The 72,089-nt window shown below is 39.1% G+C and overlaps 5 protein-coding genes across 5 annotated transcripts; 1 reads left to right on the forward strand and 4 right to left on the reverse strand.

Moving 5' to 3' along the window:
- Positions 1–3,312: 3,312 nt before the first annotated feature.
- LOC141600881 (uncharacterized) lies at positions 3,313–3,804 on the reverse strand. Its single transcript, XM_074421140.1, has one exon. It carries the CDS (start codon positions 3,802–3,804, stop codon positions 3,313–3,315), a length of 492 nt encoding a protein of 163 aa, XP_074277241.1.
- Positions 3,805–27,010: 23,206 nt separating this feature from the next.
- LOC141599603 (protein NLP2-like) lies at positions 27,011–32,870 on the forward strand. Its single transcript, XM_074419670.1, has 5 exons — positions 27,011–27,382; positions 28,033–29,242; positions 30,123–30,170; positions 30,373–31,315; positions 31,765–32,870. Exons 2-5 carry the CDS (start codon positions 28,358–28,360, stop codon positions 32,601–32,603), a joined length of 2,715 nt encoding a protein of 904 aa, XP_074275771.1. The 5' UTR covers positions 27,011–27,382; positions 28,033–28,357; the 3' UTR covers positions 32,604–32,870.
- A 515-nt stretch (positions 32,871–33,385) lies between these two features.
- LOC141599604 (pentatricopeptide repeat-containing protein At2g17210) lies at positions 33,386–35,783 on the reverse strand. Its single transcript, XM_074419671.1, has one exon. The coding sequence runs from the start codon at positions 35,692–35,694 to the stop codon at positions 33,484–33,486; it is 2,211 nt and encodes a 736-aa protein (XP_074275772.1). The 5' UTR covers positions 35,695–35,783; the 3' UTR covers positions 33,386–33,483.
- Positions 35,778–41,127, reverse strand: LOC141599605 (putative galacturonosyltransferase 3). Its single transcript, XM_074419672.1, has 9 exons — positions 40,731–41,127; positions 40,195–40,232; positions 40,040–40,100; positions 39,605–39,646; positions 39,388–39,525; positions 39,046–39,183; positions 38,506–38,840; positions 37,164–38,112; positions 35,778–36,280 (listed from the first exon to the last, which is right to left on the reverse strand). Exons 1-9 carry the CDS (start codon positions 40,791–40,793, stop codon positions 36,005–36,007), a joined length of 2,040 nt encoding a protein of 679 aa, XP_074275773.1. The 5' UTR covers positions 40,794–41,127; the 3' UTR covers positions 35,778–36,004.
- Positions 41,128–42,119: 992 nt separating this feature from the next.
- Positions 42,120–47,073, reverse strand: LOC141599602 (putative serine/threonine-protein kinase PIX13). The gene is made up of 6 exons (XM_074419669.1): positions 46,717–47,073; positions 45,410–45,735; positions 44,096–44,231; positions 43,871–44,013; positions 43,633–43,756; positions 42,120–42,731 (listed from the first exon to the last, which is right to left on the reverse strand). The coding sequence occupies exons 1-6, from the start codon at positions 46,784–46,786 to the stop codon at positions 42,304–42,306; spliced, it is 1,227 nt and encodes a 408-aa protein (XP_074275770.1). The 5' UTR covers positions 46,787–47,073; the 3' UTR covers positions 42,120–42,303.
- Between the last annotated feature and the right edge of the window lie 25,016 nt (positions 47,074–72,089).

Raw genomic sequence — 72,089 nt, forward strand, 5'->3', positions numbered from 1 at the left:
CCACTAGTGGAGCGACGGGTGTCGGGGCACCCTCCCCAATCAGCATCCGTATAGGACGTTAATGAACGAGAAGGAGATGACCCGAGCCATAGACCATAGTGAAGCGTACCTTGGACATACCGAATAACACACTTGAGGGCATTCATATGAATGTCCATTGGATTGTGCATGAACAAACAAATTTGTTGGACGACATACGAGATGTCAGGGCGTGTAAAGGTTAAGTATTGTAAGGCACCTGCAAGACTAAAGTACAAGGACGGGTCAGCACAAGGGGTGCTGGATATGGCACAGAGTTTAGACATGGTGTCAACAGGAGTGGTGGCTGATTTGCAATTGGCCATGCCAGCACGGTCAATTACATCAGCAGCATACCGTGCTTGCGAAAGAAACAGGCCATCATTATTATAACGGGTTACAGCAATTCCCAAAAGTTAACTCAAGGAGCCTAAGTCTTTCATAGCAAACTCAGCAGCAAGACGAGAAAGGAGGTACTCACGCAATGTTGTAGACGAAGTAATGAGAACTATATCATCCACATAGAGAAGTAAGTAAGCCGTTTGCCCTTTGTCGTCCCAGAGTATAAATAGAGAGTGATCACATTTACTATGCACAAACCCGAGTTTAGCAACATAATCAGCAAAGCGTTTGTACCAAGCCCGAGGAGCTTGTTTCAACCCGTATAGTAATTTCTGCAATAGACAAACATGAGACGGTCGCGAAGCATCCCGGTAGCCAACCGGCTGATGCATATAGACGGTCTAATTAAGGTCTCCATGGAGAACTGCATTTTTAACATCCATTTGTTGAATGTTCCATTTATGGGCTAAAGCAATGGTGAGAACGGTGCGAATAGTTGCCGGTTTGACAACGGGACTGACCGTTTCGCCACAAACGACGCCAATTTGCTAATTTTTGCCATCACCTATAAGACGAGCCTTATAACGCTCAAAAGAACCGTCAGATTTCACTTTATGGCGAAAAATCCACATAGATCGAATTACATTCACATTAGGTGGACACGGTACTAAGACCCACGTCTTATTACTGATTAAAGCATGATATTTGTCATCCATCGCCAATTTCCAGTTAGGGTCCCGAAGGGCAGATATTGGGTTTTGGGGAATGGGTGAGATGACAACTTCGACATTTAAGTCAAATATTAATTTCGGTTTCCGTATACCATGGTCACCTCGAGTAGTAGCTTTATCAGGTGGTAGAATAGGACGGTTAGGTATGACAACGTTATTAGGTGCACTATTTGGTGAGACAGGAGGAGTGGCTACGGACGAGGTCGTGGGCGTGGACACGGGGGAAGAGGTGTTTAGGACCACGAGTGTTGTTGTGGGGGAGGCCACTGGTGTGACCGGGGTGGCAGGTTCGGGTTGGGGACTAATCAAGTGTTGAAGCACATATGGAGATGCGTCACTAGTGAGAAAATAATAGGAGGCAGATGGAGTACTCTGTGAAAACAGGAATTTTGTTTCATCAAAGATCACATGGCGACTAATTATAATTTTTTTAGCTTTGATGTCAAAACACTTGTACCCACGATGATTATCGGGGTATCCTAGAAAGACACAAGGGGAAGACCGGGCCTGAAGTTTGAGAATGGTAGTCGATGGGACTAACGGGTAGCATAAACAGCCAAAAACACGTAAATGAGTATAAGACGGGTTTTTATTGTAAAGTAGTTTGAGAGGGGAGTAATAGGCTAATTGTTGATTAGGAAGTATATTAAGCAAATATGTGCTCATCTGAAGTGCGTGATGCCAATAACCAGATGGAACCGATGCATGAAGAAGTAAAGTACGCATAATGTTATTAATGGTACGAATTTTTCGTTCGGCTTTACCATTTTGAGACGAAGTGTGTGGGCACGAAAAACGAAATGATATTCCATGCTTAGTACAAAAATCCCAAAATGGACCATTGTCATATTCCTTACCATTATCACATTGAATTGTCTTTATTTCCCTGTCAAATTGAGTTTTGATGAAATTACGGAATTCAATAAATATAGCACAAATATCCGACTTTTTAGAGATCGGAAATGTCCATAGAAAATTGGTAAATCATCCAAAAACAATAAGTAGTATCGATGACCGGATGAACTAAGAACAGGAGACGTCCATAGATCAGTATGAATAATATCAAAAGGCATAGTAGTACGAGTAGTTGATGGCATAAAAGGTTGCTTGACATGTTTTCCAATTGAACAAGAATGACAAATAGATGTTCGAGATTTAGAATTACAATTTATCAAATTATTGAGCCTAAGACAATTAAAAATAGGGTCGCCGGGATGGCAAGGCGGTCATGCCATAACGAAGGTCCAATGGCAGCGAAAGAGGCTGGACTCGAAACTGATTTGGGAATGGTCAACGGGTAAAGCTCGCCCTTACTGTCACACCTCATCAGACGTGTCCTCGTCATGTAATCCTTCACAGAAAAACCAAATGGGTCAAATTCGACAGTGACGGAATTATCTTTTGTAAGTTTACGAACGGACACAAGATTCTTGACAATGTGAGGTACGTGGAGGATATTTTTAAGGGACAAGGGCGGGTGTGGGGAAGGAAACGTGCTATGACCGGAACCACTAATAGGAATAGATTGACCGTTTCCAACTAAAATACCACTATTAAATTTTGAATCATTATAAGACGAAAGTGTACCTGCATCGGATGTCATGTGGGATATAGCACCTATGTCCATGAACCAATGAGGATCGGGAGGAGTGAGACCAAGAGTATACATGGCAGCCTCTATATCCGTTGGAGTTGGAGGAGACTCGGCTGTGTAGACTTGTGGTGGTCTCGGTGCAGGGACTTGACGAGGAGCAGTAGCACGCAGCCATGGAGATGTCGGATATGGGCAAGGAGGATAACCCCAGGGTGACGGGTTCCATGACCACGGGGCAAATTGCCCTGGCCACTGAGCAAGAAAGGAGGGAGCAACAACTGGTGTCGGGGCCGTGGCCTGATTGCCAGCACTGGCGGACTGAGAGCCATCGCCTTTGTTGTTCCCTTTCTTATTTCCCCCACCTTTCTTCTTATTACCCGAACTTTTTCTGTTCCCTTTGCTTTGTGAAACAGGGGGACGTCCGAGAATAGAAGGAGAGTCATCCGAATTCTTGGCATACATAGCAGAGCCACCGCCATTTGTGGCGTTTTGTTTGGCAAATATGGCTTCCTCGAGGGTAATCAGGGAGCGTGCCTGATAGAAAGGAGGAAGAGGATAACTTTGTCGAATAATCGTACCGACACCGTGATAGGCAGGCGTGAGACCAGTGACCATCCGCAGAATGAGTCAAGTATTGTTAATAGGAGACCCAACGTTCTTTAGTTGGTTAGCAAGAGTCTTGAGCCGCTGACAATAGGCCAAAGCATTAGCAAAATCCGCCATAGACGTGTGCGAGAACTCTTGCTCGAGAGTTATTGAACAAGAGTGCTGATTGTCTTGGAAAATGTCGCAGACACGTTCCCAACATTCCTTTGCGGTGGATTCCGCCTCGATGATAGTTTCAAGTAAATCAGTGATAACTGTTTCATAAATCCACTGAAAAACAGTAGCATCAAGTGTTTCCCATTGTTCTTTCTCAGCGTCCGTAACATGTGGCTTCGGTCCACCAAATTTTGGTGTGATGAGATGATGTAGAACACGATTGGACTTCGCGTGATTTAAGAAAAGCGCGGACCAGAGAGTATACTGATCGTTGTCCATGCTGAGTTCTACGGTGATATGGTTCTTAATATTATTAACGGCGAGTGACGGATGGAATGATAATTTCTTATCCGACATGATTTGTGAGTGATGTAAGGTCGGAGAGGGAAGAACAAGGTAAACCGTGTTGATGAGGCACGGCGGCTAGGTTGAACGGAAGCGAGAAGAGGATCGGAAAGAAAACCTAGGAAGCTGATACCGTGAAGGAAGTTATTGCTTCCTTATTATTCATAATCAAACGTGATTAAATACAAACTAGAAGAGATCTTGTTAGCTAATTACAAGGAAAGGATCTCTATACAATATTAACATAAAGAGTAAGTAAATAACAATATTATTTACATAATATTGTCTAACACTCAATTACATAACACTAAATTTTTCGATCATGAACGACAATAATTCACAAGCGAGAAAAGAGGTAAATTAATAGTTCCCAATCTTAATAGCAAATTTATTGCTCATGCGTATGGACTATAGGGGACGTAGAATTATGGACTGTAGTTGAACTTTGGACTGAAGTTTCAGACTTGGTTCTAACTCTGAGCTGCTCTGGTGACCTGTAAAGGGTGGGACAAGGAGCATTGGTGCGTGTCTCGCGAGAAGGCCACGGTCAAATCCTGCCCTAAGCACGACAACCGGCTGATTTGTTCGTGTCCCCATCAATCCATCACGACACATCCATTTGCAAATCGTGTAAACCACACGACAAATCGACGGCGTCATTGTGTACTTCACACGAGAGGTCCATGGCTCTGACGTAATATTTAAACAACTCAACCATGTTGTATATGTGACACCCCCATATACTCAGGAGCCTTAACAAGACCTTCCCTAGCATATAAGGGCGACACCATCTCGGTTGTCCGAGGACAATAATAATCAAGTATCGATAAAAGAACAATTAAGTTACATTATAGTGATTAACAAAACTAAAGGTACATGTATATAAAGGTACAACTCAAACTACTATCAGCTATGTGGACTACTTCTGTCGTAACTCGTGAAAGACTCATCCCGCCAAGCACCCAGCTAACATCCAGATCACAACCTGCTAAGACTGACTGCTCACCATAAGGGATCACGGCAGACACAACAGAAACCAACAATAAGATAAAGCCACACAAGGTCAGTAACTAAAGAAACACACCAACAACCACAGACACAACACAGGCACAACAGAACATACACACATCACATCTCCTCCAACCAATCACCGTCACCGACTGTCCACTGGACCAGCCCTGCCAGTGGAGGACCGCAGCCGTACCCACCAAATCCCCGCTCATCATACCGAGCGATAAACCCATGTCCATTAATGTGCACATCCCTTCCCATGGCGGGTTTCACGGAGGGCGAACAACGGGCGTGAAGCCACTCCCGCAAGTGACTCCACTCAGCCGAGGACTCACCTCAAGAACCATAGACAAACAATATTAATCAACTGTACCACAACAACCATAAATGAAACAACGCAACAACAACCAGTTATCACAATCGATCAACCACACCGACACTACAACAACCAAACCACATCAAAAGACACTCTAGACGACCAACAGTACTGAGTAGGCGAACCTACCTTTATCCAACCACAGCGATTCCACGTCCGACCAAAAGATATCAATCAAGCACGCAATACACCTATACAAACAGTACAAACATCTATCACTACCACTACAAATCTAACTGAAAACAACAACGACAATGATGATGACGATGGCATACCTACGCATAGAAATCCGGCGTCAAGACCGCTACCCGACTCAAGCAACCCATCCCTATGGCATAAGCATCCTCAAGGACTCCCATGGAAGGAACTATGGTGAAGGGAAGAAGAAACGACATCTAGGTTTAGGGAAGAGAGGCGGAAATGATTTGCGGTTTCACAAAACACGATTTATAATTCCCCGGTGCAAACCCGTTACTCGATCGAGTAACTAACTTACTCGATCGAGTGACCCCTACTTGATCGAGCTCCCAAGCTACTCGATCGAGTAACCTCAGCTAGATCGAGTCTCACACAAACCAACGCTCACACCGTGACAAGGCATCGCTCGTAAGGTTTCCGAAGGTCAAGATATGCGTCTAAGTTCGGTCAACGGGTCCCTAAAAGGACGGGTATTACAGTATACGTCTAACTTACACGAGCGGCCCATGAGGATGTCGCGTGTGACTACTATACCCTACACGAATCCCCTTTCCTGTTCGTTTTTCTAAATTTCCAGATTTTGCAATTAAATCGTTTGATTGTTTAGTTTTCAATTTGTCACTCCAATTTATTCATGAATTTCCATATTGAGGGAAATTTGGTTGTATAATTTGATTCGCCACTCCATTATCGTTATCGTTATCGTTATCGTTGTTGTCGTCGCCATCGCCGCTGCGTCAAACCATTAATTATGTCCGATGAGGAAGCACGTAAATGTAAGGAATTAATTTGTTAGTAATAGTTTTGACTTTAGAAGGTTAATTACGTAAGTGTATTGATTTTAGAAGGGTAATTCAGTGATTTAAATGGGTGATTTAAGTACTTTTACGGCGGCAAAAAGAAAAAGTTTTTGATTATTGGGATTTCTTGGGTTGTGATTATTTATCCTCTATTTGTGTGTGTGAAATAAGAGAGGTAAATGCGGAAAAAGACGGAACTACGGAAGAAGTGTGTTGAATTTAGTAATATGCGTGTTAGTTTTATGCATGTCCCTATATGATTTAAGCTTTTCACTCGCTCAAAGTTTTATTCTTTATTATTTCTCATATACAACTTTGAATTTAAGGATATCCATTTGAACTGTTACACCTTACTAATACGGAGTATAAGTGTACTTATAAGGGTTGAACGGAATAATAAAAAGTCCACTTTCTAACCTTAAAGTTAGGGATCGGATTCGATTGTTATTGAAGTTAAAAATTAAAATATAGCCTTATTGGTAAGGAATATGTAAACATCACTTTAAGTACTCAAGAGATTGGTGATTTGTCCTGACCTTTAATTGATAAGGCTTACTCTTAAACTTAAACTCTTATGTATAAAAAAATCTCGTGAATTTAGGTGAGATTGAAGATTAACGAAAAACAAGTAAATGCGTGAGACTAAAATATGAATTACATACGAGGAACTGGGGAAGTGGTGATTGATGTTGGAGTATGTGTCCTCGACAATAATGCGACCACATGTTTAAATCTCATATTGAGAATACTAAAGGGAAAGTAACGTTTTATTGTCAACTGATCCACATTAATCGGTAATGATTGGCTGACTAGAGTGTAATACTACGGTTTTATGAGTCTCTGGGTACTCTATCGAGTGGGCCTTACTCTGTCGAGTAAGGGTGTTTTGCAGTTTTGAATAGTTTCTGATCTGTTGGGTACTCGATCGAGTAACCTTGATACTCGATCGAGTAGGGGGTCACTTAATCGAGTATGTCAGCTACTCGGTCGAGTAGCCGGTTTACGGGGAGATGATTTGTCGGGTTTTGTTAATAATGCGATTTAATATATATAAACTTCCGTCACTTTCTTTAAAACACTTTTACAACCTAATTACGTTCAAAAGATAAAACAAACTACGTTGTTCGCATCAATCGCATTATTTGCAAATTCCGGAGCTTGGAGGGTCGGAATTCGTCTTTCTTTTCATCTTTGTGATCCTTGCATCGAGGGTAAGACCTACGTACCGTTTTTATGGTTTTTTGTTAAAGTTGGTTAAACACTAGTTTGGGGTTTGGGGGTTTTTGTTGTGTTTCTTGATTGGTAGTAATTGTATGATCGTATGTTAGAAGGAGGATTCGTAGAAGAAGCCTTTTGATATCAGCTGTTGAGACCGTCTGATTGCATTGCATTCCAGGTAGGATTTCCCTACTCAGTATTAATCACATGATGTGTTGTTTGTGATTGGTGATTGTTGAATATTATCATACTCGTATTGTGACAGTTGTTGGTGGTGATTGTTGTATAGTAGTTGTGATTGTTTGTTTCTGTCTGTGTTCTTCGGGGCGCGTCCCTGGTTGAGTGGAGTCACTTGCGGGAGTGGCTTCACGCCCATTATTCGCCTTCTGTGGAACCCGCCATAGAACGGATGTGCACATTAATGGATTTGAGTTTATCGCTCGGATGAGATGAGCGGGGATTTGGTGGGAACGGTTGCGGTCCGCCACTGGCGGCGTGGAGTGACCTGTTGCGACGGGCACTCTGGCAGGGCTACACACTTTAGTGTGTAGTCAGGAGTTGTGGAGTTGATAATGGAGTTTGGAGTACGTGTATGATGATTGAGTTGTGTACTTGTTGTATTCCTGGATTATATAGATTGTGTGATTAGTACTGACCCCGTTTATTGTTTTAAAAACTGTGGTGATCCATTCGGGGATGGTGAGCAGTTGTTGAACAGGTATAATAGAGATACATGGGCTAGCTGGATGAGTCATCACTGCAGTTAGAAGAGTCTTCCGCTGTTGTCAAAGTTTATGTTTAGTTTTTAGACATTTGATTTTGGAGAACATGTATTCGCATTTTATCAGTTTGGTTTCCGGATTGTAATCTTTCACTTAACGTTATTCTATTTAAACTCCGTTTCGTTATTGTTTTATGATCATCATCGCCTCGGGCAACCGAGATGGTAATGTCTTCATACCTGAGTGGTCCTGGTAAGGCACTTGGAGTATGGGGGTGTTACAAATGGTATCAGAGCGACAATCCTGAAACCTGTAACCAATGAATCTAATGAACATAGGGAGTCAATTAAAATGAACCCGAGGTAAAGGTTGTAGGAGCTAATGCAAAGACTTGGGAGACGTCCTAAAGTCGCAAACTCGCCCTACAATTTTGAACCGGTCACATGGGGGTATGTGTCAAGGTTATATGTTGTATTTGTCAGCTTATGTGAACGTAACGAGGTACGTCGTGAATTGTTGGATGTTGGTAGTAGGAGATTGATTTTGTCATCAAAGAATTGGTGGAGTGTGTATGTATGTTGATTTGAATAGAGAAGCATGATGGATTTTTATTATGTGGCATTTGATAACATGAAATAGTTGTTTTATTGATTGAATGAGGAGTTGTATAGAATCGCATGCTTAGTTATATTATAATGTCGAGATTATAAAGTTGCTTAGTATGTTGGGATATGAGATATAGCATGCGAGTAGTATATACGAGTCAGCATGGTACTCGATCGAGTGGCTCTGACTCGATCGAGTGGGTATTCGACGTTTTTATAACCAGAATCGTGTTTTTGGGTACTCGATCGAGTATATAGGGCACTCGATCGAGTAGGGGGTCACTCGATCAAGTGGTTGTGCTACTCGATCGAGTATGTTAGAGATAAAAAGGTCTGTTTGGGGTCTGAGGTTGGGGCAATCGATCGAGTAGCCTCTACTCGATCGAGTAGGTTTGGGCACTCAATCGAGTGTGTTCTGGGCAGCCTGTTTTCGTGTTTTGAGGTTATAGTACGTATGTTTATATCTACCCCTTTTCTTATATAGTTTCAAGATGTCACCCAAGAGAAACGCGTTGTATGCGAGAGCTGAGAGCATGAACATCGATGATGTAGTTAAGATGTTGGAGCACCAAGATGCTCTTACGGACGCCCTAAAGAGAATGGGAAAGGATAAAGATATTGATCACTCTAAGATCAGTCTTTACATAGCGAGGTTCAACCCAAAAGAGTATAAGGGAACCGGGGAGCCAAATATTCTTGATAGTTGGCATCGTGAGATGGAGAACATTCTGGACCTGGTACACTGTCCTGATGAGATGAAAGTAGAATAAGCTGCGTTCTACCTGAGGGAAGCGGCTGGTGAATGGTGGGATAAGGTGAAGGTGAGTGTTAGGGAGATGTACACGAAGCAGGGTCTACCTGCCATACCTTGGGAAGAGTTTCGGAGAGCTATGAGGAAGGAGTTTGTACCTGAGCATGTGAGGAGTAAGCTGAGGAAGGAGTTTGATGGGTTTAAGATGACATCTGACATGCCGGTAACTGAGTACTACCGGCAGTTTAATGAGAAGTCTAGATATGCTGAGGACATGGGTTTGAGTGAGGAGAACCTAGCGGCGAGATTCGAGAGGGGTTGACACCCAAGATCATGGACAAGTTACCGGTGGGAGTCCTTGCGATGTTAAGGAAGCTTATGAGAGAGGGCCGGGAGAGCCGAGAGGTTGGTGGAGATGGCTCGGGAAAGAGGTACCGAGAAAAGAAAGGCTGAGAGTGAAGGTGGTGGCCAGTCTAACTACAAGAAAGGCAACTACAATCAGGCTAGAGCGTTCTCTTCTGGTTCAGGGTTTAGTGCTGGGGCTTCCTTTGGGCGTGGCCGTGTGAGTGGTAGTGGTAGTTGGGGGTTGACTTGCTATAGCTGTGGTGGTGTAGGCCACAAGAGACATGAGTGCACTAGTGCACCTGGAGCTTTTCAGAGATCGGCTCAGGGGAGCTATTCTCAGGGTCCGACTCAGAGTTATGCGAGTAACAGACCAGCTGGGTCATGGTCTAACCGGGGAGGTCAGAGTAACCAGGGTGGAGGTAACCGCAATGGCGGTAATTCTTATCAAAGACCAGCTACGAACAACAACAACAATCAGGGGTCGGGTGCTAAGTCGACCACAACAGCCAGTACTGTCCAGGGAGGTGGACAGAAGTCCAGTGGAAAGCTGTTCATGATGGACAAGAAAGCAGTTGAGGATGACACACATGTTATCACTGGTACTTTTCTTGTTAACGGTATTCATACCTTTGTTTTGTTTGATTCAGGGGCATCTCAGTCGTTTGTATCTTCGAGTCATGTTAAACGGTTGGGTTTGAGGGTATATGAGTCAGTAAGTGAGAAAGTTTTTATACCTTCAGGTGAGTCTGTATCATGTGGGAGGTTGTACAGGGATATATCTATGATAGTTGGGCAAGTTGACCTACCTGTAGACTTGCTAGAGTTTCCCTTAGACGGTTTTGAGATGATAGTCGGGATGGATTGGTTGGGAAAGTATAAACCTAAGATAGACTATCATCAAAAGAAAGTGTCTTTGAGAGGTCCTAAGGGTGTTAGTGTGTCTTATCGTGGGTTTCTAGTCAAACCCAAAGTTAAGTTGATTGCAGCTGTGACCTTAAAGTCCTATATGAGGAAGGGATGTCCTCTGATCTTGTGCCATGTGAGAGATGACCGGATAGAGAGTCCGACGGATGAGGAGATACCAGTGGTGGGTGAGTTTGCAGATGTATTTTCAGAGGAGATTCCGGGGTTACCACCGAGGACGGAGATAGATTTCACGGTTGAGTTGTGTACTTGTTGTATTCCTGGATTATATAGATTGCGTGATAAGTACTGACCCCGTTTATTGTTTTAAAAACTGTGGTGATCCATTCGGGGATGGTGAGAAGTTGTTGAACAGGTATGATAGAGATACATGGGCTAGTTGGGATGAGTCATCACTGCAGTTAGAAGAGTCTTACGATGATGTCAAAGTTTATGTTTAGTTTTTAGACATTTGATTTTGGAGAACATGTATTCGCATTTTATCAGTTTGGTTTCCGGATTGTAATCTTTCACTTAACGTTATTCTATTTAAACTCCGTTTCGTTATTGTCTTTTGATCATCATCGCCTCGGGCAACCGAGATGGTAATGTCTTCATACCTGAGTGGTCCTGGTAAGGCACTTGGAGTATGGGGGTGTTACATAGAGTTTGACATTACTGTCGTGTGACGGTGGTGATAAGTTGATCCCTTAAGGTCATACCTCTAGGGAAACATTCTTAATTGAATAATTAATTAATTGTATGACGATACAAGTTAATTAATTCCATAAAATTGAACAAATGATTTTGTGAGAATAAATACGTGTCTTATTGTAATTTGATTAAATAAGATTCAGTCTAAGTAATCGAATTGTTTTATTGCTTAGATTAAATTATTGTTTATGAAACAATTAAAATATAGAATGAATTGCCTATGATAAATATAAGAAGTTGTGATTTATAATTCTATGACCCATTTTTAGTAATTGTAATTGTGAATTACTATTTAATTTTGTATGTGATTTATTTCATTTATATAATGATTTTTAATTTGTTAAAAATGCATTATTCAAATGACATGTCTAGTAACATGTCCAATTGTCACACAATACAAATTAACAAATTGACAAAACTTAAAATGGACCCATTTTTTATGGGTGTGCCGTGTGAGTGGAGGGAGTTGGGTAAGTTTAGGATTTAATTGGTGCTCTAATTAAGAATTAGGCATAATGATTATGTCCTTTATATACCTAAACCTAGCCCTACACTATGTGTCTTGAGAAGAACAAATGTGTGCAAGCATTGGACACTCTACCCTTGGCAAAACCGATAGCCTCCCCTCCATATACACTGAAGTAGTGTATTTTTTATATACCAATTCATTCTTATTAGTTTTAACTAGAGAAAAACAAAAACCTCTCTAGTTTTTGTTGTTGAACAAAATTAATAAACTCACATAAATCTCTAATATTATTAACATATTACTAGAAGTAGTAATCACTTAATATTAGTATAAGGAACAAATATTAATTTCTAGTATCAAAAATTAATATTTGTATTAAGAAGGATTTCCTTAGTACAATCCTTGGGGAGAGATTCTATACTTGAATCTTGTTCATCTATAAGGAAAGCTCAAGATCTAGCCAAGGTAAGTGACCTTGTTAGTTCCCATATTGCCGAATCAACAAATGTAAGGAACCGATTTTTCTTTACTATTGTACTCCCTCCAATTTCATTTATTGTTCCTCTTTCCCTTTCCATCCATTTTTCTTATTGTTCCCTCTTTTCTTTTTTGGACAACTTTGTGTGGTCCAAAATCAATTTGATGTGGGGTCATGTGTATTTTGTGGTCCAAATTTATTCCCTTATTTCTTATGCCAAAAAGAAAGGGGAACAATAAATGAAATTGGAGGGAGTATTAGTTTTGCATGCATAAGATCTTTAACTAATTTTATGACTAAATTAGTTATTCACATATTCAATATGTAAAGTAATGAGATTAATGAATCCCAACAATTGATTCCCATAACTTTGTGCAATTGTGAAATTAATCCCCATAACTTTCAATTGGAGTAATTTGGGCTCATAAGTTTCACATAAGGTGCAATCAAACCACATACAAAATCTCACCAAAATATCATTATATAACACCAGCCATACCAACATGTATATATATATATATAGAGAGAGAGAGAGAGAGAGAGAGAGATTGGATTTGGTGATTTTGGTTCTTATGGTGAGTTGTGAGTTGGGGGAATCTCAGCCACTAGATTATATTAGAGATGAGTGGTCAAGATCAAATCTTACATATCATATAAAACCATTGTCATTTATTTATTTTCTCTTTTTTCTAATGTTACTTTTTTTTTTTACTTTAATTTTTTTTTCTCTTTTTTTTTACCTCGTGTTATTATGCTTTTTTTTACCACTTTGATTTTTGTTTTCTCTTATGTTTTTCTTTAATTTACTCATTATGTTACCTTTTTTTTCTTTTTCTTTTTGTACCGGATTTTTTTTACTTGAATTTTTTTTACTCTTATTTTTTTTACCTCGTGTTATTATGCTATTATTGTGCTTTTTTTTTTACCTGGATTTTTTTTACGACTTTGATTTTTTTCTTTTTTTTTTACCACATGTTATTGTGATGTTATTGTTATTCCGCTGTTATTGTGATGTTATTCTGCTGTTACTTTGATTTTTTTTACGACTTTGATTTTTTTTCTCTTTTTTTTTACCATATGTTATTGTCTTTGTTATTGTTATTCCATTTGTTATTGTGATGTTATTCTCATTCATCGTGAATTTTTTTACGACTTTGATTTTTTTTTTTCTTTTTTTTACCACGTGTTATTGTGCTGTTATTCTACTATTATTCTACTGTTATTGTGATGTTATTCCGGTGTCACTTTGATTTTTTTACTACTTTAATTTTTTTTTCTCTTTTTTTTCCCGTGTTATTGTGGTGTTATTATAGTGTTATTGTGGTGTTATTGTAGTGTTATTCGTGTTATATTGGAGTACTATTCTCAATTTCGATGCTCGTCGATTTTAATGTATGCCACCTTTGAGCAATGACTTGGAACTCAAAGGTACTCCAAATCTCTCACAATAACCGCTAGCCGATTTCTGTCTCTTCAATTTTTTTAGCGAGTTTTGAGTCCGCTCTTCGGAAATCCACCCTTCTAATCAGGAGCCTTGGAGCCCCGACTCGTCTTCGTGAAAGGAGTGAATGAGGCAAGGCCATTGAAACCCAAAAAAGATCCCAAAATCAATGCCTCATATCTCAGCAGTTCCACCATCTCGTCATCGTCGCATACCAACAACACTCGTCTTTGACAAGCTCACCAACCAGACACCAACCTGCAATTCCGAGTCACACACACCAATTCCATGTACGAATCACATTGCAACAACATCAAAATCATCAAGCTGAAACAAAACAAATAATTTGATTTAAATCGTGTGGAATCCACCAACACAATCCACCAACACCTCCTCACATCTCTCCATTGACACTACACTTACATTAAATCAGATCTTTATCACCTCCAAATCCGCCATTAATGTCATCGTCAACGCTGGTGTTCACACTGCTCGACAACACCGCTCGATAACACCTAGCAACCACCATTTCGAGCCACCATTAACTCGCACCACCGCTTTCGACAACACCTAGCAACCAAGGCTCCGTGCATCGGAACCGTCGAATCGAGTGTTATTCCGGTTTGTCGATCACTTTAATCGCGATAAATGGAAGTGAGATAGAGAATAATTAGGAGGAGACTGAAAATTAGGGTTCTTGATTCGAGAATATGGGGATTTTGATTTATGTGTGGAGAGAAAGTGCAATGAGGAATTTTCAGGAACGAGAAATTTTGGGTCAGTGAAAGGATGAAGATTGAATTAAATAAGAATTGTTTGTGTTGTATAAAGGCATAAAGCTACAGAGCAGCGATAAAATTTCTGATCTATTGTTGACTTTATTTTTATTTAGATTCAATCTTAGCCGTGTATATACCCTCATCCAATGGTTCAGATTTTGAAGCACAAAACTCACAACTCACCATAAGAACCAAACTCACGAGATCCCGCCTCTATATATAGAGATTGGATTTGGTGATTTTGGTTCTTATGGTGAGTTGTGAGTTGGGGCCTTAGGGGAATCTTAGCCACTAGATTATATTAGAGATGAGTGGCCAAGATCAAATCTTACATGTCATATAAAACCATTGTCATTTACTTATTTTCTCTTTTTTCTAATGTTTTGAGGTTATAGTACGTATGTTTATATCTACCCCTTTTCTTATATAGTTTCAAGATGTCACCCAAGAGAAACGCGTTGTATGCGAGAGCTAAGAGCATGAACATCGATGATGTAGTTAAGATGTTGGAGCACCAAGATGCTCTTACGGACGCCCTAAAGAGAATGGGGAAGGATAAAGATATTGATCACTCTAAGATCAGTCTTTACATAGCGAGGTTCAACCCAAAAGAGTATAAGGGAACCGGGGAGCCAAATATTCTTGATAGTTGGTATCGTGAGATGGAGAACATTCTGGACCTGGTACACTGTCCTGATGAGATGAAAGTAGAATAAGCTGCGTTCTACCTGAGGGAAGCGGCTGGTGAATGGTGGGATAAGGTGAAGGTGAGTGTTAGGGAGATGTACACGAAGCAGGGTCTACCTGCCATACCTTGGGAAGAGTTTCGGAGAGCTATGAGGAAGGAGTTTGTACCTGAGCATGTGAGGAGTAAGCTGAGGAAGGAGTTTGATGGGTTTAAGATGACATCTGACATGCCGGTAACTGAGTACTACCGGCAGTTTAATGAGAAGTCTAGATATGCTGAGGACATGGGTTTGAGTGAGGAGAACCTAGCGCTGAGATTCGAGAGGGGGTTGACACCCAAGATCATGGACAAGTTACCGGTGGGAGTCCTTACTGATGTTAAGGAAGCTTATGAGAGGGCTGGGAGAGCTGAGAGGTTGGTGGAGATGGCTCGGGAAAGAGGTACTGAGAAAAGAAAGGCTGAGAGTGAAGGTGGTGGCCAGTCTAACTACAAGAAAGGCAACTACAATCAGGCTAGAGCGTTCTCTTCTGGTTCAGGGTTTAGTGCTGGGGCTTCCTTTGGACGTGGCCGTGTGAGTGGTAGTGGTAGTTGGGGGTTGACTTGCTATAGCTGTGGTGGTGTAGGCCACAAGAGACATGAGTGCACTAGTGCACCTGGAGCTTTTCAGAGATCGGCTCAGGGGAGCTATTCTCAGGGTCCGACTCAGAGTTATGCGAGTAACAGACCAGCTGGGTCATGGTCTAACCGGGGAGGTCAGAGTAACCAGGGTGGAGGTAACCGCAATGGCGGTAATTCTTATCAAAGACCAGCTACGAACAACAACAACAATCAGGGGTCGGGTGCTAAGTCGACCACATCAGCCAGTACTGTCCAGGGAGGTGGACAGAAGTCCAGTGGAAAGCTGTTCATGATGGACAAGAAAGCAGTTGAGGACGACACACATGTTATCACTGGTACTTTTCTTGTTAACGGTATTCATACCTTTGTTTTGTTTGATTCAGGGGCATCTCAGTCGTTTGTATCTTCGAGTCATGTTAAACGGTTGGGTTTGAGGGTATATGAGTCTGTAAGTGAGAAAGTTTTTATACCTTCAGGTGAGTCTGTATCATGTGGGAGGTTGTACAGGGATATATCTATGATAGTTGGGCAAGTTGACCTACCTGTAGACTTGCTAGAGTTTCCCTTAGACGGTTTTGAGATGATAGTCGGGATGGATTGGTTGGGAAAGTATAAACCTAAGATAGACTATCATCAAAAGAAAGTGTCTTTGAGAGGTCCTAAGGGTGTTAGTGTGTCTTATCGTGGGTTTCTAGTCAAACCCAAAGTTAAGTTGATTGCAGCTGTGACCTTAAAGTCCTATATGAGGAAGGGATGTCCTCTGATCTTGTGCCATGTGAGAGATGACCGGATAGAGAGTCCGACGGATGAGGAGATACCAGTGGTGGGTGAGTTTGCAGATGTATTTTCAGAGGAGATTCCGGGGTTACCACCGAGGACGGAGATAGATTTCACGGTTGAGTTGTGTACTTGTTGTATTCCTGGATTATATAGATTGTGTGATAAGTACTGACCCCGTTTATTGTTTTAAAAACTGTGGTGATCCATTCGGGGATGGTGAGCAGTTGTTGAACAGGTATGATAGAGATACATGGGCTAGTTGGGATGAGTCATCACTGCAGTTAGAAGAGTCTTACGTTGTTGTCAAAGTTTATGTTTAGTTTTTAGACATTTGATTTTGGAGAACATGTATTCGCATTTTATCAGTTTGGTTTCCGGATTGTAATCTTTCACTTAACGTTATTCTATTTAAACTTCGTTTCGTTATTGTCTTATGATCATCATCGCCTCGGGCAACCGAGATGGTAATGTCTTCATACCTGAGTGGTCCTGGTAAGGCACTTGGAGTATGGGGGTGTTACATAGAGTTTGACATTACTGTCGTGTGACGGTGGTGATAAGTTGATCCCTTAAGGTCATACCTCTAGGGAAACATTCTTAATTGAATAATTAATTAATTGTATGACGATACAAGTTAATTAATTCCTTAAAATTGAACAAATGATTTTGTGAGAATAAATACGTGTCTTATTGTAATTTGATTAAATAAGATTCAGTCTAAGTAATCGAATTGTTTTATTGCTTAGATTAAATTATTGTTTATGAAACAATTAAAATATAGAATGAATTGCCTATGATAAATATAAGAAGTTGTGATTTATAATTCTATGACCCATTTTTAGTAATTGTAATTGTGAATTACTATTTAATTTTGTATGTGATTTATTTCATTTATATAATGATTTTTAATTTGTTAAAAATGCATTATTCAAATGACATGTCTAGTAACATGTCCAATTGTCACACAATACAAATTAACAAATTGACAAAACTTAAAATGGACCCATTTTATATGGGTGTGCCGTGTGAGTGGAGGGAGTTGGGTAAGTTTAGGATTTAATTGGTGCTCTAATTAAGAATTAGGCATAATGATTATGTCCTTTATATACCTAAACCTAGCCCTACACTATGTGTCTTGAGAAGAACAAATGTGTGCAAGCATTGGACACTCTACCCTTGGCAAAACCGATAGCCTCCCCTCCATATACACTGAAGTAGTGTATTTTTTATATACCAATTCATTCTTATTAGTTTTAACTAGAGAAAAACAAAAACCTCTCTAGTTTTTGTTGTTGAACAAAATTAATAAACTCACATAAATCTCTAATATTATTAACATATTACTAGAAGTAGTAATCACTTAATATTAGTATAAGGAACAAATATTAATTTCTAGTATCAAAAATTAATATTTGTATTAAGAAGGATTTCCTTAGTACAATCCTTGGGGAGAGATTCTATACTTGAATCTTGTTCATCTATAAGGAAAGCTCAAGATCTAGCCAAGGTAAGTGACCTTGTTAGTTCCCATATTGCCGAATCAACAAATGTAAGGAACCGATTTTTCTTTACTCTTGTACTCCCTCCAATTTCATTTATTGTTCCTCTTTCCCTTTCCATCCATTTTTCTTATTGTTCCCTCTTTCTTTTTTTTGGACAACTTTGTGTGGTCCAAAATCAATTTGATGTGGGGTCATGTGTATTGTGTGGTCCAAATTTATTCCCTTATTTCTTATGCCAAAAAGAAAGGGGAACAATAAATGAAATTGGAGGGAGTATTAGTTTTGCATGCATAAGATCTTTAACTAATTTTATGACTAAATTAGTTATTCACATATTCAATATGTAAAGTAATGAGATTAATGAATCCCAACAATTGATTCCCATAACTTTGTGCAATTGTGAAATTAATCCCCATAACTTTCAATTGGAGTAATTTGGGCCCATAAGTTTCACATAAGGTGCAATCAAACCACATACAAAATCTCACCAAAATATCATTATATAACACCAGCCATACCAACATGTATATATATATATATATATATATATATATATATATATATATATATAGAGATTGGATTTGGTGATTTTGGTTCTTATGGTGAGTTGTGAGTTGGGGCCTTAGGGGAATCTTAGCCACTAGATTATATTAGAGATGAGTGGCCAAGATCAAATCTTACATGTCATATAAAACCATTGTCATTTACTTATTTTCTCTTTTTTCTAATGTTACTTTTTTTTTTTTACTTCAATTTTTTTTTCTCTTTTTTTTACCTCGTGTTATTATGCTTTTTTTACCACTTTGATTTTTGTTTTCTCTTATGTTTTTCTTTTTTACTCATTATGTTACCTTTTTTTCTTTTTCTTTTTGTACCGGATTTTTTTTTACTTGAAATTTTTTTTACTCTTTTTTTTTACCTCGTGTTATTATGCTATTATTGTGCTTTTTTTACCTGGATTTTTTTACGACTTTGATTTTTTTCTCTTTTTTTCCCCACATGTTATTGTCTTGTTATTGTTATTCATTTGTTATTGTGATGTTATTCCATTTGTTACTTTGATTTTTTTTACGACTTTGATTTTTTTTCTCTTTTTTTTTTTTACCATATGTTATTGTGCTGTTATTGTTATTCCGCTGTTATTGTGATGTTATTCTGCTGTTATTGTGAATTTTTTTACGCCTTTGATTTTTTTTTCTTTTTTTTTACCACGTGTTATTGTGCTGTTATTTTACTATTATTCTGGTGTTATTGTGATGTTATTCCGGTGCCACTTTGATTTTTTTTACGACTTTGATTTTTTTTTTACCACTTGTTATTGTGCTGTTATTCTACTATTATTCTGCTGTTATTATGATGTTATTCCGGTGTCACTTTGATTTTTTCTACCACATGTTATTGTGCTGTTATTCTACTGTTATTTTCGAATTCAGGATTGTTCAGTTCTCGAATTGTTGATCAAGGTCGAAAACAAAGTGACCATGTTTAGGGTCGTGCATGTCCTCGATCAGGAAAACGAGTTCCCCTTCTAAACTCTAACATGAATAACTGTCTAACCAGCACTTCTAAGTTCTACTAGCTTTAGGCTATAGTTCCAAGTCGTATAGAGCACATTAGACGTACTACAACACTTGACTACACACTAGATAACAAAATATACGAAGTTGTCCATATATTTTCCAACAACTCTCAGTACTCCTACCTCTTTGTACATATTCAACAGATCAACAGTGACTACACACTCCCTTTCTCACTCACTTTTCTCTTATCCTCCAATTCCTTAATTTTCCTATTTTACCCCTCTTCCTATCTCTTCATTTACTGAATCTATGCTTTATTATTCCTCGTAATGACTTCAAAATCTTAAAGCGTCTAATTTTGGCCCCACTTTCAGATAAACCTCGAGCAAGATACAACCAGTACGACCATATCACTCCTCTCGACTCCTCATTCTAATCACGTGACACTCGCACCTGCTCCGTCCTCGATTCTCGCACCATCTTGCCCGTCCCTGCTCCCACCGTGCATCTGTGTTGTGTTGCGCCAGAATAGTGATCAGATAAGTCTGCTGATTGATCAAGATCATTCCCTATCATCATAATCAATCGACCTGTCGAATATGTGTAACATTAGCATTAGCTCACCTTTCGAATATGCGTACATTTCACAAATAGTTTGTGAATTTTGCGGAGTTCAAAGTGATATCGAAAAACAATAATCAAATTATCACTAAAACTAAATCATTTTGAACTTCATCACTTCAGCGATCAAACTAGCACCGCGAAATCGCCGAAAAACAACAAACTAAACAACTACACACTACAATCATTTCGAACTTCATCACTTTGACAGTGCTCCACCACGATAACCACCGATTCCTCCTCTAGACCATTTGCCAAAGAGCGGAGTCCACCATTTGCCGTTGACGGTGGTTCTAATAGCAGATCTGCGGCGGTTGATGTCGGAATGTTTGGTGTTGACGGCGGTGGAGATGGTTGTGAGTGAGGAGAGTGAGAAGAGCTTGGAAGCCATTGATGAACTTTTGAAGACAGAGAAAAATTGATTTGGGGCTTTTTGTGTTTTTTAGGGTAAAGGTGATTAAGATTAGTGGAAGAGAAGATGAGGCCATGTTTGAGGTTTGAGATGTGTAACGTGTTTAGGAAAGCAAAGCGCGTGCGTTTATTATGAGTATTAGAGCCAATCTCAGCCGTGTACTTGTACTTATCCAATGGTCCAGATTTTCCAAACTCACAACTCACCGTAAGAACCAAACTCACGAGATCCCGCCTCTCTCTCTCTCTCTCTCTCTCTCTCTCTCTCTATATATATATATATATATATATATATATATATATATATATATATATATATATATATATATATATATATATATATATATATATAAAAGAGAGTTTTTTCGAGTGATATGAGACCGTCCACATCATCAAGAATTAATTTAGGAAAATATAATTTTTGATGTAAAAAATAAAGTGTAGAATCTTTTAATTATTATAATATGTATATTTCCTAATTTATATTCAAGTGATATTTCCAATTTTTATATCAAACTTTTACATTTCATTTGGCAAAAAAATATCCTTAAAAAAATTATGAAAATAATATAATTAGTTTTGTGGTAAAAAAAATGCTATCATTAGAGTATAGATTTCATATTATTTGCACATATTAAAGATGGTGTACTTCTTAATGTGTAAATTTGTGTACTTTTTAGTATGTTTTGTCCCACATTGAAAAATAAGTAGGTGTGGTGAATATACTATATATAAATAGTAGAATTGTCCCATATCGAAAGATTAGTATAAGGTAGTGTGATCCTATGATTATAAATAGGAGACATATTTGGAACTTATGTATCAACCCAAAATTTTTTGAGTCTCATAAATATTGTTTTAAATAGCTCTCTTAAGATTTTATATCATTATCTCTACGATATGATATAAAAAATAAAGTGGAGATTGATTATAACTACCCGTGAAAGAGTTAGATAGGAACATGAACAAGAGAAGCAAAAATCACTTAATATTGGTGTCACATAGGCAACCTATAATGAACAACATTACAACATACACAAAGTTAAAGCACAATACAAAATAAAGGGTTTTACTAATGGTAGTCTCCTAACACAATACAAAACTAAAGATTTTACTAATGGTTGTCTCCTGAATGCACTAATAGAGCGTTAATGATTCGTTATATGTACGATGTAGAGATCCCTATCTAATGATCGAGACTAAGTGGTTTTACCTTCAAAGAAAAATAATATGTATACAATAGTGATTTTTTTAAGAAGAGACATTTACTTCTTGGTATGTTATATCTTTCACATTGAAAAATAATGTAGGCGTGGTGAACATACTACGTCTAAATAATTAATTATATATCTCACATCGAAAGAATAGTATACTGTAGGGTGATTCTATAAATATAAATAGGAGACATCCTAGAAACTTAGGTATTAACCTAAAATTTTTTGATAGAAAAGATATGTACTTCTTAGTATGTTATATGTCCCACATTGAAAAGTAATGTAAGTGCGGTGAATATACTATGTATAAATAGGAGTCATCCTTGAAACTTAGGTATCAACCCAAAATCTTTTAAGTCTCTTAAGTATTTTCTTATAAAGAGCTCTTAAAAGTTTGTAAAAGTTTGTTCTCATCACCTAATAATTTATAAATGGTTGGTAAAAAGTTTATGAAAAATAATCTATAAATGGTTGGTAAAAAATTTATTTTTACTATTACTTTTCTTATAATATGTTATTTGTCCCACATTAAAAATTAATGTAGGTGTAGTGTATACTACGTATAAATAGTATAATCGACCCACATCGGATTACCATAAGGTGGGGTGATATATGATTATAAATAGAAGTAAGAGTTTGTATTATTGTCCCTACAATAATGATTACCAACCTAAATTAATTATCCCACAAATATTAATGGAGAGTACTTGATCATATTATTAAATTTAAATATAACTACTAGATATAATGGGTAGCGATTGTCCGTATTCGGTATTCGAGATCTGGTTGGATGTCGAACTAAGTGCAAAAAAGATAGTGTAATTCTGAGTAAGTTATTTGTCCCACATTGAAAAATAATGCTGGTTTGATGAATATATACTACGTATAAGTAGTAGAATTGTCCCATATTAGAAAAATAATCCAAGTTTAGTGAATATATTACTTATAAATAGTAGAATTGTCCCACATCGAAAGATTAGTATAAGGTAGGGTGATTATATGATTAGAAATAAGAGTTAACCCACGTATATATTAATCTTTTATTTTTTTTGAAAGAGATATTTTAATAACGTAATTTATTTTCGCAGTATATTTTGTAGTCATTACAGTACTTTTTGTATCTAATTTTCCATTTGCCTACCCTTGATTGAAAAATACCAAATCTAATTCTCCCTGTTGTGAATTCTTCTACCTCCTCCCGATATACACAAATTTGTTCAATATAGATGATAATTTTGAGTATAGAACCATATTTACTTCATTAATTGCAATAATATTAATTAAATTCATGATTTCTTGTAATTTTTGTGTCTTTGTTGGTCATTTAGGGTTTATATTAAATATATTTTATGTTGAATTGGTGAGGGATGGTAGAAGTGAGTTGTTGGCTGAAGTATCAACGCCAACAGAGGCGGTCGTTGCCGGCGACGGAGGAGGGTGTCGTCTAAAAGGGCAGAGCAGTGAGGGAGAGAGAGAAATCGAGGGTGTGGAAAGGGCGAGGGTTATGGACTATGGTGACTGGCGATTAGTGTGGTTGGCCGTGGTGGTTTTGGTTGGGCGTCGGTGACTAACGCTGGTGGTTGGTGGACTAACATAGGTGGTGAAAGTGTAGTAAGAAGCATGTAGTACGTTTGTCTTTTTGTTCAATTTCTTTTCCGGTGTACTACGTAGTACCCATTTATTTGTTAACGTCGGCATATACTGGTACGCATACCGGTTACCAACGAAGCCCCTCCTTTGTTGTTGATGACAGTGATATAAAGGTGATTGCCGGTAACGGTTGTAGACTGTATTTATTAATGGACTATTGAGGAAACTTGAGAGAGAAAATGGGATGAGAGAGGAAATGGAAGGGGAAATGAGAGGGGTATAATCGTCAACTATGTACTGCGATGAGTAAAATGTGTACTGCGAAAATCAGCACCCTTTAATAATATGTAAACAAATCATTAGACATAGAATGTAAACATTAAACCCTTATAACATTTTTTTTTTGCATTATAAATAAGTTAATTACCTCGTTGCAACGCACGGGCATTCAAACTAGTACATATAATATACTAAAATCATACGTATTACAAACTAAATAATTAACAATTTTATGTGAATTTTTTTTGAACATACGAATGTAATCCGACCCGACCCGACCCGTCCGAAGGGGGATTGCAGTGGCCAAGTGATCATCGCCCCAGCTGGTAGTCGAACCTGGGACCTCTCAACTCCTGCATTTCTGCAAGCTTCAAGGTTTAACCCGGCTACCACTGGACTAACACCACTTGGTTTAAACATGAAATTATCATCTAAAACTAAATATATAAGATAAAATATATGCTGATAACCTGACCCGATACTGACCCGTTAAAAACCAGACCCGATCTGAAGATGACTCGACATGAACCAACCAGAACCCGTCACTGATTCGACATAACTTTAACCCGATATAACCCGACCTATTTTAATCCGACCCATAACCATAACTACAACTAGTTGTATAATTTGCTAACGATAAACCAATTCTAATGTTTTTAGAATGGGAGGTTAAATCCATCCAATATTAAATGTTATGGACTCGTCACTCATGGTCAATCTAACATGTGGACATGATCTACATGCTTTATTTCTTTTAGGGTAAAGGGAGCATATATGTAGTTTGATAATGAAAACTTGTTATTTTTCATATGTTTACATACTAAAATACTTTCATGATTTAAAGTATTAATTCATCATGTATATTTTTCTACTTTTTTTTTTTCATAGGAAAGGGATATCTCTAAATTATTAAAAGCCCTTTATTTCACTTCTCACCTTAATAATCAAGAATAATGGTGGTCCAAAACGAGCCCAATTTCTCTCCATTTTCTAAAAAGAAATGGAGAGGTAAGTACCTATTAATGATCCGGATCGCATTTTGACAATATTTAACGGTTCTAAATTTACACATAAAATTAAAGGAAAAATGAGAATGAAAGGGGTAATTATTATTTAAATAGATTGTGAAAGGAAATGGAGAAAAAGGAAATAGACGTCCAAAACCTAGTTGGACTAGGAGTATTATATAAGTAATTTTTAACCTGTTTAGGCATCGATTTTGCTAACTTTCCAGCTACTTCAATATGGTTACTCCAAACATGACGTACTTACTATTACGGAGTACTCCCTCCGTTCCACTGATATGTTTACACTTCCTTTATTTTTCCCTCACAAAATAAAGGAAGTGTAAACATATCAGTGGAACAGAGAGAGTACGGAGTATTATTTAAGGAATTGAGGGAGAAATCGAAAAACACACGAAAAAATAATACAAGTAATTTACCTATTTCTATATGGATAAAGATGTGTGTCGCACAATGTAATTTGAGAAATTATGGAAACACAAATTACATTAATCGTGAATAATTGACCAAATAAAAAAGCAAACCGTAAAGTTTATTGTGAGACGACTTGAGAAATGAAAATATAAACCTTAATATATACGAGTACTAGATATAGGTAGAGGTGGAAATTGGGTTAGTCGGGTCGGGTTTGGGTCGGGTCGGGTTATATTGGGTCAGTATACTCTTTTGGGTCAGGTCGGATCGGATCATTTCGGGTCAAATGATGTGTCGAATCGGGTCGGGTCACTATGGGGCCAACGTTTTATCACATTACTTCAACTTTTGTCAATTAAAATTATTTTTTCTACCATTATTTGATTTAGTTACTTCATTATTAAGTCAAACGTATCAATCGAAACACTAAATCACTCTCATTTTGGTCAATATTAAACGTAATCATTGTCGGGTCATCAATTTAATCGGGTCGATATAAGGTCGGGTCTGGGTCGGGTTCGGGTCACTGATTATCGGGTCATGTCGGGTCGATTTCGGGTCACAAAATTCTCGGGTTCTATCCGGTCTTGTCAGGCTTGACAACTCTAGATATAGGGAGTAAATAATACTTCCTCTGTTTTTTTATACTCCTCATTCTCAATTTTCGAGATACTGCTCCTCTTTTCAATATCTTTTAAAATATAAGGAAAAAAACATTATAAAATGTGTACTCATTTGAAAGTTCTTTTCTTAAAGAATTTAATGGTATAATTTTTTTGTAAGTTTGAAACTATTTTATTATTATAAAAACTAAAGTCAAAGGGTCGTCATGAAAAACAAAAACGTCATATATTCAAAAATAAAGGCAACAATAAAAAATTATATTGATAATTAGTACTTCATCTATTTCAATTATTTCTATACATTTGTTGAATATATGAGGGTTTTTATTAAAACAAAATGTATATTGGGTTTCATTGGTTAAAGCTTTAATGAAAATCTCAGAGTTTTTAGCAGAAGTCTTTTTTAGAGTAATCTTTTTTTTTTAAGAGTAATTTGTGTGTGTTAATAGTGATTTAAGATTGTTTTCAAAATTCTAACCTGTTATATGTAAAAAGGGACAATTAACCCAACAAATGTGCATTGGTTAAGTTCACATATACACGAAAATTACCGAGTGTACACCTAGTAAATAAGTAGCGAATACGAGTGACTTCGTCGCCTAAAAAAAATTTTTTTTATGTGTTTTAAATTTTATATTTACTTTTGTAATTTAAAGTACTTAAACTAATTAAATTATTATTTCAAACATAATATATAAATAGTACTCCCTCCACACCTATTTTCACCCCATTTCATTAAAATATACCTTACATATAATAGAGAAATGAGGTGAAAACTTATGTGTAGAGAGAGTAATATTTAAAAAAAATTGTTGATTTATCTTTGACCTAACAAGTATACCCGTTTGTGTAGGGTTTTTACCTTAAATTAATGGATCATAGGTCAAATTTTCGAATTTTTAACCTTGAAAAAGCTAGAAGAGGTGGATCAGATTTACGAGTCGGATCAAAATTTGACGAGTCTATAATCACAAGTAAGGAATTTGATTGGAGAGTTGGGAGTACCAACTAACTAAAAATATAAAAAAAACATGATGTAAGCGTGGGACCTACAGAAGGTAGTCCCCACAAATGAGTAGATTCTTCACAACCATAAAAATACTCCACTAAGACAAATAGACCCAGGAATCTGGATACCCTCTCATCAAAATTACTAAAAAGTTCCTTTGTTTCAAGCATCAAACATATAACATTAAATGACACATTATTAGCAACATAAACATCATACATTTATACCGTCCTTCTTCTTCTTCTTCTTCTTCTTCTTCTTCTTCATGTACTTTCCTCCTAATTACTACTATACCCCATCATCCATCATCCATCATCCATCATCCATCATCCGTCTTCCAGGGAGGGGTAGCACTACATACTTAGCTAGCTTCCCTCTTTAGCATCCATCATCATCATCCACCACCACCATCATCATCATCATCATGTAATGATGAGGATCATCTTCATTAACCCTTGGGGTTTCTCCTAGCTTTTTCCTTACAAAGTTTGTTCCTTTTTCCTTTATTTCCTTTTTTTCTTTTCTTATTTGATTACATCAGCAACTGTCTGATTTCCACTTTATTATATTTAAATACCCTATTTTTTTTAATTAATGGGTTTTTCATAAGTTTAAGATTGTGGGTTTGTTTTGTTAAATGTGCTTGGTCATCTGTTTTTTTTTTCATGTTTATACTTTTATTTAATTATTACTGTTTCTGTGGCACACTTCCGGTCATTTGTTTACCTTTTATATTCACCGTGAGGGGTATTTTTATCAGACGTAAACAAATGATTGAGACAAAGGGATTATTAAAATTTAAAAATTTGAATTGAAATACTTTTCAACTGTGTTATGAGTTGAGTTTATGATACCTGACATCATTGCACTTATTACTCTGAAGAATCTGAGTTTTTTTTTGTTGTATATTTTTGGTTTTATGTAGTTGAATGGTATATGACTTGGCGCAGAAAGATTGCTGCTTTATGAGTTATTTTGACAGTATATGATGGTGATTTTTTTTATTAAGACTTCTGAAATGTAAAGTCAAACCATGGTTTTCATTTACTGATCTTTTCTCAAGTTTCATGCAATTTTAATTACTTCCTGCTGATTATTTACTGGTTTTCTGTCTTTAAAATGCTCTGAAATTGCAGTACAAAGAGGGGACTTACAGTTGAAGATGTGTGCAAAATTCCATCAGTATGAGTTCTTCAAATCATTTGAAATCGATTCGTCTTGGGAATTCATTCATTTGTTCTACATATACAGGCTTCTTTGGTGTTTTGGATCTTAAGTAGAGCAACAAAAACTTCTAAACAAGGGTTTTCTCTTCAATTTACAGTATTTTCCTTCTTCCACTACAAAGTTATCTTCTTCATAATACAGTACTCCTCATAAATCCTTCTCTTTTTTTTGTCCGAAAAGAGACACAAGGCCGGTAAAATTCGAGACCTTACTCTTTCAGTAAGATCACTTAATATGGATGATCGTGGCTTTAATCCTCCAAATCCTTCCATGTTTGGTATGGACTATGAGTTCATGGACCAACTCCTTGATGAAGGATGCTGGTTACAGACAGCAGACGGGTCAAATTTCCTGCAACCCGGCCCATCTACAGCACGGAACTTCAGTTTTCCATCATACCGGGTTCCTAGTTTGACTTATGCTCCTCATGAGAATAGCAGTTCCCAAGAGGAGCCTAATAACCCTTCTCAGAATTCATTTACTCATAATGCACCGAAAGAAGAACAGGTTTCTGATTCACAATCTCAAGATCAAAGGTCAATGATCCCAATAACCAGAATTCCAAATCAAAGCCTCAGTATTAGTTGGGAAGGCGATGAAGTTAATCGAATATTATGGATTGAACCAAAGGCAAGGACTGGACCTTCAACAACTGTGAGAGACAGGTTGATGTTAGCAATCTCGCAGCTGAGTGAATTAAACAGAAATAGAGATGTTTTGATTCAAATATGGGTTCCTGTCAAAAAAGGTCTAAAAAGTTTTTTGACAACAGCAGAACAACCATATTTCTTTCAGCCTAGTAGTGCAAGTCTACTCCATTATAGAGATGTTTCTGAGAAGTATGAGTTTCTGGCAGATGAAGATACTAAACAGGCACTCGGGTTACCCGGGCGAGTCTTCCTTGGCAAAGTTCCGGAATGGACACCGGACGTGAGGCTCTTCAGGCAGGAAGAGTATCCTAGAAGCAAATTTGCTCACCAATATGATGTTAGAGGGTCTATTGCTCTTCCTGTCTTTGAGAAGGGAAGTGGTGATTGCCTTGGTGTGGTTGAGATCGTCATGACTACCCAAGACTTCAATTATCGACCCGAAGTTGAAAGTGTTTGTAAAGCTCTTGAGGTCTCTTCTACCTTATACTTTTTCATAATTACCATCGCTTTAGTCTTTCAGTTCAGTCTAACTGGCCCAAAATCATTATTGTTGTTATGTTGTTTGTTCAATCTTTTGGAAATAGTCCTTTACTAGTAACGGCGAATCTAGAGGATTTTGTTTTAGTGTCCTGTTGACAGAAAATTATATCAATCTTAAAATCTTTAGCTTATGCTTCGGACAATGCAAAAAGAAAAAAAATGGAACCTGGACGCGGCTCCATGTACTAAGAACTGCCAATATGTACTAGTCTTTACTTGAGGCAAGGTAGCGCGCATCTGATCGTCTAAACTTTTCGAGACTCGTCAATGGCGGGTCCTACTCGTCCCATCAATGGCGGGTCCTACTAGTATTCCTCATGGTCACTGGCTTTTGTCAACTATGCCACTAGACTTGCATGTCCCCAGCTTCTGTTGGAGAACAGTTGATTTTGGTTGCATCTGTGGTAGAAACTCACATCAGGAAACATAATGAATGGTTGGCATCCACAAGAGGGCTCAAATTTCTCAACAATCCAAGTGTTTTAACTTTTTGCAGCCATGTGGGTTTTGGACCAACTTTTTTTGTCCATGTATTTCTCTCAGAGATGTACATACAGTTGCAGGATATTTTAATGATCACTTCCACTATTATGCTCCTCAAAAGTCTTATTGACAATTTTCATTCTTTGGAATAAAAATAAATACTTTTGTCTGCGAATTTACGGTCTTGTTTAACTTTCCTCAAAAAACAAGGCATGTCATATGGGTAAATAAAAAAGTAACAGAGTTGAGTAAAAATCACCATTCCTCAGTTTTTTTTTTTTTTTTTATCTGCAGCTCATTTTTTTTTTTCTTTTCTTTTTTTGCAGACGGTTCATCTTAGGAGTTCGGAAACCTTTCACAGTTCCGAGGAACAGGTATTATACACAATGCTAATATATCCGACATTGATCATCTTTCTTTTTGTTGTAAAGGGGCTCACAATGGCAGTTTTCGTGCTGGCGGGTTTCGACTCAGGTCATGAGTACCGCTCCATAATGACTTAGTGAGCTAGTTTAGCTGTCAGTGTCGTCTTTTTCCAGTTGGAGGAACATCACCTTTGTATTTCTCTCATTTCAGGCAGGAAAAGGATTCTTTGAGGCTGTAAGGCTTGAGATTCTAAAAGTATTGAGAATTGTAAGTGACAAACATGACCTGCCTCTTGCTCAAACTTGGGGATCATGCTCCCAACAAGGAAAGGGTGGATGCTGGAATTCTGACAAAAGTGCACCCTGTGTTTCAACCATTGATTCTGCTTGCCTGGTTCGAGATCAACGAGTACTCGATTTCCATAAGGCTTGTTCCGAACACCACCTACTAAGAGGGCGGGGGGGCATTATTGGCAAAGCCTTTGAGACAAACCAGCTATGTTTTGCCACTGATGTCACTGAGTTTAGTAAGGCTGATTACCCTCTCTCTCACCATGCCAAAATGTTTGGTTTGCGTGGTGCAGTTGCAATAAGGGTCCGAAGCATCTACCAGGATTTTAATGATTATGTTTTGGAATTCTTTTTACCAATTCATCTTCCGGAAACAGGGCTGGGTATCCACGGCAGTATCTGGCAGACAGTTACAATGGCAGTACAGGAAAACTGCAGGAATATACAGTTCATTATGGACAGTGATTATGAGCCACAAACCTCATTTTCAGGCAAAAAGACATCGGAAAATGAGACCTCTTCCTGGTTTTCACACATTGTGGAGCAACGCAAAAAGGGTAAAGAGGTGGCTGTTTCATTGGATTTTGGAGAGGAGGAGCCTACCAAAGAGTTTAAGTTTTCGACTCAATGGAGTGATAGTGAGCCAAATTTACAATTAGGGCAGGTTTATTCAGACAGTGGAAATGTTAAGCAAAGTTCGAAGTCTGATGGTATCTCTGGTGTATCGTCTGGAGGCCGATTTCCTCTTGGATCTAGAAAAGCTGGCGAAAAGCGCAAGACCAAGGCTCAGAAAACCATTAGTCTCCAAGTACTAAGGCAATACTTTGCTGGCAGCCTGAAAGATGCTGCAAAAAACATCGGAGGTAATGCTTTCACTTCACTTAAATCTCCTAACCAATGGAATAATGCTTGTTTTCTGTGAATTACCTTTTTGAAGAAAATGCGTTGACGATATAGAAAGAAATCAGATGTACTATTATTTAAATCCTAAAACTGATTGGCAATAGAAGAAGTGGCAACAGAGTACTCTAGAGTCTAGACTGATATAAAATCAGCTTTCTCTCTTCAAATGAAGAGATATAGAAGAAGTGGTCTATTGCCTGAGAAATTTCATGCTCTCTCATGAAGCTGACCTATATTACGAGGTGACTATTCATGGTTCCGGTTTTTAGTGGGTTTGTGGGTATATTCCTACGTCGGTACATGGATGAGGATTTTGTCAACCTGGGTTGGTCTGGTGTTCTGCTAATATGTGACCTCTTTCAAAAGACTAACTGGATAAATTATAACACAATGTCACACTCATTTGCAGTTTGTCCTACTACTCTGAAAAGAATATGCAGGCAGCATGGAATAGCCAGATGGCCTTCAAGAAAAATCAAGAAAGTGGGTCATTCTCTAAAAAAGCTTCAGCTCGTAATCGACTCGGTTCAAGGAGCTGAAGGCTCTATCCAACTATCTTCTTTTTATACCAAATTTCCAGAACTGAACAGTCCAAACACACAACTAACAGACAACACCCACATTCCTCTTCCCAACTTGAATGATCAATCCAATTCCAAACAGCAGCCCATTACTCAGGCTGAAGGCTGCATTTTCAGTTCTGGTGCTACTACTTCGAACTCCGCTTCCACTTCTTCCAGTCACACCTCTACTTCCAGTCATTGCTTCCCTAGTGGGCCCAAGGTTTCATCCCCAATTCTCTCCAATCCCTCTGAAGATCTCTCTGGATCCCTTAAGAGGGCCCGAAGTGATGCCGAGTTGCAACTTTTAGCTAAAAAAGAAAACAATCAAATTCTAGAAAGAACCCACAGCACTAAAACCTTCACTGACCATCCTCCTTCTAAAACTTGGCCTGTTTTCAAAGCTAAAGCTACTTTCGGGGAGGAAAAGGTCCGATTTACAGTCTTACCCAACATGGGCTTCCACAAATTGCAGCAAGAAATCGCCACAAGGTTCAATCTTGCGGATTTGAGCAAAATGGGTATCAAGTATTTGGACGATGATCGAGAATGGGTTCTCTTAACATGTGATGCTGATCTAGAGGAATGTATAGATATACATAGATCATCAGGAAGCCATACAATTAGGCTCGCTTTATCACATTTTACGAGCTCAGGCGGTTCTACTGGTAGCAGAGGTTTTTCCTAACTACAGATTGCCGGAATTTTAAGGCCTAGGGAACTTTGTTGTTCCCAATGTATTGTAGTCTCTGTTATTATTCTTGCCAAAAGTCACAGTTATAGTAGGATTTTTTGTTCCAACCATGGAAGTGGTAATTGATATGGTTTTAGTACATTTCTTTACCCATAATCTTGTATTCTACATGAATATTTTGCGGATCATGGTTTTGTAATTGACATTGTAAAAAAATGCAATGATTAAACTTTTGACTATTAGGTTTATGTGCAACAAAAATGGTGAAAATATTTTCTCGACTAGTGGTGGTGAGGAAAAGAGTGGCTATCGCTACCATAACCCGACGAGAAATTGATTAGTCTAAGATTTTTCTCTATCGTCTCTAAATTTTAGAATTGGCTTTCTCTCGGTTATATTGTTTAGTTCCACCTTTCTCAATTGCATTTTCCTCGACTGCATGAAGTATCAGAGAAAACTGGTGGTACTTACAAGCAACTCCGTCCCTTGATCGAAAAGAGGGGAAATTGGGACAACGCTAATTCAAGATCAATGTACAAACTAGTTGTCAAGTTTTGTCAATAGTTCTAAATCATAGACCCATAATAATTACGAAGTAATACAAGAAAGCACAAGACAATGTTAATTTAACTGTATTGAAGAGATTGCTCACCTTCTAGCCTTTCGTCCTTGTGCACTATTCTCCCTGGCATGGACAATATATAATGTTCGAAGAAAGCTTCCACAGCAATAGACTATTACTCTCTCTATCGCAAAATCATCGATGTTTTTTCCGTATTAGTTTGTTGGGAGCCGAAAAGTACACAGGTAACTAAAGGTTTTTCCTTCTTCTGGCATAGAGTGGTTACCAAAGAGGGGGCATTTTGATCATTACTTACCCTTCAATGGCTTCTTCATGTGTGTCGTCAATGTGCATACATCTGTGCAGCATCTCAATAACACAGACACTTTCAGTAGCCTGTGGCATGGATTTGTCTCCTGCCACAAACTTGACCACCCTATCATCTACCCGAATTAAGCTATAACCCGCAATGACTTGGACTCCTCTTTCCTTGACCATACGTCTCACTTTCGCCACATTCATCCATGACCCGGCACTAGCGTGCAAATTCGAGGCTAACAAGTAACCGGACGACTTGATAGGTTCCAAGTCGAGAACCCGAGAAATTGCTCCTTCGCCGATCTCTGCTTTTTTGTACCTAATACATGAACTCAATATTGCCCCCCAAATACTTGCACCTCCCTTTAGTTTTTCAGGCATGATTTCAACAAGTTCCATAGCATTTTCCAAATTTCCTGATCTGCTCAACATGTCAATCACACATGCGTAATGCTCTAAAGCTGGTTCAATTCCAAGATCTTCAACCATCTCTTTGAAGAAAGATAGGCCTGAAGAAATCAAGCCGCCATGACTGCATGCTGCCAAGACTGAAAGTGCTGTTATAGGGTTTGGTTGTATGCCATGAGATTTCATTTCAGTAACCAGAGCTAATGCATCTTTAGCTCTGCCATTCATGCCATATCCTGAAATCATAGTGCTCCAAGACATGATGTTTTTCTGCCTTATTTGATCAAATGCCTTTCTTGCTTCTTCCACTGCCCCACATTTAGAGTACATGTCGACAATGGCAGTCCCCACAGATGTGTCGGTGACAAATCCATTTCGAATAACAATACAGTGTACCCATTTTGACATTCTCAGTTCGGAAGAGACTGTACAAGCTTCGACTAGATTCAAGATGACGACTTGGTTGAACCGCTTTGAAGAGTTGACCAATTCTCGGAATACAGCAATGGCCTGATCGGGCATGCCACAATAAGCAAACCCACCAATCATTATTGCCCAAGCAACTGTTTCCCTTTCATGTATTCTTTGGAACAATATCCAGGCTGGCTCAATGAGATGACACTTAGCATAAGCATCAATTAAAGAACAAACAACCAAAGGGTTTGATTCATAACTTCTCCGAATTATACTGCTATGAACTAGTTTACATTGAGATGGATCAGAAAAATGCTTGCATAAGTGAAGAAAGTTCACAAGAGTTACTTCATCTGTTTCGATTCTGGCCTGTGCCATTGAATTAGCTACTCTTAAAGCTTCTGAATGCATCCCATTACGAATCAATCCCGACAAGAGCGAATTCCAAGACACTGCATTCTTGACTGACATCTCATAGAAAACTTGTAAAGCCGAGTTTGAATCATTACACCTCGAATACATATCAATTGTAGAATTTGAAACAAATACTTCGTCATTATGACCTCTGGATACAACGTACGCGTGAAGAGATCTTCCTAGGTTAATATCTCCGAGATTTCCACATGCCTTGAGAACACTAACCATAGTCATTCCATCTGGGCCAACTTTCATGTCTTTAAATATCTTCAAAGCACGCAAGGGCTCATCGTTCTGGGCATACCCCCCAATCATCATACTCCAAGAAATGACATCTCTGTCATGCATTTTATCGAACATCTGGTGGGCAGCCTCCATATCAACATCACAATACATGCTCAACAAACAGTTCTGTAGCGAGATAACGTCCAAAAACCCACACTTCAGCAAATACCCATGAAATTTCCTACCACCCTCAAAATCTCGGAGAGCACGAAACGCTTGAAGTACAGATACAAGTGTAGAAACATTTGGTTGGAAACCCGAAACTCGGCCCTCGTCAAGAAAAAAGAGCCCATCTTTTAGAAGACCATGATCAAGGTACCCATGAATCATAATGTTCCAAGAAACAGAGTCTGTGTTAATCATGTTCTGGAAAACGGATAACGCCAAACTGGGACAACCCCATTTCATGTAAAAGTCAAGCGTTGAGTTCCCCATAGAAATGAAGGAGTCATATCCCTGCTTGATTGAACAAGCGTGCATTAACTCACCATGTTTGAAAGAAAGTTTAGAACTTGCTTTCATAACTGCAGGGAAGAGTGTAACATCAGTTAATATAATGCCGGACCGTCTCATTGTGATATAGCAAGAAATAGCTTCGTGCCAGTTCGAAGTCGATAAACATTCCTTGATCTTCAAACACCATTCTGGTAATCTCATGCTAGAACAACCGGGTAATCTCATCGTAGTTAACAAGTAAAGAAATTTGGGGAACCAAGAAAGGAGAGAGAGACTATCTGAGTATATATGTAATAGAAAGAATCAAATTTCAATTTCAATTAAATTTTATTCTTCGTTGTGGCAAATGAATCTATACAGATACAAACAATAATATATGAGTAAAGGGCAACTGTTTTTTTTTTTTTTCACAAGAATGTTACAACGGGTTGAACACTGAGACCTATTGAATCAAAGAATATTGAAAGGGAAAGTGAGAGTGACGACGTCTGTTAGTATTCTCCTATGAGTTGTGCTTCCAATCTACAAGTAGGAATTATTCTGCGACATTGCAGAGTTGAAGATATGGGCTATGGAACATGACATATCTGGACCAGTATGATTTGTATTTGGCGATAGCGAGATCCAACCACGGTTTATAGTTGCCGTTGTAATGGACAACAGCAGCATTCTCTATAGCTGTCTGATTGAGGGCAGGATCGTAACCAAGCCCCAGAACGTGCCAGCTCCGGTCTAGTGGATAGGTTAGATTGTAGAAAGTGATAAGTCCAGGAGGTAGTGTGCCTAGTTTCCACAGAGTTCTGTCCTCGTTCTGCAAAATCAGTCATACATAGATCAGGGTACTTGTATAGTTGTATGCAAGTTGTTAACCAAAATTTCAGGACGAAATAAAAAGCAACTTGGACCATACGTCCATACCCAAATTTTTTATTACAAATTTCTATTTACGATGGTTGATTACTACTTCCTCCATTCCATTTATATGCCCCCTTTTGACTTAACAATCAACTTCGATCGCTATTTTCCCACAATATGCAATAGTTACTTTTTAAAAAATAGTACCAATATAGTTTGGTTTGATAAATCTGACTAATTGACATTGCACTTCAATATATATTTCGGGAGATTAAAGATCAAAGTTGATCAATAAAAAGAGAACAATATAAATGGGATAGAGATAGTACTAGACATGATATACGAGTATTTATTTAGGGAATAAGAGATGAAAACCCACTAATGTAATATACAGATCACCCTCCACCGTCAAATGAAGCATAAAAGAACAGAAATTGTTCACATCAATTAAATTGCACAATAGCATTACTCTGGTCCCTCAAACACTCCCACCTACCGCGAGGCAAGAAAGGTCGGATGTACGGAGTGTTCCTCATGACATTGAGAGACTACTTCCGAATGACTCCTGAATAAAATTGAGTTGACAGACAATGACAAAGGCAAAGTATAGTTGATCTTTGGCTCCATGGGAATCAATAAATGTGCGTATAAACATTGAAGGATGGAAAATTCTCTCTATGAAATTGGCACAATTTGTTATTTGTAATCTAAAGAAGGGGTTATAATCAAGATGGGCAAAATAATATTAGAACCTACAGCCAAAAAAATCCGACAACAAAGCGAGGTGGAAAGAACATCACTGAAGAGGGACAAAAGATGGAAACAAGAGGATGGCTTACCAATTCCTGCCAGTGATGATATATTCCTGTAATGTTCTGCTTCTTCCACTCCTTCAGGTCAAACAAGTTCATGCCATATGCCCAGCCACAAGCATTGGGATCAAAGTTCTGAGAGATGAGAGGATTGGAGAAGTTCAAATACTTGTCAAACCTATGAAAGCTTTCTTTACATGTCTCCACAGCACCATTTACCATTCCTTTCATATCAGTAGACCAAAGTGGAGTCAAGTCCTTTTGCACAACAATATCGTCATCCAAAAACAAGATCTTATCCAACTTAGGATATACTTCCGGGAGATAGAAGCGAAGATGGTTCAACATTGACAAATATTTTGGATTTCTGTACTTGAGCTGGTCTGAACCTGTGGAAAGAGCTGAAGGATTATTATTAACCTTGAAGTAAAACTCTTTCATCCGAGATGATTCAAGCTGACGAAGTACAGGGCAATATGAAGAATTAAGCCACTTGAAATCATCGATGTTCAAAACTTCAACAGTAGCATTGTCAGGAGGATTGTCGAAAAACCACATTTTCATGGCTGCAACATTCAGCTTATCTGTCACAATGTGGAAAACATGCTTTTCTGGTTCATTTGCATGCACTATTGTGGAATTCACTACCACTGCTGTTGCAAGTACGTTATCTGAAAATATTGCATAGTGATAAAGAGAAGAATCTTCGAGTTTATCTTTCATGTAAATGCCTTCTTTGGCACGGCCAGGTAAAAAATAATTAGCTGTAAGAAGTTGACTGAAGCAATGCAGTGGCTGAGGAATCGTCTTTGCAGCTAGTTGAATCAAGAATGCGCTCTGCTTTTTCAGAGCATTTACATTATCTTCAGTTATCTGGACCATTGCTCTTAATTTCCTTGCCAGAACTAAACAATCATGCAATTTCTCCTTTGCTAATGAAAGCATCTCTCCCATTGTCATTGCCTGATCAAGTGCACTGCACAAGAAAAACCTCAAACATGATGTAAAATAAAATAGACACAATCATTTCTAAATCAAGTAATCTCTTTTATTCTCTAGAAACCTCACTTTCCTTTCAAGGCCGATTCAACAGAATTATCCCGTTTATAAATTTGGCAAGTAGAGCCTTAATCCCAAATGATTTGGTGTCGGCTGACATGATTTGGCAAATTCTTGTATCTAAAGAGTATTTTACCTTCACAATTTGAATCAAGCTAAGACAAATATCTTACAGGGCTACGGCCAGCCTAATTAACTTTATAGTTATTGTATCCTTATGGCCTATGGACTTGCTCTCCTAAATATTTGTGCCAATAGCAGATGAAGCTAATCCAAAGAATGAGGAGGGAGGACATCAGACTATCATTACCTTGATTGAAGATCAGCATCAGAATTTGCTTCTCCAATGACCCTTGTACTCTCTTTAGTAGCTTTCATGAGGGACTCATAGAGAATGCTTTCATTCTTAGCTTTAGCAATGGTTGCATATGCTTTTGCCATAATAATCTGATCACGCATAAGTTTTAAGGTCGAATCAGAGTTTGGGTTTTCATAGTCTCTTCTCCAAATGCTATACTTCCCCATGTATGTAGTATCCATCTCCTCAGCACGTTCAATGGCTGCTTTTTCCATCTGTTCATTCATCTCTTTATCTTCCTTCATCAACTCTGCAGCCCGGAGCTCCCTCCTTTGGCGCCTCAATATCTGAGACGCCCAAATGAAAACAGTAAAAAAAATGGAGCACAAGTAAACAGTAGCAGGCTTACTAACATTGTTCCCCCCACCTCATCACCTTAGAGAAAAAATGAACTAAATGCTTTCAAATTTGTATTTTATAACTCCGTCCATTCCTTCCCAACCTCACCATTGACCATCCTATAGAGAGTGAGGAAAGCATCATTTAAACTACCTGACGTTGGTGCTTGATTGGATCAGAAGAAGAGAAATCTGAAGACATATTTGCGCGTTCTCCAGTGATATTTGCCTTTATATTATGCTCAGGACTATCTTCTTGCCTAGGAATAGGCTCGAATGAGTCCTCTAGTTTCTGGAAATGTAAAACAGCAAACATTGCAATGAATTTAAAATTGTAAAATAATCTGTAATTTGCAAACCAAATAGAAACCATTTCCAAAATCTAGATGATGTCGAAATAATCAACCAATCTGCAAATACTGAACTTAGGGAACAAATATAACAAGCATGGAGATAGTCCTTTCGGTACTGTAAATTCTCTACTAAAAAAAATTACCGGGGAACTGTTTGTGTGATCGTCTAACTGGCTTGTAGGAGTTTGCCAGACCCAGGAAGAAGATAGATCTCTTGCCCTGACTGAACCAACCCGAACAGCCCCAGAAGGATGGCTATAAGTAACCATGATGTCTATATCCTACAAATTTGCAGTGGAAGAAAATCAGTGACAAGTCATGACTCATGAGACTCAGTTTGCTAACACCACCAGAATATACCTTGAATTCATCAGGGAAAGCAGGTGTTGAAACAAGTCGATCCTGCAGAGGCGAGTATAATATTCAGTTCAGAACCTCAAATACATTTGAAGCTCAATCAAGTATCTCCGAATTATGGTTAGCATATCGAAAACAGAAAGAAAGTTTAAACAAGTCCATTCTCATAATTAGTGGCCGCATCAAGGCAGAAACAATTCCAAACAAAAGTACGGCATATGACAAAGTAGACGGAAACCAAATAGAGGAGTGTGATCCAGATATTATTCTGTTGCGATTCCTAATTGGATGGTAATAAGGTACAAGGAGTAATGCAACATGCCCAAAACTAAGTCAACTTTTCAAAATAAGCTACAGTGGTTGAACAAGGACATAGATAAGTGGATAACTCATTAACAAACAATAGTGTAAACTCGGAAAGGAGAATGGACAGTAAACCTTTTTTCTGTTGCACTGCTCACAATCATAAAGAAGAGGGTATCCTCTACGATCTCTTTGCCTATAACAACCATAAATGCCAAAATTTCATCAACAGAGCAACGCAAAGCAATAAAATGACAAAATTTATAACTAACTAAGCATGATCAACTTACATCGTCTGAGCTTCAATGAGAATACTCCCTGTAACAACCTGCAAATATGAAAAAGCTGTAATTCAACCCTTCCAATCGACAATAACCCAAAAGGTCTATTACTTCCGGCATTCCATTACAAATCTACCTTACACTTACTCGGCTGCTAGTATCAGACATGACACAATGTCGAGCATCAGACCGCTATTTTTCGACTAAATTTTAGTATCAACGTCTGATTGTCGGACATGTGATATAACTGCCAAAGTAAAGTGTCGAAGTAAGGTAATCCAAATTATTGTTCTTGCGGAACTATCAAATTATGCAAAAAACTAATTAAAGATAACGATTTCTTCAAATTCAACGATCAATTCAGATCAATTCTAATCAAATTCCGACAAAAACAGCCCCAAATATTCCACAAATAAACATCAAATTACAACATCAATGAGTAACTGACGTTAACTATAACGCAATCAAACGAAACTAAATCTCACAAAATTCATAATTAAAAAACAACAAAATACGGAAATTAAACAGAAAGAGAGTGAAATTACCAGAGAAACGCAAACAATAATCGCGAAAATGGAAGTCGAGAATCTCCTTCGACGAGGCGCCATTGTTAGAGAATCTCTAGTGTATATTCCGCATCATTTATTTACAAGAATTAAATTGAAAATGGAAAATGAAAAATGAAAAGGTTAAAATTGTGGTTTTGTGCAGTTTGATTAATTAAAGATAGTGATGAAGATGGAAGAGTGAGTTTAAAGGTAGGTGAGTAATTAGTAATTAGTAATTAGTGGGAAATTAAAGTAGTAATCTCCTTGAGAGGCACCATTTTTTTAAGAGAATCTCCCTAATTTTTTGTTTGTTATTGTACTTTTATAACACACAGATTGTGTGTTTTACTTTTGCCTCATTTGTGTCGTTGATTTTCTTGATTTCATGTGCTTTGAGTCGAGTCAGTAATTAGTGCCATCAAGTTTGGACCTTTTTTTCATTTTCCTTTCACAATGGGGACATGGACTTTCACAAAAAAAGAAAAAAGGCTTATTGTGAATTGTGGCCGCTAACACAAATTCTTGTTTAAGACAGAAGTATCCATTTTAAACTTACGACGGTGGAAATATGCTAGATGAGAAAAATAAAAATAAAAGAAGCCTAGAGATGAACAAAATATTCCGTAGTTGTTTCAACTCTCATCCATACAAGTGGGACATTATTTGAATCCGTCTTAAGAGGGACAAAATGGGTCGCTAATTAGTTTATATGATAAAATTATTGAATGGAAAACAAATTTCAGCGAAAGAACTTTATTTGTTTATAAGTGGGACATTATTTGTTTGCTTTCGATTTAATTGATATACTTCTCATAAGTAAAAAAAAAAGTTGGAAAAATATTTGAGACAAAAAGAGATTGAAAATTGAAAATTTTAGGCGACTCTTAAGTAACTTGAGAAAACCCGGAAAACAAAAAACCTTGTTTTTCTTAGAAATGGAGTCTCTCTACTAACCATCGTTGCATTATTGGGGCCGGTAATGCTCATGACTTGAGTTGGTTTAAATACCCGGTGGCTGGTGCGGTGTCAAAGCAGTGAGGATCCTCTGTCCCACTTTTGTGTCCCATTCCGTGTCCCACTCCATACACATTTTGACACATCAATACATTACCACATTTATTGTGTATTTTTTATTTGCAACAAGTGATGTGTCAAGATGTGTATGGAGTGGGACACGGAATGGGACACAAAAGTGGGACAGAGGATCTTCACTGGTGTCAAAGGGGAAAAAAATTGAGCAAAAGAACTTTAGCTCTTAAAACTAATGTGGCCTATGTGGGTACAAAATGCATAACCGGCTAACCTTATATTGGTGTGATTCAAAGTGATGTTTAAGGCAACACATTTTAAAGAATAAAAAGATTAATTAATCGTATTAGGCAAATATGATACAAATAATTGACATATACTACTAAACTTACATCGTGATCGGTCTCGATTTGTATACAATGAGTTAATTTCCGGACGTTATGGCAACAAAAATAAATCCATAAGGATACGAGTACACTTAGAGCATACAGATTTGACAAGAAGTCACAAAATGACTAGATGAAACCAGTTTATCCAAGTTTCATCTCCTAGATTGTACAGAATTTGGAAGGGATTGAAATTGAACCCCATTGGGTCGACGCTGACCATGGGAACGAAGAGCGCTGCCTGTTGTGGTTCTTCTGGGCACCTTTGCTTTATCGTCCACCGACTCAATTTTTATTAGGGTATCGAGAACTTCTTGCATCGATGGTCTATTACGAGGTTCTTGTGCAAGACACTTTAAGGCTAGTTCTGCAGTTGCTATAGCTCCTTTTGAAGGGTACCTGCCCTCCAATCTAGAATCCATGATGCTCTTCAACTTCCTCTTATCTGCTAAGAATGGCTTGATCCAATCAGCCAAAGAATGCCTGCCACTAGGACGGGATGTGTCCAGTGCCCGTAGGCCTGTTAGAATCTCTACTATCACAACACCAAAACCATACACGTCGCTCTTGATGTACAAATGCCCTGTTTGGAGTATCATAAATTAGTTATTAGGTCTTAAAACTTTCTTTCATAGATAAAAAAAAAAGATAATTTTACTGATACAGAACTAGCACAAAGCCAATCCCAATATGGTGGCGAGGCCACAAATCTTGAACACAAGGTCATTCTCTAATTATGGGGTCTTTTATGGGTGAAGAGAACCATAAAGATAATTTTCAGAATTTTAAACTAAATATCCCTCCGTCTTAGTGAATTCCTTACATTTGCTATTCACACAAAGTCCAAGGTATGAAACAAATGTACAATGTTACGCTTACTTTTCCTCTTCTATCTTCTCAGGGGTCTATTATTTGCACATGGATTTTGCAAGGGATTTTTGGTCATGTAACAAAGTAACAATATACTTAAAAAATAAACGTAAATAATTCATTAAGACACCCATAAGTGGAATACGTAAAGAGTTAACTGGGACAGAGGGAATAATGAGTACCCTCACTAGTTATGGGCTTTATGGCTACCATCAACCAATAACTTTACCGGCTAAGCTGACAATGTGTCATTATGGCCATATTGGGTCATTATGTTTTCAATATAGCTAATGTTAGCATTGTAAAACATCAATTTCCATTAGTAGGAGGCACTTATGGCTTGAGTTTGAATCCCGTGAGCATCAAAGGATCATAACTTCCCTTGATTCTTCCTTCACGGCCAAAATGATGAATAAATAAAAAATAAAACAAGTGGGTGTGGAGGCGTGCCACTCCCCTAACATAGTACCACGGCACCAACAATACTCCATTTATTTTGTCCCATTTTGACATTGGTGGTCAACTTTGACATTAACCTCTCCACATATATGTACCAAGACGAGAATAGAAAACAGAGTAGCTAAGAAAATGTTGCAAGCTCCAAAAAAAAATACCTGTTGCAACATATTCAGGCGCAGCATATCCATATGTGCCCATCACTCTTGTTGTAACATGAGACTGGCTAGCCGACGGACCTAATTTGGCTAAGCCGAAGTCTGAAATCTTCGCATTGTAAGACTGGACGTATGAAATTACAGTGATCAGAATTTTAATGTATTATAACCCAAATCATTGTTACTAGTACCATTGCGAACGGTTTATCGAAAAAGAGAGAGTTTAATGTCAACTTACACCATCAAGAAGTATGTTGGAAGCTTTAATATCTCTGTATATAACTCGACCATCAGAAGAGTGTAAAAAGGCAAGTCCACGAGCAGCTCCGATGGCAATTTTAAGCCGTAATCCCCATGGTAGTGGTTGGACAGCAGAGCCCCCTATATAAAACACAAACTTATGAAATCCCCATCTTTTGTTTTCATATAATTTCTACTTGGAATTATTTTAAACTGAACTTACTTCCAAAAAGATGGTTCTCCAAGCTTCCTCTTTGCATAAACTCGTATATAAGCAACAATTCTTCATCTTCCCAACAATAGCCAATAAGTTTAACCAGATTAGGGTGTGAAAGCCTTCCTAAGAAATTTACTTCTGACTGCATAAGGTTTACAATTGTTGAAGATTAGAACATGTCGCAATAAAGCATCCAAGGAGCATGGCCATCAAAATAGTTAACTTCCGAACAATTCATCCTTAAAACATATGCCTAGTTAGAATCCAACAGAAATCATAAATCAACATTAAATTCATGCTACAACGTTAGATTAAATCATCTACGCTGCACAATGATTTTAGTCTTTTGCTTTGTATCGTAGCTACTGCTGAAACTAGGACTGGAGACTTTCTCGTGACGGCTTAGCTAACTACATAAGGTTTACATCTTTTACTTTCTTTTTCTGCCAACTTTTGCATTCTAGAATAAGGTAGACTAACTTATACTGAATAATGCCACGGTCCAAAGTATTACTCTCTCCGTCCCAATCATTTGTTTACCTTTGATTAAAATACCCTTCACAAAGCATAAAAAGGGTAAACAAATGAACGGGATGGAAGGAGTATTAATTTATTGGTTGGCCTTATATTTCCAGTTTGTTAGGTGAGACACAGACATCCGTTGACTTTCACAATAGAGAGAACATATGGCACAACAAGAACTATCTCTAACTTGGTTAGACTTGACTAAATAATAAACCCAGCAGAAGAGTTTGACCAAAATAAACACCATAAGGGCACCCCGTTTCATACCATCCTAACCAATAATTTCTAGCAATTTCCATATTTCGGCACCATGACTAATCATTATTTTTGTGGCCATTGTATTTTGAAAGGGATGAATAAAACAAACAAAATAAAAATATCAGTAATTTCATGCCATGCTCTATTGCTCGTGCAAATCCAAAATTTGAACTGGTAACTGTCTTATAGTCATAGCTCATAAACTAATTAGGACATAAGAAATGCATGTCTTGCGCATGCATAAATTAATCATTTAGGACCATTTCAACAACACGCCATCAGTAAGTGCTCACACTGAAATTGTAAGCAAAGAAATAGTTTATTAGGCGCATACATATATGTCCTTTTCGAATTAGATCAAATGATTATCTCAAAACAGATATTTTACATTCCAATAATAACGATTTTGTTGCTTTACTATTTATTCCAGCCTAATGTACTTACTTCTAGTTTAAACCAACAGCAAATATTTGGTAAGACGGCAACACCTGGAGAAGTCAACTAAAGTGAGCTTTAAATGAACATCAAGATATATACCTGCCATTCTTCAAACCCTTGTGTGCTCTCGGAATTCAATTTTTTTATGGCAACAACTACTCCACTGCTGCTACTCTTAGTAGAATTCTTGGATTCGAGAAAACCTTTGTAGACTTTGCCGAAACCTCCCTCGCCAAGCAAAGTATCGCCCTTGAAGTTCCTTGTGGCAGTTTTAAGTTCTTGAAAAGTGAATTCTTTTAGATCTGGGGTGGGCAGGATTTCTCCTTTTGGTGATACATAATCCCCGCTTGATGCTGAAAACTGACTCTTGCTTGAAGCATTGCTGCTGCTTGTGACTGATGTCGTTCGACTTGACTGAGATATACCTGTTGGCATTCCAGAATCCAAAAAGATCGCCAATTCAGACAATTTAGAATGACTGAAACCCAAAAATTAAAATCTCGGTCTCCTGTAAGACCGTCTCAAGTTAATATACAGTGAGATCAACCCATTTAATGTAAACACCTCCCATAAACCCCTATTAACTCTAAGAATAAGTACCCAATTTTGTTTTGATTCTTACACGAGTAAGTCTTACATGCGAATCTGTGGAAACTCAAAAGGGTAAAAATCAGGCAGACCAACAAAGCAAGTAATCCGTATGTGACTATGTCCAACTTCATGTTTCCATAATCAGTTGTGACGAATAAACTTCAGAATTTCCATTTTTGGGTGTCAATAAATGAACTTCCTGGTTTCCTCCATAACCACTCAACGATGCGATCTGCTTGTCAAAGGAAAGGTTACATGCATTTGAACCTCCCTAGAGCCCAACTGGGTGCGATTTTTAAAGGGTCGTTGTAGGCGTCGACAATAGCGTAGCAAAGCCAAAATCTTTGAAGGGGCTAGCCTTACAGAGTTACCGTGATATGTACTACTACTACTACTACAATACATGCATTGCAGAAGCAAAACAAAACAATCAGCACAGAATCACAGAGATTAATCCAACACACATCTCTTACTCCAACCGTGAGGGAGGTTGGGGATTCGATTCTTACCCGCGCCAAAGTGCGCTCCTTTGAACCAAAAAAAAAAAAAAAATTTTAACGACAGTCGACAGCAATTTATAAGAGGGGTGAAGACTTAAGTTAAAGGGTAGTGCAAGTCAACTCTAATGCATGCATTGCAGGAGAAAAAACAATATAATTAGCACAAAATTACACAGATTAATCCAATAATTTACATCATAACTAATCAAATTCCAATATTTTACATCATAATTAACAGAAATACTGCAAACCCATAATAAAACTTAGCAAATAAAATCAATTAAACACATAAAGATATGAACTTTGATTAATTACCTGAACTTAAAGTAGTAGTAGTTTCAGGAGTAAGCTGATTTTCAGCTGGAGAACCCCAGCAATTACCCATCTTAATCTTCTTTCACTCTATCTCTTAATTATGTCTTGCAACTTCAATTAATTTTGTGGGTAAATTTTGTCAGCCAAATAAGTATAAGTTTAGCTGACAAAATCCCAATTAATTAAGCCAAAAAAACTTTTAATCAGAAAAGGGGGGAAAAAGGGATAATCTTGGTGTGAGTTTTACTTCTAAATATGACCAAAAACAAAATAATTGCAAAGGAAGTATATGTGTTTTTTCTGAGATGTTTCTATAGTTGTTTTTCTAATTTTTCAACCTCAAAAAATTAAGGAGACTTTTGAGGATGTGGGTGTTTTTAAAATGATGATGATTGACTAGAAGACCTTAACTAACTCGATAGGTCTTGCTTAAGACGGAGAAATCGGTCTTAAGGATAAAACGGATAAATATCATATTATTTGTATAGATAAGATAAATATTTTGCTATTTTCTATACATTTTACTTTTATTTCAGATTTACTATTTGAATGTTTTAAATTAAAAATAGATATGTCGGTTTTAAATGAGGGTTTGTATAACTAAATTCTTCGCCTATTTGTTAGTCTACTTTCTTGGTCATACACTTGCACCTTCTCAAACGGGTCCTTTCTATATTTGTACCCATCTCTATCACTATATGTACTAATGTACATCAATTTCAATTTTTTAAAGTTGTCAAAGGAGTGCCAATTTCATAAATTTATAAAAAAAAAATGCATGGTAAAAAAAAAGTAAATTTTAAATAAATAATTCCTCTGTGAAAGAATGTAGTATGTATATATAGAGGTGGCAATCGGATGGGTCGAGTTGGATTCGCTTCGAGTTGTTTCGGATTCGGATTATCAATTTTTCGAATTTATCGGCTCATACGCATTGGTGGGTCCAAACGGGTTTGGTCGAGTCATTTCGAGCCATGACTTAGTTCGGTGTATCAGGTTAGAATCGGTAACTCTTGGTCGGGTTTTGATTGTTACGGAATCGGGTTAGTTCGGCTAACATGACATGTTAACAATTCATAGTGGATTAAAATTGTTTCGGGTGAAAACAATCACGTCAACGCTCAAGCTTGGGTCAGGTCAACGTGTTCCTTGCGAAAGTTGGATGAGATGGTTCATCTGCTGCCTCAGATTGCACATTCACAAGCAACGCACAGGGCCTTAGGGGGTGTCTCGAGGGGGTCCTCTCTGATGCCCAAGTCAGTACGGTACTCTTGGATGTATAGCCGAGACCTCGCGTAAGGCCGAGTTCCCGGTTCTCTCTTAGATGGTTTAGATGGTCTTACTTCTAGAGAGAGAGTGTACGAGTTGTTTTTGTGATGTCTTTTCTTACAAGGATCTTTGTGGTCCAATGTAAGTTCTTTTTTTTGAAAGGAATCCAAGGAAGATATTTATAAGAGGATAAGTGTGTAACACTCCACGTTAATTGAATAGGTCTAGTGATAAGCTTAAATGACTAGTGCTTAAAGGGATTGAATGTACTACTCATATCAACAAAGTGCACTTTCTTTTATGGTCATCCATGCGAAAGAACTCCAAAGTTAAGCGTGCTTGGCTGGGAGTAGTCTTAGGATGGGTGGCCTCATGGGAAGGTTCCTGGGATGCGTATGAGTGAGGACAAAATGCGCTATAAAGGACATGTGTTATTCTGTGGGCCATGCACACAGCCTGGTGAGCTATCATAAGTAACCGCTCTCGACCAGGTTTGGACCGGAGTGTTACAAAGTGTACCTTAGGTATGACTTGACAGGTATTTAATCCCGTGTGACCTGTATATTGGCATACAGATCTAGCTAACTCGGCATGCCCCATCAAAAAAAAAATTAGAAAAAAAATGCAAGGTCAAAAAAGTACTCTTCTAAATAGCTATTTTCTCTAGAAGAGAATACAACATGTATACTCCCTCCATACCACACCAATGGCAACATTGAGAATCTTGGCACTATTCATGGTGTAATACTTTGGATTTATGAGTTGTTGGGTACTCTATCGAGTAAGGCTTACTCTGTCGAGTAAGAGAGTTTTGCGTACGAAACAGTGTTCTGTCTGATGGGTACTCGATCGAGTAGGAGCCACTCGATGGAGTAGGGGGAACTCGATCTAGCAACGCGAGAAAGATATATAAACACCTTTCGTCAGTTTCTTTTCACTTTTTACCCTATTCTAAACTTCACAAAGATAAACAAAGTAACGTTGCTTTTCTCTTTCGCATTACTATCAAATCCCAAGGCTTGTGTCGTCGGAATCCAGAGTCCTTTACACCGTTGATACCGTCGCGTTGTGGGTAAGATCCTAGTATCGTTTTTGTATTGTTTCTTTGATTTTGTTTGAAATCCTAATTGGGTAAATTGGGAGTTTTGGGTATATTGTTGGTTTAGATGGTGATTGTATGATTGTATGTTTGATAGGAGGTGATTTCATAGAGGAACGTTTCTGATTCGCTGTTGTGACGATTGTGGTGATTGCATTTCCAGGTAGGGTTTTCCTACTCAGTTATTGGTTACATTGTATTGGATGGTTGGTTGATTGTTGATGGTTGTTTGATGTTATTGTCCTATATCGTATTCAATTGGTAATTGTTGATGTTGTAGTTGGTTGTTGTTGTTTGTCTGTGGTTCACAAGGTGCGCCTTCGGCTGAGTGGAGTCACTTGCGGGAGTGGCTTCACGCCCTTGATTCGCCCTTTGTGGAACCCGCCACAAAGGAGATGTGTACATTAAGGAACATGAGTTTGCGCTCGGAATAGATGAGCGGGGCTAAGGTGAAAACGACTGCGGTTGTAATACCCGCCCTGTTAGGGACCCTTTGACAATCGTTGACTGACCTTAGACACGTGTCTAGACCTTTGGAAGCCTTACGAGTTCAATCTTGTTACATAGTAACCTTTAAGTCTAGGAAGCTCGATCTAGCGGGGGCTACTCGATCGAGTAGCTCTGTGACTCGGTCGAGTAGAGGCCACTCGATCGAGTAAGTCCCAAACTCGATCGAGTAACAGGAGTTCAGCGGTAAAATATAAATCGTGGAATCGTGAAACTAAAATCATTTTATTTCATTTCTCTTATATCTAACTGTCGTCACATCTCTCTCCTTCACCCATATTCATCCTTTGGAGGCCTTTGTGAGTTGAGACATCATGGGGATGAGAAGCATGAGTCGGATAGCAGTCTTGTCGCCGGAACGCTATATATAGGTATGTCGTCATCATCATCATCGTCTTCCTTAGTTTTGGTTAGGTTGTGGTAGTAGTAATAGAGTTATCACACTGTTTGTAATAGGTGGTTATGGTGGTTGCTTGTCGTCTTATGATCGTATGCGGTTTTGCTGCGGATTGATAAGGTAGGTTTTCCTACTCAGTACTGTTGGGTGTTTAGTATGTGATTGTAATGTCTAATTGGATTGGTATTGTAGTTGGTAGTGTGGATTGGTTGTAGTTTGTTGTTGTATGTTTGTCTCTGGTTCGCGAGGTGCGCCCTCGGCTGAGTGGAGTCACTTGCGGGAGTGGCTTCATGCAATTGATTCGCCCTTTGTGGAACCTGCCACAAAAGGGGATGTGCACATTAAGGAACATGGGTTTGGGCTCGGTATTGATGAGCAGGGCTTAGGTGGGAAAGGTTGCGGTCCCCCACTGGCGGTGTGGATTACTAGTTGCGGCCGTAATCTTGTAGGACTTGACCTTCGGGCAGTCAGAGGAGTGTTGGTGATTGAAAGAGGTGTTGGGTGTATGTTGTTGTATCTAGTGTTGTGTGTTCCTTCAGTTACTGACCTTGTGTGGTGTTGTCTGTGTTTTCTTCTTGTGTTGTGTCCACCGTGATCCATTATGGTGAGCAGTCGGTCTTAGCAGGTTGATATGTGGAGCTTAGCTGGGTGCTTTGGAGGGACGAGTCTACCACGAGTCATGGCAGAGATAGTATCACATAGTTGATAGATGTCGTCAGTTGTATCTTTTATTTTGTTGAGTAACTTGTAATAAACTTAATTGTTCTTCTATTGACGTTTGATATTTACTATTCATCGGGCAACCGAGATGGTAACGCTCTTATCTGCTGGGGAAGGTCTTGTTAAGGCTCCTTGGTATATGAGGGTGTTACAACGGTCCCCCACTGTCGGTGTGGATTACTGGTTGCGGCCGTAATCTGGCAGGACTAGTCAGGTGATTGGTGATGTGACGGTGTTGGAGGATTGTATGTATTGTTGTTATTACCTTATCTTATATTGTGTAATAAGAACTGACCCCGTTTAATTGTTTTAAAAACTGTGGTGATCCATTCGGGGATGGTGAACAGTTATTGAGCAGGTATGATATGGATGCGCGAGGGATAGCGGGGCTTGAGTCATCATGAGTCGTTTAGAAGTCTTCCGCTGTGTCATCAAACTTTACATTTGCTTTAGTTGGTTTTGGATTTGGAACAATTGTATCTCTTTTGACAGTTTTGGATTTTGTTATGTAATCGCTTTAAACTTATCTATTAAAGTACGTTCTTTATGGTCAATTTGATATACATTGCCTCGAGTAACCGAGATAGTAGCACTTTCATGCATTAGGTGGTCTTGGTAAGGCACCTTGGTGTATGGGGGTGTTACATATGGTCGTAGGGAATTTTTGATATTATTCTTAATCTATAAGACAAAATATAGTCATGTGAGATCTTGTTTGATTTATCGTCGTGAATACTATAAGCATATCAAATTTTAATAATTTTTAATAATGTGTAACTAAAGATATTCACGTTGCAAAATGTGTCTCGACAAGTGTGAATAAGTCAATGTTACCATTAGTGTGGTATGGAGGGAGTATTATATAAAATAAAAAAATACGAAGTATAATATCATTAAGATTAGTCTTCGAATATATATACAATTAGATAAGAGGATTTTTAAGTTCATATGAGTATGTCGATCAATATAACAACTATTTATTAAAATTATATCAGAAACTTCATGTAGTATTACTGTTGCAGTAAGTTGTAATACTCGCCGTTTTAGGGCTCGTTGACCAACCCTTTGACCTTGGAGGACCCTAGTGAGAGATGGAACAAGGGAGATACGTATAGTCGAAGACCAGACCAGAAACTTGATCTAGTAGCAGTCACTCGGCCGAGTAAGAGTAACTCAACCGAGTGAGGTGTATTCGGTCGAGTAGCAGGTGCTTACTCGACCGAGTACTTGTTTGACAGCGTGATAGTTTATATTATACAGAGGTCTGTCTTATAACATTTCATTTTATTATTCCGTCACTACCTAAACCTAATATACTCTCTCTCTCTAACCTCTCATCTCTCACTACCCATCTATCGTCTTACCATGATCTAATCCGGGGAGGTTGACAGTCTATGCATGAGGTCTTCGAGTCGGGTTTATCGTCGTCACCGGCATCGGTCGCTCTTCAAAGTGAGTTTGTGATTTATTATCTTTTCTGCAGTAGTTTTTGGAATAGCTTAGTGATAGGATACGATTGTTGTTGTAGGATACGATATGGAGTATTGCGTGACATGGTGATGGGTGCGTTCTATGGTTTTACGAAAAGGTAGGGTTTCTCTACTCAGTTGGCTGTATAATTGATTGATTGTTTGTGATTAATTGTTGGTATCTTGTCTTTGATTGGGAGTAATGGAGGTTGATCAGATTGTATTGTTGATTGGTTGATTGTTGTGTAACTAAGTCGGGAGATGGTTCCATACCCATGTTCTCCCCTTGTGACTCCCGTCACAAGGGGGATGTGCACATTAAGGAGGTTAGGTGGTACGGCTGCGGTTTCCATTGGCGGTGTGGGTTACCTGTTGTGATGGTTAACCTGGTAGGGCTACACACTTTAGTGTGTAGTCAGTGTTTGGTAATTGTTGGAGTTGGATATGGACTGATTGTATTGTTGTATTTGTTTCCGCTACGTATGCTGATTTGGTTATGCAGTTAACTGACCCCGTTTATGTTTTCAAAACTATAGTGATCCATTCGGGGATGGTGAGCAGTTGTATAGCAGGTTGGATGTTGATGTTGTTCGCGGGATATGGACGAGATCGAATCATCACGCTGACGCTTATGCTTAGTAGTCTCATCAGTAGTTTCGGAGTGTTTTCTTTTGTTGTGTTGTATAACTGTAAAGATTCATTTAATAAACGTTCTGTCATTGTCTTTTGATATACTTACCTCGGGCAACCGAGATGGTAACACCCTTATTTACTAGGGAAGGTCTTGTTAAGGCTCCTTCGTAAGTGAGGGTGTTACATAAGTAGAATATATTTCTGATGTAGTACAACTGGTGTCTGAGTTTTAAAATAAAGTTTTCAAGTTTTATTTTAAACATTATGAGTTATACTATAAAGTTTCTGTGTTCGTTCACTTAAACATAAAACTCAAAAATATATAATATAATTCAAAAACACTACATATATAAACTCAAATAAATTTAAGTTTTGACGTAAAAAAAACTAAAAGTAACTTACAATTTTTATAAAACTCGGAAAAAATACACATTAAGTCAGTTACATATTAGGTTTAATATATTACGTCTGATGTATGTTCCCGTTTTTCTTCGTGTTGGGTTTATGTTTTCACGCGGTACCCTAATGATTAAGATCGTGCACATGGTACTCTGGTGGTTTCATTTATATGCAAATTATATGTAATGCCACAAGTTTATGAGTATAGGGAACTCAGTCGAGTGGGGATACTCGACCGAGTGGGTCATCGGGTGATCAGAGTTTGGCTTCTGGAGTGTTAGCACTTGACCGAGCTTGTTGGTACTCGGTCGAGTATGTCAGGTACTCGACCGAGTGCCCAGTTTAGTTACGTTTATTTTCCTAGGTTTTGATTAAAATAATTGGAGAATTATATAAAGGCGTGTTAATAGTTTCTAATCATTTTTTAATCACTTTTCTCAAACATAAACTCCGTACACTGCCTCTCTAATCATTCTAATCTTCTCCAAGGCGAAGGTTGTTAGATCTTGAGTTTTAGCATCTTATTCCGTGTCAATCGCAGTAGTGACTATTTCATGGAGGATTGTTATTGTTTTTACCTGTGTGTGCTTGGATTGCGAAAAGGTAGGGTTTTCCTACTCAGTCGGTTGTATAATTGATTATAAGATGTGATTGTGGTTGATTGTTTTGTATTGTCGTTATCATTGTGATGGAGATTGTACTGTGATCGGTTGTTGTTGTGGGACCATTTTCGGGAGATGGTTCCAACCCTATTTTCACCCCTTGTGGCTCGCGTCACAAGGGGGATGTGCACATTAATGATCTATGTTCGTTTGTTGCGATGAGCGGGGCTTAGGTGGTAAGGTTGCGGTCACCACTGGCGGTGTGGGTTACCTGTTGCGATGGGTAACCTGACAGGGCTACACACTTTGGTGTGTAGTCGATTACTGGTTATATTTGAAGTTGTTGGATTGTTGGTTACAGTTTGTTTGAGTTATATTATTGTAATTCTTATTTTGATTATGTAGTTGACTGACCCCGTTATTGTGTTTCAAAACTGTGGTGATCTAATTCGGGGATGGTGAGCAGTTGGGTTAGCAGGTATTAGATGTGGATGTAGCACGCGGAATATGGACGGGGCAGAGTCATCGCATGTTTTTTAGCTAGCTTCCGTTGTTGTCTTAAACATTAGCTTTCTGTTGGTTTCTTTTCGGAGTTGTAAACAGTTTTGGTTTGGTTTTCAGTTTGAGTTTGGTTAAACAGTTTTTACTTTTAATAAACGTTATATTATGGTCCATTTGATATACTCTACCTCGGGCAACTGAGATGGTATCACCTCGATATGCTAAGGTGGTCCTTGTTAAGGCACCTTGGTGTATGGGGGTGTTACAAAGTTGTATCAGAGTCCGGTTTTAGAACCTAAAACCAATGAACAAAATGAACATAGGGCGTCAAATAAAATGAACCCGGGTAGGATTATTTGGAGCTACCGCAAAGGTTTGGGAGACGTCCTAAAACCGCAATGTTGCCCTCATAACTTCGAACCGGTCACTAAGAGGGTGTGTCAAGGGGATCGTTATGTGTATGTGTGTTCTATGTATGTGTGTGTAGAGTAAATGTATGTATGCTTATAAAAGGTGAAGTATCATGATGTGGATTATGTATATATGTGAGTAATGAGATGATTTTTATGAGCAGTGTGGTTGGCATGAAAATGTGATGAATATAGCGAATGATATCAATCATGAGGTGTTTCAAATGGGCGGGATGTGGTGTATATTATTGGTGGATAAGTATGAGCGCGAGTTGGTAAAAGTGGTGATGCGTATGTAGAGGAATGGAATATATGAAGAAAGACGTCTTTTTGTCATGCATATTGAATGTTATGTTTAATTTACATGTTGGTATGATAAAAGCTAATACTGGTTTTAGAAGTATTGAGTTTCTATTATTTGCATTGGTAATGTTTAAGTTGTTTTGTTAAGAAAATTTGATTTGTATGAAGTCTGATTATGGAAGGGTTGTCTTTAAATGGTCGTAAATCGAGTTCTAGGAATTATATTGATGTGATTCCAATTGGAGGTGATAGCTTGTTTTCTTACTATTCTAACGATAGGTCGCACGCCCAAAATGACCAAGAAATGAGGGAGATATGACCGTACAAAAACTGGACGCTGATGAGAATTGCGCAGGGTACTCGACCAAGTACCTCAGGTACTCGACCAAGTATCACTGGCACTCGACCGAGTGCGGTTTTTTGTGATTTTACAGTAGCTTCTGGAATGTGTCACTCGACCGAGTAGCTGGAGTACTCGACCAAGTGGGTCGTACTCGAATGAGTACTCCTGGTATTCGACCGGGTTCGTTTAATATGATATATAGGTCAGCTTCTGAAGTGTGAGGACTCGACCGAGTAGTTATAGAACTCGATCGAGTGGCTTGTACTCGACCGAGTGACCTCTGTCATGGACCTACGCTTATCTTTTGACCTATTTGGATGTCATATTGATTTCAATAACATTGCTTTGTTCTTAATGTGTTATTTTACGTGTATTTTGGTGTTAATGCATGAGATAGACGGATTCTATAACGTGGGAATATCATCTCATGATTGGTATGGTTTTGTGAGAAAGACTAGTGGTCGGAGGTGCTTGTGAGTAATGAGTTGTGAAAAGAAAGTGAAATTTATGATCTTAAGGAGTCAAAGAGCAAGTCTTGTGAGGTAAGGTGAATGATATTGTCGTGAGCTTGAGTATGGTAGTAAGGTTTATCTATGGTCATGTAGTAGTGTGGCATGGTCAGTGTGAGAATAAAGGATTGAAATGAGAGTTATGAATGACTGCAGTTTGGGATATGTAGGGGTCTAATAGAGAGAGATGGGTACAAACATTACAAAACAAATCAATTTTGTATAATTTGAATAAAAAACTAGTTACCCAAAAACCTAATTAGTTAAATCAAAATTATTCAAGTTAGGAGATTATACCATGGGAAAGAGAACGAAAAATCGCAGAGGGATGGGCCGCCGTTGCTCGGGTTGTCGTAGTGGAGAAGTTGTTGTCGATGATGGCAAGGATGTGTGCGTCGATCCCAGAAACTAATTGGTATTTGAGATTTGGGAAATTAGGTTAGAGCTGAAGAACAGGAGTAGAGGCGTAGAGCGGTTTTGAGAGGGTGTGACCGTGTGTGTATAACAATTGTTTTTTTTAAATTAATATCATTTGCATCAGTTTCAGGTAAAATTGATGCAAAAACGTAATGTTAAATAAGTCGGTTTAATAACATAACTGAAGTATTTGATTAATTACATCGGTTTTGCTGAAAACCGACGCATTATATATGTCAGTTTTTTCAAAGAACCGACGCAAAAAAATTGACAATAGGGCGAAAATGGATTCCCGCCAAAAGTGAGTACTTTTTGCGTCAGTTTTTGTAGAACCGGCGTAAATAGACTGACGCAATAGGTGTTTTTTCTACTATTGGACTATGTTGGTGGCGGATATGTGTACAAGGAAGTGTAGATACCTCGTTTCTGCACCTCCCGCCAAACACCCAGTGATGATTAGGCCACATGTTTAGCATATGTCGCTATTTTATGACTTTTCGTAAATCGGTTAATAAAAGGTAACTCGTACACTTGTGTCTACCCCTTGGTTGTCATGTAGGTGTCATTACGGTCGTTTTGATAGTAATTAGAGTACATTTGGAGTCCGGGTCAAAAACCGTTTTCATTTTTTAAAACCGTCAAATCCCGAGTCAAAAAACAATGTGCTTTTCTACCTAAGGTTAGGACGTCATAAAATGTTAGGAGTATATCTCATTTTGAGTCCCATGTCACTTATTTGGGCTAAACTTAAGTTTACATTGCAAAATTTACATTTCATTTAGCTAAAATGACAACCCGACCTTTAGGCCCATTTTACGAGGTGATAACGACTTTTTTGGATCTGGCCTATTTCATAGAAAGTTCTAGATCTTTCTCTTAGATTTCCAACGCAACCGAAATCACCTTAATCCGAGTCTTGTAGATAAAATTATGCTTAAAATACGACATGCTGTCAAACGCGCTTTCTTGCGCAGAAGGAAACTACCCGAGAGAAAACGGAGCAAGTGGTGCGCCTCTTCTAACGGTCGCAACACTTGTTGCACCTTTTCTCAGAGCTTTCTTTTTATCCAAGTTTCCGTGTTTCAACCTAAGTCGGTTATTCTTTTCCTATTTCTTCATACCTGTTTCCTAAACTCCTACACCGTGAATAGTATAAATATAGGCCTTTGCGTCACATGTTTTTCACGTGAGTGCTCGCCCTTCTCTTCTCCCTTTGCATTCTAAGATCGCGCTCTTGCTTTTCGACACCTACGTGCTTGCTCTACGCGACCACGTAAGTCCAGATCCTTCTGGGTACAAGTCACGTTGCATAGACCAACCAATTTGACCACTACACAATCGCATTAAATCAACCTTTTTTAAATCCTTTTTCAAGGGCACTTTCATATTTGCATAGTTCGAGTCGAGTTACCACTAAAAACCGATTTAGTTAAATCTCGCGACGCTAACATGTAAGTCTGAGGGTGTAAAATCCCACTTTAATCTTGTTTAATTTATGTATTATAATTTACGTAAGAATTTATGTCATAAGCATGCTCAAAATCGTCTTTAAAATCGCCTTTTTTACAACCTTTTGACGGAAACAACAGAGTTATGACGTGGGGAAGAATCGCATCAACTGATGCGCCTTTTGGAAAGGCCGCAACATCTACTGCGCCTCTTCCAAAGGCTGCCTTCAGTTGTTGTACTTCTTCTTCTTCCCCGGGTTCCGTTTGTTTCGTCTTTTACTTTTTTTCATTTTTTCTTCTTTATTTCTCCAAACCTTTTTTCGAGTTTCTATTTCTAAAGTTTATTTTATAAAATCCTTTCTTACAATCTTTTTCGACTTAAATCCCTTATAATTAATATTTCCGGGTTTTCGTCATCTTATTCAAACCCGGATTTTGCAGGTTCGATTCTTCCAAATCGAGTCTTTAGAATTCTTCTTTTGTACATACTTTGTTTTATTTTTCCAGTTTCATTAACCTTTAACTCTTTTCTCGTTTATTTATAGTTTAAGTTTCAATCCGACATTGTAAATAACCATAACTTGTAATCCGTTGTAATATCTCGTTTTAATTCCCCGTTTCTCACCTTATGACGATCTTCAGTACATAAACATGCTAAATAACTTTCACTCGAGTCTATGTCAATAACCAATGTAAATTAACCAACGAACAATAACTAACCCGCGGGTCTAACTTTCACAGTCAGAACCCAACTCATGAACAGTGGCAACATGTGATGCGTATCTTCCAGAGGACGCAATTGTTGATGCGTCTGTTCTGGGTCGGTTTCTGTCTCCGAACTCTTTCTCGTCTTGACATAGGCTTTCGAATTAGGATTCTAATCGACTATTATTCGTACTATCGCTTATAATTCGACGTATTTTCACATATTTTAATTTATTTTTGTTTCTTTTATTTTTCTTTTCTTTTCAAGTCTTTTTTTAGCATATTTATGACGTAAATCCAGGTTAATACATTGTAATTTATATCATGTAATTTTTCGTATTTTCATATTTATCTTGTATCATTTATATCTTTGGAATATTCATATGTAATTAATCTAACTTCCAACTTCGAACCAATTGAGTGCTAAATTGTTTGTTAACCGACTTAGTTAAATTCACATGCTAGGATTAATCCGTGTTTGTTGCATTGCATGCATACAATTGACAACATATCAAATATAAATAACTTCCCTGATCATTAGTATAGGCCGCTGTCGAGGCGGACGGGATTAGGTGTTCAAATAAAGAGCTTCCTAATACGTACCCTCACCCCTTACTCAAGATCTCTATGAACATCCGTGTTCATTGGCATCGCGAGAGTCATTCCAGACATAGAATACTAAGGGTAACGAATTTCTTGGTGTTCATGTCACTACTTTGTGTCTTGACATGACGCGACATATTCGAACGGTTCCAATTTTCCATAAAAAATGGTGGCGACTCCACAAATGCAGGCTTGTCAAACCTTTCACCGGTTTCAATGACTTACAAATCGGTAACGGCCCATGACATGCTTTGGCTCGCGCCGGAGTTTTGTGGGAGAAGTGTCGCCGCCTCGAAACCAACGCGCGGGATGCTACGCGACGCTGATGGCCTATGTCCACAGGAAGCCGTGATAGAAGAACGGAAAGGAATGGTGTTTAGTGAGGTTAGGTCGATGGATGCCGCAATATGGATTTGTATGTAGTGGTTGTGTTTGGGAATTTGGATTACTAGGAGGTGGACCTACTGTGTAATTCTTTGGGAAGTAACTGGATGAGGTGAATCTTGATTTCTGGAGATGTTAAAGGAAGATGTAATCAATAAAGAAGAAACCATTGAGTGGGTGACCTATTGGTGGTGAATATGAGGGAGTAGCATGATGAGAGAGATTGTTGATAAGAAATGAATGAGAAGTTATCGATATAGACTAATGGAATTTGATTTTTGGGAAGTAATGAGAAGGTAACGGAATGATTAAAGAGTTAGGTAGTAGGAATAATGAGTTGAGTGGATTATGCGTGTTATCAAGTGCAATGAGACAAGAAGGATGAGAGTAAGTTGAGTGAAAGTTCGCAAAAGTTATGGGGCACGAAGGTAAGGAATCATGGAGATGTATGATACTATCATGAGGGTGTGAGTTAAGGGTTATATAGGAATTTCAGGACGACATGTTAGTCATGAGTTTTGAGGAATTAAGGAAGTAAGAAGTTGGTAGAGTATTTGCATGGTATGAGACTTTGGTGGTGAGCTAGGTGACGATACAATCGAGGACAGAATTGGAATGAATGCTGAGGTAATTTTGTTGATGGATTTGATGTTCATTATTGGGATGGTAATTTACGTGATCAGGATTGGCTAGTTAGATTTGATTATGGGTTTATGATGTGTGTAAGTAATTGTGTGATGTTCTGACCTCATGAGTAGTGGTATGGTACGATATTCATAAAGTTGTTATCTGGTTATTCCGTGTAACATGTTGCGTGGTTGAATAAGTCGTGAGATGATCGTTGTGTCAGGACACCATTTATTAGTAATGTGGTTATTGTGTTTGTTTGGGCCAAAATTCACTATTTGGCCTAAGCAACGTGGCACGAGACGAGTGGGTAATTAGTAAAGCAAATGGACCCATGTCATACATGGGGGAGTCGGGCCCATGGACCGAAGGAAGAAGAACTCGGCTTGGACTGAGATATCGACAAGACCACGAGTGAGATAAGGAAGTCCAAGTTGTTAACAAATTCAGAATAAGGAAAGTTCAAATTGATACCAAACTCTACTTTGAGGAACAAGGCAACTAAGTGGAAAACCCTAATAAATCCACTAGGATTTATTCACTATAAATACAAGGAGATTAGAGGAAAGAAAGGATCATCGGACATTTACCAGAAACACAATAAAAAAATTATATGAAACCTACGTACAAAGCCATATTGCCATCCGATAACCATCCATCACCATGAGTGATCCCCGTACACCATCATCCTATGTTAAATATTCATCCCGCATGACAAACAGGCCAAGATCATCATATATCCCCATATGACCATGCACCCATAACTATTCCATATCATATAAACATGGCCAACACCAATCATAACTTAATCCTCTGCAAATACACCTTTAACCACGCCAAACCACAAACAACAATTAATGATCAACCTGTATACTGATTGTTCATGCCGTCTGTCCCTTATACGCATCGGATAAACTATTCGTCAACGGATATGAACTTGTTGAATATTATATTTGTATTCTAATTATCGAATAGTGGATAATTGGCGGGATCTGAAACCCCCCCGCGGTTGTTTTCCACATCGGGTTTTCCGCGTCACCAAAATCTCTTGTGTTATTATTTCCTTTATTTTGCCTTTTACATTATTTACATCATTATTTCGTCATAAGTCACATATAATTTAACCCCCCGATACGAAGCTAAAAAGAGTAGGTCACTTTAACCCCTAAGGAGATATCGTGTTTTGACAGTTTTGGACCAAAACAGTTTGGCGCCCACCGTGGGGCATGGTGATCGATTTCTATAGCCAAGTTGTCATCAAGTCAATCTCCGGTGCCATGTCTGCTAGCGAGCGAGATCTCATCGCTATTTATGGAGTCAGCAGTAGATCTGCTCCCCGGAAGTTATCCGGAAGCCAGCAGGAGACCAGCTTCATGTGATCCGCCAGAAGTCTCGCAGCAGATATGCTTCCTGGGATCCTTCAAGAAGTCATTAGTATATCTGCTCCCCTGAAGTTATCCGGAAGCCAACAGCAGATCAGCTTCCTAGGATCTTGCAGAAGTCAGCAGTAGATCTACTCCCCGGAAGTTATCCGGAAGCCAGCAGATCAGCTTCTTGGGATCCTCCAGAAGTCTCGCAGCAGATCTGCTCCCTGAATTCCTACCAGAGACCTACATCAGATCTGGCCCCCGAAATTCCTTCAGACGCCTGAGTCTGGAAGCAAAACTTCCTTCAGACGCCTGAGTCTGGCAGCAGATCTGGTTCCCGGAATTCCTTCAGACGTCTGAGTCTGGCATCGGATCTGGTCCCTGAAATTCCTTCAGATGCTTGAGTCTGGAAGCAGAACTTCCGATAGACGCCCGAGTCCGGCAGCAGACCTGCTCCCTGGAATTGCTTCAGATGTCTGCAACAGACCTGCTCCCTGGAATTGCTTCAGATGCCTGCAGCAGACTTGCTCCTTGGAATTGGTTCAGATACCTGCAGCAGACACGCTCCCCAAAATTCATCCAGATGCTTGCAGCAGAACTGCTTCCTAGAGTTCCTCTGGAGTCGTACAACAGATCTGGTTCCTAGAGTTCCACCAGCCTCTGTCAGAGCAGGAATGATCAATCCACCAGAAATCAGCAACAGTGTACCAGCAGTTAGTGTACAGACATCAGGTGGACTAGCAGGAATGTTCAGTAAAGGGTCGCAGACTGAAACATATCAGGCTAACATGCAGATCAGGACCTCAAGAATCTATGGCCCAGATAGACAGATCTCTGAGGAGCTAGTCACCAGACTACAACCTGGAGGCCCAACGCACAACCACCCTTTATGCTGATCAGACTACGTCAGGTAACACCTTATCTTTTGATTCTGTTGAAGCTAAAATTCTCCTCATTGCAGGAATTCCAACCATCAGGAATCAAAATGACAATCTGGAGCCATTGCTGCCCAACTCCAGTAATCAGTAACTCCGGAGAACATATCTCTACAGGAATGTCATCGCGAAGATAACATATTTGGTATTGTTCCATCTGTTCTTAACCTTCTTGCAGGACTTGTAAACCTGGTTGAGTGACAACTCCAAAAGCTAAGGAACATGACTAGCAACACCGTAAGACAAATAAATGCTGCTAGAGAGTTTTCAATACGAACAGGGTAACCTGGACTAGAGCTGATCATATGGCCCAGGCCCGCTAGCCCGACCCGGCCCAACCCGATTTTTCCCCGAGCTTGGGCCTCGATTTTAGGCCCGAAAAGCCCACGGCCCGATTCAATATAATAGGGTCGGGTTTGGGCCGCCTTTACGGCCCGAATTTTGGCCCGGCCCAACCCGAACATATGCAAAATTTAAGAATATGTACAATTTAAGAATGTTAATAAGCATTAAGTAAAATAATTAACCAATCAATTGTTGTATTGTAAATAAGCCGTAATAACTTGTTTACATGTATTAGTCTGATAAGGCTTAGTATTTTCCTTCACCAGTATTTATATGATAAAAAATGAGCTAATGTTTTTGTATCATACTAGTGCCGATAAATTGTTTACCATTATCGGCGTGCTAAGTCAATGTTTTTGAGCCTAAAGAAAAACAAATATCAAATCAATTATAAAACTACAACATACAGTGAGCACCACACTAAAATATATTATTACACTACTAAAAATTGTGCAATTAGTTTGTATGAGTCACCTCTAGCAGTACGTTCATAAAAGCTACATTAGGTTACTACTTCTTAATTGCAATACTCGAAAAAAATCACACAATTCTATACGAAATTTTTGATAACAAATACACAAAGTATTATAACTTCATAATGGGGATTTCTAAACTTATTTCAAGAGGACAAATATTTAGCCCAAATTGGCCCAAATCGGCCCGAAAGCCCGCTTAAGCCCGCGCGGGCCAGGTTTGGGCCGACAAAATAGGCCCGCACTTGTAGCCCGGCCCGGCCTGACCCGCGCATTTGGGCTTAATTTAATGCTTGGGCCCGACCCAAACCCGGCCCGGCCCGGCCCATGATGACCTCTAACCTGGACCATCTGCTATCACGTGGGGGGTAAGGTCTAGTAAAATAGGCTCCACAAATCAGGTTTCACCCTCTACACTTCCTATTTGTCCTAGAATAATATACGTGATAACAGATGGATCAGAACTGTGCGACATAACATACTAAGCAGCAAAAAAAGGCATGACACGGAAACAAAAGATCTCCTAAAGTCCTCCTGCAGACTTTGCCATGAGAATATGCCACCTGTCACATTCGACGAGGTAAATGCTCATGACACTCAGGGACACCACCATGATGCTCTCATCATAACATCGTACATAGAAACTACACCATGAGAAAAATCCTAGTGGTCACAGTAAACTCAGTCGACATGGGTAAGATGGACCCAGAACTAACAGTGCTTACAAGTTTAGAGTATACAGGTAATCTTCATCAACAATTTATTGAATTTCGTAAAATTAACATGGATTGTTTTGTTTGGTCTCGTGATGATTTGATAGGAACCAAACCAAATATAGCCAGCAGGCTGGACCTAGCAAGGGCAAAAATAATTAGAATGTTGACCCTAGTAACTCCAAGCAACTGTCACCCTCATAGGGTCGGCAGGCAGCAGTAATCAGTTTGTACGACAAGTATCCTAGCCAGGCTAGAACTCGAGAAACATCACAAAAACGAAACAAAGCAAAACAGAAAGGGCCAAGCCCCAAAACTGACAAACAAAAGTCCGAACAAGTTAAGGAGAGATCTATCTAAAAGGATCCTTTCCTCAGCAGCTGTAACACCAGCTCCCCCATCTAGATCTACTTGATCTCTTCTTGCAGGAACTAGCTCTGGCTCGGAGACATCATCAACCTCAACAATATTTAAGGAAAGCTGATCTCATCAGCATCCAGAATCAGGTCCCGAGCACGCTGAGATCTAGCAGAATAAGGAAGTCTCGACCAGCTGCCCCCTCACAAATTTAGGAAGCACGAGGAACCAGAATTGGAAATTCAGGAAGCAAGAAGTAGGAAGCAGGATGCAAGAGAGAGCATAATCGAAAATTGAGGAAGCAGTTAGCAGAAAGCAGTTAGCAGACACCGGAACGGCAACCTGGATTAGTTATCGCAGCAACCCTTTCACCAACAACCCAGGCAGCCAGAATCTAGCAGTAGCTCGAACAGGGAGCAGCACCTAGGAGCCAGAAGCCAGAAGCGAAAGGGGGTAAATGCAGATTATTTTACGGCATATTTGGGAGGCGCTAAAAGCTCGATTGGGCAGAGGAGCATGAAATTCGTTCACGAAACTGAAACACTATCTGAGCGCGCCACCTCTGATGTCCAAACCAGAACCAGGAGAATCCTGGTCCCCATACCTATCAGTTACCGAGACAACAGCCAATGTCATGCTGGAAGCCAGAATATTATTTCAGTAAGTCTTTGCATCCTGCAAAGACCAGGTACACATCACTTGAAAAACTGGTTCTTGCACATGTTATAGCCTTCTATAAATTGCGTTCTTATTTTTAGTCTAGTAATGTCCATGTGCTAACTGACTACCCCCTGAAAGCATTATGAGTAAATAATAGATATCAGGAGGGATGACCAATTGAACGACACATCTAAGTGTTTACAACATGAAATCCGAACCTCGGACGACCGTTAAGTCACAGACCATTGTAAACTCTGTACCTACTTTAGTCCAGCACCTTAGACCTAGGTGGATAAAAGCACCCCTAACCTAGAGGGAGACATCGGACCTATAGTTGGACGTAGCGCACTGTTATGGCCACCAATATAAGGGGAACAGGAGTAGGCCTGGTACCTACGAGGGAAGCAGGATAAGCACCTGAGAAAGCCAGGTACCTGATCGTTCGAGCTTGCAGCGGACCTGAAAGTCTGACGTCTGCCAGTCAGGCACCTGAAAGTCTGGACACCTGAAAGTCTGACGTCTGCCAGTCAAACACCTGAAGGTCTGGACGCCTGAAATTTTAACGTCTGCTAGTCAAACACCTGAAGGTCTGGACACCTGAAAGTCTGACGTTTGACAGTCAGACACCTAAAAGTTTGACGTCTGCCAGTCATACACCTGAAAGTCTGACGCCTATCAGTCAGTCGCTTAAAAGTCTGACGTCTGCCAGTCAGACACCTGAAAGTCTGGCGCCTGAAAATCTGACATCCGAAAAAGTCGGGCACCTGAAAAGATCAGAAACCAGGCAGGTCCCTGGTCGGTAACCAGAACCTTGTTGCAGACGCCCTCACAACCCTGGGGGCACCACTCAACCCAGATATCTTATCAACCATACTCATCATTTTATATGCTGTAATTAATGGTAAGCAAAAGAAAGAAGATTCATTTTCATAGGCACATACGCTGCTCCTAAGGTAGCTCATCAATTCGTGATCTCATTACAATATTTATATTTTGTATAACTACTGCCTTGAGCGTCAGAGGGTTGTTGGCTATGCCATCTGCCAGCCCTAGCAGAAATATTTCTTGCAGGACCGTCATTAAATTCTCCTGCCAGCAGAAGTGGTCACACGGGCTCCAGAACTTGCCACTCTTCCCCCAGATCAAATAGCGTCCTCCTGCGAAATGCAAGGTGCAGAGAGCAGAACGCTGCCTACAACAAACTTTCTGCCTGCAGAAATAGCCTTCTTGCATGCAAATCAGGCCACCCAACCAGCAGGACAGGTCGCTCCGCCAACAAACTTTCTGCCTGCAGAAACAGCCTTCTTCCGTGCAGATCAGGTCGCTCCGCCAGCAGCTTGCAGATCACCTTGCTTGCAGGATACTCCGACTTTTAATGAGTATTAGATCGCTCCGCCAGCAGGATCCCAGTGACAGGCGTCTGGTCCTCAACAGGATCCCAATTTCTGGCGTCTGATCCCCAACATCTGCCCGACATCTGGCGGTACATAAAAGTTCCTAGCACCCTGATTATAAAGGAGACAGGTAGCAGCCAGAATGCTGCAGAACACATTCTTACATCAGCTTCCTAAAGCGAAAAATCACAGCAATACATGCTGCCATCAGCCAGGTCCCCTGAGAACCGGAATATGAGATAATAAATGACAAGCAGAAGTGCATGTCCTCCACACCCAAGCTGTGAAAACCATGCAGGGGGCAATGAATACACATTCCCCATGGCAGCCAGAAACAAGCAGTCCAATGGACAAGCTGACTCACTATTGAGAACCTGAAACCAAAGTTAAAAGAAATTGGGGGCAGAAACTCAAAGAACGATTCAAACACCCTTCAGCCTGGTGTTCGGAGGAGAGGCAGTAATACCACCAGAGGTTTCGGTTCCCACCCACAGGTATGTATGTATGAAAGGGGAACAGAACCAGGTGGAGATGACCAGGCGGAACAAATCAGCTAAGGACAATACAGTTAACTTGAAGGTGTACAACCACCTAAACAGGCATACAATCCCCTTGAAGGTGTACAACCACCTATACAGGCATACAATCACCTTGAAGGTGTACAACCACCTAGACAGGCATATAATGCCCCATATGGGAATCTCCATACCAGGTTAGAGGCGTTGTTGGTCGTGGTGCGTGTAACTTAATGACCGTGCAAGGTTAATTAATAGACGAGCCATGGAACATACTCCACCTGAAGAGGTATCACTTTTGATAATAAGTAGAGTTTAGTGTACAGAGTAATGTATTAAGAAAAGCAAAAAAAAAAAAAAAAAAAAAAAAAAAAAAACGGTAGTAGGCAAACTACCAATTTTATGTCGTTTTGTTTTCTTTTGTTTCTTTAAACTTTGAAAACTACTATTGGAGTTGTGTGGTCTGTAAGCTTCCTGGGACCACAATTAATCTGACACCCCATGAGATGGCATCAGGTACTTCACATCGCTCTGGTAGAATTTCCCATTTTCAGGCTTCTCTAAATGCATCATTCTGGACTCTAATATATATGGTACATCGAAAGTGTTGATAGCAGGACTGTCAACTGCAAACGCGGGGTAACAAGGCACATGGCACTCCAATATGCCTAACCTACATTTCTCCATTAGGAGCACCCTCACCAGGCGGCATGTGGAACATACGAAAGGGAGCCTGACTGACAGCTAAAAGCTCATCCAGCTACTCTGGATACCACCCCCTGGACGTACCTCGCAATCAACGCAATCAATCAGGGCCCCAACATGCATGCACACACATGTGGAGCGCTACCAGAATCCTGCAATGCCCCATTGGTCCTAGAATGACGATAAACTTGCCTAAAGTACGTCCATGTTGGCTTTAAACATGATGAACACACCTTGCGTCATGAACAAGGTTAAGTAGTCAAACGCGGCATATGTCTAAATCATCCCCTTGGGTTGACACGACAGCTAGATAGTTCTAAATCAGCCCCTTGGGTTGACACGACCACCTCCAGTCTAAATCCGCTCCTTGGGTAGACACGACAAGAAACGTATTTGAAAACACTTACCAAGACTTGCATCTTACAAAGTCAAGTCCCCAAAACATTTTAACAGTCCTAGAACGACGATAAACTTACCTAAGGTACATCCTGCAATGACTTAACACTTACTCCTACCCCATGGCCAGGGGCAGGTATATTTATCATCCTTCAAAACATGTCTTGTCCCCATAGACAAAGACAAAACATATAGGCATGGTTGACATTGCATTCATAGCATACTATAGCCCTTATCATACATTAAAGGGTTCTCACATGCACATGCATTGCATTACTGACATTTTGTAGGTATCACCTACATGACAAGTGCACAATAAACTTGTGTCAACTATAAGACTCACCCTTGGTGACTAGATAACAGGATGGTAAGGGCAGGTGGAAACTATTTCTCCTGAGCAGCTATCAGCAAGATCCCAGTGTCAGGCATCTGCTCCCCAGCATCTGCCAGCAGGATCCCAGCATCAGCCACCCGGTCCCTAGTGTCAGACATCTTCTCTCTAACATCTGCCACCAGGATTACAGCATCAGCCGTCTGGTTCCAGCGTCAGCCGTCTGGTCCCCAGAGCCAGCCGTCTGGTTCCCAGCATCAGCCGTCTGGTCCCCAGAGTCAGCCGTCTGGTTCCCAGCATCAGTCGTCTGGTTCCCAGCGTCAACCGTCTGGTCCCCAGAATCAGCCGTCTGGTCCCCAGCGTCAGCTAGCAGGATCCCAATGTCAACCATCTGGTTCCCAACGGCAACCAACAGTGTCCGCCTTCAGGAACCCAGCGTCCATCATCAAATTCCTGCCGTCCACCAAGTTGGGCTGAGCATCCTTCAACAGAAATCTGCTTGCTAGCAAAGTATGTTAGCAGAAATCTACAAGTCGGCATCTTCAGAGCATCAGCTTCCAGATTAGCAGAATTAAGGAGTGATAGAAATCAGCCTGCTAGAACAACGGAGTATGGTTTAGCAGAAACGAGTAGATCATGGCACCAGAATTATGGGTACCGAACAGGGATGTAGAATTATCTCAAATGTATCTACCATGAGTCATACCTAGCAGGCTGGCAACAGCTTGCTCCATCGGAGTTTCAGCAGTCTGCTCAAGTACAATTCTAGCAGAGTTCTAACATCCTTATCTAGCAGAGTTTCAGTACCAACTTCCAGCAGAATGGCAACATCTTGTTCAACCAAACTCTCAGTGGTTCAATCCAGAAGCATAACAGCTGTTTGTTCCAGCAGCAGAATGACAATAGCATGCAGAATTTGAAGAGTCAATTTCCCTCCTCAACGAAGCTGAGAAGCGAAATTGGGGGCAAACTGTTTGGGCCAAAATTCACTATTTGGCCTAAGCTACGTGGCACGAGACGAGTGGGTAATTAATAAAGCAAATGGACCCATGTCATACATGGGGGAGTCGGGCCCATGGACCGAAGGAAGAAGAACTCGGCTTGGACTGAGATATCGACAAGACCACGAGTGAGATAAGGAAGTCCAAGTTGTTACCAAATTCAGAATAAGGAAAGTCCAAATTGATACCAAACTCTACCTTGAGGAACAAGGCAACTAAGTGGGAAACCCTAATAAACCCACTAGGGTTTATTCACTATAAATACAAGGAGATTAGAGGAAATAAAGGATCATCAGACATCTACCAGAAACACAATAAAAAACCTATATGAAACCTACGTACAAAGCCATATTACCATCCGATAACCATCCATCACCATGAGTGATCCTGGTACACCATCATTCTATGTTAAATATTCATCCCGCATGACAAACAGGCCAAGATCATCATATATTCTCATATGACCATGCACCCATAACTATTACATATCATATAAACATGGCCAACACCAATCATAACTTAATCCCCTACAAATACACCTTTAACCACGCCAAACCCACAAACAATAATTAATGATCAACCTGTATACCGATTGTTCATATCATCTATCCCATATACGCATCGGATAAACTATTCGTCAACGGATATGAACTTGTTGAATATTATATTTGTATTCTAATTATCGAATACTGGATTATTGGCGGGATACCGACTCCCCCCCGTGGTTGTTTTCCACATCGGGTTTTTCGCATCACCAAAATCTCTAGTGTTATTATTTCCTTTATTTTGCCCTTTACATTATTTACATCATTATTTCGTCATAATTCACATATAATTTAACCCCCCGATACGAGGCTAAAAAGAGTAGGTCACTTTAACCCCTAACGAGATAAAATATCGTGTTTTGACACTTTTTGACCAAAACAGTGTTCCTGATTGCGATCCGGGCACGGTACTCCGTGTTGCGATGCGGGTATTTTTGCGATGCAATGCGATTGTTGGTGGCGGTGTTGCGATGCCATCATCGGTTGTGATGGAGTAGGCGGGATACTTGTGAGAAGAACTTCTAAAAGTATATGTCAGCCTAGTATGGACATATAGATTGTTATTCTGTTTACTGTTGTTTCCCGTGATTTTCAACTTGTGGGTGATAGTAGAGTTTAATATGGAAGAGAGTTGTGCATGTGGTTGTTGTTGTCATAGAACAATGATATTTTGTTGATGGGATAGTTGTGGGATATTGTGGAAATACTTTCGACCTTATTTTAGATGAGGCATTTTTGACATAGTTGTGGCAAGTAATTCGGGGAGCATGTGTATACTGAGCTGAAAGCTGCAGGTGGTTCATAACCTTTATTGGGGAAGTAAGTATGGGGTGTTGGGAATTAGTATCATGTTAAGTTATGGACGAGTTTGGCGGCAGTAAAAGGGAAATTTGAGGACCTAGTGAGTGTGTAACAATTTATGGATCGTGGGTGATGTTGTGGGGATAGGTGCGTGAATAGGGAAGAATGTGGTTGTGCGGTAATGTGGAAGAGTTGAAGTAGTGGTTATGCTGAGAATTTTGTGGTATATGTTAGGTGGTCTGCAGAGTGATTAGAGGTATGAAACTGTTAAAGAAAGAAAGCCTTGGATATGGAATGGTTGTCGGTGTTGAGGTTATAGTCAGTGATCAGTGACATGAGACGGTGATAATGGGAAAAAATAGCTAAGGATATAGTATTAGTTGGGCTATGAGGACGTAACGTTTATCTTAAGGGTGGTAGGATGCGACAGAAAAAGTTCGATGGTTATGCATGTTGCAGTGTATTTGGAAGTTTTGAGTCTTGGTGTAGGATAAGGATGGACTTGTGGTTAATATTATTAAAGGTAAAGGTTATGCTTGTAGTAGTATATATTTTATATGTATGGTTATGGACTAAGGTTGTAGGTAAGTATGGTTGTGATAGTGTTGACGGTTTTGGTGGTGACGTTTATGAGTGTGAGTAAACTTCAAGTACGAAGTTCATTTTAAGGGTGGTAGAATGTAACATATCGCTTGGTGGATTGTGTTGGTATTGGACTTACTAGTGAGCGGTATGGAAGTAAGACAAATTTGGCGGCACTGGTGTTGTTGGTATTCGATAAATAGTATTATGGAGTTAGGTGGGCTATTATATGATTGATGCTATCTTGTGAGCTGCGTTGTTGAGGTAGGCGTTATTGGGTGAGTTAATGTCAAAGTTGGAGGATCAAAGTTGAATGGTGTTGGTTGGTGGAGTGGTATGTGTGCATGCTGTGTAGGTATGGGTGTGAACTTCAAGGACGAAGTTCGTTTTTAAGGAGGGAAGACCGTAATACCAAAGGTTTCTGAGTATAGGGAACTCGGTCGAGTGGGGGATACTCGACCGAGTGGGTCATCAGGTGATTGGAGTTTGGCTACTGGAGTGTTAGCACTCGACCGAGCTTGTTGGTACTCGGTCGAGTATGGCTTACTCGGTAGAGTATGTCAGGTACTCGACCGAGTGGCCGGTTCAGTTAAGTTTATTTTCCGCGGTTTTGATTAAAATTGTTGGAGAAGTATATAAAGGCGTGGTAACAGTTTCTAATCATTTCTTAATCACTTTTCTCAAACATAAACTACGTAAACTGCCTCTCTAATCATTCTAATCATCTCCAATGCGAAGGTTGTTAGATCTTAAGTTTTAGCATCTTATTCCGTGTCAATCGCAGTAGTGACGGTTTCATGGCGGATTGCTATTGCGGTTACTTGTGTGTGCTTGGACTGCGAAAAGGTAGGGTTTCTCTACCCAGTCGGTTGTATAATTGATTATAAGATGTGGTTGTGGTTGATTGT

The sequence above is a fragment of the Silene latifolia genome, chromosome 9 (genome assembly GCF_048544455.1).
Source record: "Silene latifolia isolate original U9 population chromosome 9, ASM4854445v1, whole genome shotgun sequence".
In the NCBI taxonomy this organism is placed as follows: Eukaryota; Viridiplantae; Streptophyta; class Magnoliopsida; order Caryophyllales; family Caryophyllaceae; genus Silene; species Silene latifolia.

Coding starts and splice junctions, on each gene's coding strand:
- LOC141600881 (XM_074421140.1), bottom strand. CDS start 3,804: ATGTCGGATAAGAAATTATCATTCCATCCGTCACTCGCCGTTAATAAT.
- LOC141599602 (XM_074419669.1), bottom strand. CDS start 46,786: ATGGGTAATTGCTGGGGTTCTCCAGCTGAAAATCAGCTTACTCCTGAA. Junction 45,736..46,716: donor TACTACTACTTTAAGTTCAG/GTAATTAATCAA, acceptor GAATGCCAACAG/GTATATCTCAGTCAAGTCGA. Junction 43,757..43,870: donor CCAACATACTTCTTGATGGT/GTAAGTTGACAT, acceptor TCATACGTCCAG/TCTTACAATGCGAAGATTTC.
- LOC141599604 (XM_074419671.1), bottom strand. CDS start 35,694: ATGAGATTACCCGGTTGTTCTAGCATGAGATTACCAGAATGGTGTTTG.
- LOC141599605 (XM_074419672.1), bottom strand. CDS start 40,793: ATGGCGCCTCGTCGAAGGAGATTCTCGACTTCCATTTTCGCGATTATT. Junction 38,113..38,505: donor GATGCTGATCTTCAATCAAG/GTAATGATAGTC, acceptor TTTCTTGTGCAG/TGCACTTGATCAGGCAATGA. Junction 36,281..37,163: donor ATCATCACTGGCAGGAATTG/GTAAGCCATCCT, acceptor CTGATTTTGCAG/AACGAGGACAGAACTCTGTG.
- LOC141599603 (XM_074419670.1), top strand. CDS start 28,358: ATGGATGATCGTGGCTTTAATCCTCCAAATCCTTCCATGTTTGGTATG. Junction 29,243..30,122: donor GTGTTTGTAAAGCTCTTGAG/GTCTCTTCTACC, acceptor CTTTTTTTGCAG/ACGGTTCATCTTAGGAGTTC. Junction 30,171..30,372: donor TTCACAGTTCCGAGGAACAG/GTATTATACACA, acceptor CTCTCATTTCAG/GCAGGAAAAGGATTCTTTGA.